Source organism: Salvelinus namaycush, chromosome 39 (assembly GCF_016432855.1).
Source record: "Salvelinus namaycush isolate Seneca chromosome 39, SaNama_1.0, whole genome shotgun sequence".
Classification (NCBI taxonomy): domain Eukaryota; kingdom Metazoa; phylum Chordata; class Actinopteri; order Salmoniformes; family Salmonidae; genus Salvelinus; species Salvelinus namaycush.
Genome location: NC_052345.1, coordinates 18,311,757 through 18,383,385, shown reverse-complemented (window position 1 = coordinate 18,383,385; position 71,629 = coordinate 18,311,757). Strand labels below are relative to the sequence as shown.

General features: G+C 42.4%; 3 protein-coding genes across 5 annotated transcripts; 2 read left to right on the top strand and 1 right to left on the bottom strand.

Moving 5' to 3' along the window:
* The first annotated feature begins 2,420 nt into the window (after positions 1-2,420).
* Positions 2,421-13,677, top strand: LOC120033012 (arginine-hydroxylase NDUFAF5, mitochondrial-like). Its single transcript, XM_038979300.1, has 11 exons — positions 2,421-2,847; positions 2,949-2,989; positions 3,129-3,192; positions 3,629-3,676; positions 3,870-3,973; positions 4,102-4,141; positions 4,329-4,526; positions 4,696-4,756; positions 4,936-5,019; positions 13,055-13,137; positions 13,225-13,677. The coding sequence occupies exons 1-11, from the start codon at positions 2,521-2,523 to the stop codon at positions 13,309-13,311; spliced, it is 1,137 nt and encodes a 378-aa protein (XP_038835228.1). The 5' UTR covers positions 2,421-2,520; the 3' UTR covers positions 13,312-13,677.
* A 9,177-nt stretch (positions 13,678-22,854) lies between these two features.
* Positions 22,855-52,269, bottom strand: kif16ba (kinesin family member 16Ba). Of its 2 annotated transcripts, XM_038979313.1 has the most exons (27): positions 51,896-52,269; positions 50,374-50,443; positions 49,781-49,894; positions 48,318-48,434; positions 45,984-46,081; positions 44,966-45,075; positions 44,625-44,767; positions 44,013-44,181; positions 43,541-43,672; positions 40,977-41,152; positions 40,281-40,346; positions 40,029-40,088; positions 39,746-39,865; positions 39,560-39,611; positions 39,289-39,426; positions 38,396-38,478; positions 37,961-38,049; positions 36,458-36,511; positions 34,832-36,196; positions 34,127-34,285; positions 32,319-32,424; positions 32,064-32,111; positions 31,694-31,744; positions 26,003-26,128; positions 25,741-25,830; positions 25,555-25,638; positions 22,855-24,367 (listed from the first exon to the last, which is right to left on the bottom strand). In XM_038979313.1, exons 1-27 carry the CDS (start codon positions 51,940-51,942, stop codon positions 24,197-24,199), a joined length of 4,038 nt encoding a protein of 1,345 aa, XP_038835241.1. In that variant the 5' UTR covers positions 51,943-52,269; the 3' UTR covers positions 22,855-24,196. The 2 variants fall into 2 exon arrangements, with proteins under 2 accessions (XP_038835241.1, XP_038835242.1); XM_038979314.1 differs by lacking the exon at positions 32,064-32,111 and having other exon boundaries at positions 26,003-26,125.
* Positions 52,270-52,353: 84 nt separating this feature from the next.
* Positions 52,354-57,934, top strand: LOC120032667 (U2 small nuclear ribonucleoprotein B''-like). 2 transcript variants are annotated; one of them, XM_038978862.1, is made up of 7 exons: positions 52,354-52,436; positions 52,787-52,881; positions 53,064-53,236; positions 53,479-53,613; positions 55,963-56,001; positions 56,897-56,985; positions 57,536-57,934. In XM_038978862.1, the coding sequence occupies exons 2-7, from the start codon at positions 52,818-52,820 to the stop codon at positions 57,693-57,695; spliced, it is 660 nt and encodes a 219-aa protein (XP_038834790.1). In that variant the 5' UTR covers positions 52,354-52,436; positions 52,787-52,817; the 3' UTR covers positions 57,696-57,934. The 2 variants fall into 2 exon arrangements, with proteins under 2 accessions (XP_038834790.1, XP_038834789.1); XM_038978861.1 differs by lacking the exon at positions 52,354-52,436 and adding an exon at positions 52,446-52,570 and having other exon boundaries at positions 57,536-57,695.
* Positions 57,935-71,629: the final 13,695 nt, after the last annotated feature.

Here is a 71,629-nt window from a genome sequence, read left to right as displayed (position 1 = left end):
CGCTGCGCCGTGGCAGAACGGAGCTAACTTCGAACGTCAACTGACAAGCTAACTAGTGGCTGCAGGTTGGTGAGTGTAAACATGGGCTTTTAAAAAACGAAATCCGCTGAATACAAAACTAAGTAGGGACTAAATATATTTATTTACAAAGCTAGAAGACTGAATTTCAAAATCCACCCTCCACAACAATAATCTGTTCCTGTTTTCATTGTGTATTTCTGAGTCTTTACCTTTAAATCGCCATAGAAACAGCCCCTCTCAACATAGATTGATCTTGGTTATAGACAATGAAAGCCAAGGATCTGGAGGAGAAAATGTATCAAGTTGATTTTGATTTGTCCAACCAGTGGAAATACCTGCAAATAGTACCTCCTCACAACACCAAATATGGAAGAGATACAACCAAGCGTGGCACAGTCTAAACTGGCAATGATCACAGCAAATGAACTTTCTTATTTGATCAACACAAGTATATTAAGGTTATAATATTGTAGCAAACAATCTAATCAAATCAAATGTTATTTGTCACGTGCGCCGAATACAACAGGTGTAGGTAGACCTTACAGTGAAATGCTTACAAGCCCTTAATCAACAATGCGGTTAAGAAAAATACGTGTAAAAGTATTTACAATAATAAACTGAAGTAAAATGTAATACAAAGAAAAATGAATTAAAGAGCAACAATAAAATAACAGTGGCAAGTCTATATACAGGGACAACCGGTACAGAGTCAATGTGCGGGGGTCATAGGTTAGTCGAGGTAATTGAGAGAAAGTGACTATGCATGGATAATAAATGGGGGTGGGGAGACAATGCAAATAGTCCGGGTAGCCATTTGATTAGCTCTTCAGGAGTCTTATGGCTTGGGGGGCAGAAGCTGTTAAGAAGCCTTTTGGACCTAGACTTGGCGCTCCAGTACCGCTTCCCGTACGGTAGCAGAGAGAACTGTCTATGACTAGGATGGCTGGAGTCTGGCAATTTTTAAGGCCTTCCTCTAACACCACCTGGTACAGAGGTCCTGGATGGCAGGAAGCTTGGCCCCAGTGATGTACTGGGCCATACGCACTACCCTCTGTAGTGCCTTGCAGTCGGAGGCCGAGCAGTTGCCATAATGATTAATTCTATGTAATTTATAATGACACAGTGCAAAGAAAACCACATTTTGACAATAATTTCATAGCACCCTCTTGAATTGCCTCGTTTTTCTCTACATTGTACAGCAGCAAGTGAACGCCCTACATTATAGCATCTGTGACAGCACCATTGTAACATGTTTTATTTAACTAGGCTAGTCAGTTAAGAACACATTTTTATTTACAATGATGGCCTTCCTGGGAACAGTGGGTTAACTGCCTTGTTCAGGAGCACGAAAGATTTTTACCTTGTCAGCTCGGGGATTTGGTCCAGCAACCTTTACGGTTACTGGCCCAATACTCTAACCACTAAGCTACCTGCCACCCCATTGAGGCCATCTCAACTTTAAAATAGTACATTTTCTTCTTCACAATTGGCTGATCCCTTCTGATGACCCAGTTGGACATGCCTCGAACCGGATCATCAGGAGGGATCAGCCAATGAAGTTGGAAGTCCCACCCAGTTGACTACATTAAAATGATGGAAGCCCTCAAAGGCGCTTCCCATGCTAAAAATGACCTTTTGGCCACTAGAGGCCTCTATCATTCTCTATGGGCACTACAGGGACTGTAGTGACGCCACTTGCACTGAGATGCAGTGCCTTAGACCGCTGCGCCACTCGGGACATAAGCTAATTCCTACTCTCTATTAGTCGTAGTAGGTACACTGCACCAAGGTGCAATATTGCCCTGGGCGCATACTACTCTAACAAGTGAGTGTTTTATTGCATGGGTTAGCAAGCAAGCTAACACGTTAGATACATGAGTCAAACATGTAAACAACACTTGAGGAGGGCCATTCCAAGAGCTGCAGTTAGCATAAAGAACACAATTCAAAGTGTAAACAGAAATAATTGGCAGAGATAACGCGTGCAAACGTATTTTGGTGAATAGAGGCTTACAAAAACAACTTTTCCGAAGAAATTGTACCGCTACCCACGTGTTCTCCCAACATGCACCACTTTCGTGACCTTTTTCTTGTCCCGCCCCTTTTTGCATACGGCAAGCCAGGCAGTACAAAACCACAGTTCAGTCCATATTCAATACATAAGGCATGCCAGGCAGTACAAAACCACAATTCAGTCCATATTCAATACATCATGTATTAAAATTCAATACATACATTTACCAATATAAATGTATCATTTGAGCTTTAAAATGAAATCCGCACTATATGCATTAGCCTTTACAACAAGAAGAGGCGGACAGACTGAAATCCAGTTCCACATTTTCTATCAAACGAAGGAAAAAACAGTTCCATGTTTTATGTTTGTCCACTGAGTCGAGGTCATTCAATGTGGATGACTGGAAAAACACACCAAAAATTAATTTGTTATGCAAAGGTTTGCTACTAATTAGCGCGTTAGTCGGTAAACAATTTGTAAAAATGAACAATGCAATAGGTAGTCGTTTTCTCAATAGTAGTTGTGTCTGCCGGAGAGTCTTGAAAATAGGCAGCGTTAGATTGCTGGTCCCTCACCAACATGATGCAGCTCATTCGCAAAGAAATGTCATGACAGCTCATTCAATGTTTCCACCGGTGAGAGAGTTGTCTCCTAAAATTCGGTGTTCTCAATGGACTGAAATTCAGAGGCAGTTGTCAGGCAGGGCTGGAGGTACAATGAATGTATTTGACAGGACTATGAAGAGGAGACAGAAGAAATGGGCTGCATCGCTACAAGACGGTGACAAATATGACTATCTGAGAGACGAGGTATACTGTAGCTGTATTTGTATGATATATTTAGTCTTGTCCTAGCTCTCTTTTATCCAAGGAAATTTATGTATTCTGGTACTGTTCGTATTCATTTGCAGGTTGGAAGCAGAGTTGCAGACCGGGTCTATGACATTACAAGGTAAGGCAACAGAAGTTGTGATGCATAGACATAGTGTATGAAAATTGTCACATTCGTGGCACTGTTGTTGAAATTAAAAGTTTATATTTGTGCATGTGAGGGTGTGTATTTTGCTGACATTTTGAACTTATTTTCACAGGACATTTCCTCTGGCTTTGGACATTGGCTGTGGGAAAAGTCACATTGCTGAGCATTTGCACAAGGTAGCCTTCAATGGTTGTTCATAAAGAGGCGGGGAGCATTTTAAACAATAACAGCATTCCCCACCCGTTTCAGTAGAAAGTTGGAGGCTGTAGAAATGTAACCACTCCCAAATTCATAGACCGAGCTATGCAATATATCCATGATATCAAAATTATAGTTTTAACCATGTTTTAAGGCTATATCATGTTTGTTTACATTTACTTTGTTGACAAACATTATAGTAAAATAAGCTTTTGAATGTTTTGGGTTCTGATGGGGTACAACAGAACAAAGCTTATGAGGCATTTATTAGCTATATTCGTCAAGAATCAATGGGTACATATCATACATTTATAAATCCAAAATGGATGTAGATTGCCCCTTTTTAAGGTAGGGAAAACATCAACTCACAAGATGTATGGCTTTCTGAATATTGAATTGTGCTTCCATTTTCAGGAAGTAGTTGAGCAGCTCTTTTTAACTGACATCTCAGAAAAGTCTTTGGTGAGTTATATCCAATTAAATTACTAATAGGAATTATAATATGTAATTCTGTTGGAACACCCATAGCCTAAGTGGAATGATTGTATTTATGAGCAGAGACCACATCAATAGATTGATGGAATATTCTGTAAAATCAGAGGCATGTTATGGAGTTTTTTTCCCTGGATGATCTAACGCTCTTCTTGCTCCTCAGAGAAACACAAGAGAAAGTGAGATCCCTACCCACTGTGTCATGGCCGATGAAGAGTTTCTACCCTTTAAAGAAAACACATTTGATCTGGTGGTCAGCAGCTTGAGGTGATTTGGCCCTGTATATGTTTCTGACATAATATTCGATTTGAGCCATCCAAGTCATATTCCCCCAGGTTTTGAATGGCTTGCTTGCAACACAAAATGATCTAGTACTGTATGTTTCTCCTGTTTAGCCTACACTGGATCAATGATCTCCCTGGAGCCTTGAGACAGGTAACTGACAGCCTCATTATTATTTTTTACATCAGTACTTTGTCTATTGCCTTTTGCCGGGCTGTTTTTCCAAACACGTTACCTTCTTAAAACATCATATTTACGCATAGGATTCAGGATTACAACAATCCTGGTTCTTCAGTCTGTATCACTGTGCTGTCATTATAATCCCTCTCCCTTCCCAAAGATCAACCAGGTCCTGAAGCCAGATGGGGCGTTCATTGGGGCCATGGTGGGCGGGGAGACCCTGTATGAGCTGCGCTGCGCCCTGCAGCTGGCTGAGCTCGAGCGGGAAGGGGGGTTCTCCCCCCACGTGTCCCCCTACACGGCCGTCACAGACCTGGGCAACTTGCTGGGCCAGGCAGGCTTCAGTATGCTGACAGTGGTGAGGCCTTGGGTGTCCCTAGCCATAGATATACAATATAGGCTAATATGAGTGTTCTATTTAAATCTGTGGTCCTAGCTGTGAATCTAGCGATTAGCTAGACATTATAATGATGCCGTAATATTTGTGTTTGAGGCAAGCGATTTATATGACATTTTGTTTTCTGTAGGACATTGATGAAATTCAAGTGCACTATCCTGGGATACTTGAGGTCATGAGTGACCTGCAAGGTAGGCCTACTGTATACCGCAGTTATACTGTTGTAGATCTGTGCTTTTTGTTCATACTGAGTTTTTATAGTTGAATTGTTTCTATTCATCTTCTCATAGGTAATTGTCTCATAGGACAGGCAGTTAAATAATGTTTAGTGCCTGAATGCTGAGTTTTCACAGTTGTCTCAACTCTCCAGGTATGGGGGAGAGCAACTGCGCTTGGAACAGGAAGTCCATGTTGCACAGAGACACCATTTTAGCTGCAGCTGCAATCTACCAAGGTGAGCTACATAGTAGATAAATACATACTTGAAATGAAACCATCTTATACTATTATCATATTATCATCCATACATACTGTTCCGGGCTGGCAGCATTCTGGATCATTGCTACTCTAACTTCCGCAATGCATACAAAGCCCTCCCTCGCCCTCCTTTCGGCAAATCTGACCATGATTCCATTTTGTTGCTCCCAGCCTATAGACAGAAATCCGCTTTCCGGATAGCCTCAGACAACAACATTGATGTACAGTCGTGACCAAAAGTTTTAAGAATGACACAAATATTAATTTCCACAAAGTTTGCTGCTTCAGTGTCTTTAGATATTTTTGTCAGATGTTACTATGGATTACTGAAATATAATTACAAGCATTTCATAAGTGTCAAAGGCTTTTATTGACAATTACATGAAGTTGATGCAAAGAGTCAATATTTGCAGTGTTGACCCTTCTTTTTCAAGACCTCTGCAATCCGCCCTGGCATGCTGTCAATTAACTTCTGGGCCACATCCTGACTGTCGGCAGCCCATTCTTGCATAATCAATGCTTGGAGTTTGTCAGAATTGATGGGTTTTTGTTTGTCCACCCGCCTCTTAAGGATTGACCACAAGGTCTCAATGGGATTAGGGTCTGGGGAGTTTCCTGGCCATGGACCCAAAATATTGATGTTTTGTTCCCCGAGCCACTTAGTTATCATTTTTGCCTTATGGCAAGGTGCTCCATAATTCTGGAAAAGGCATTGTTCGTCACCAAACTGTTCCTGAATGGTTGGGAGAAGTTGCTCTCTCGGAGGATGTGTTGGTACCATTCTTTATTCATGGCTGTGTTCTTAGGCAAAATTGTGAGTGAGCCCACTCCCTTGGCTGTGAAGCAACCCCACACATGAATGGTCTCAGGATGCTTTACTGTTGGCATGACACAGGACTGATGGTAGCGCTCACCTTGTCTTCTCCGGACAAGCTTTTTTCCGGATGCCCCAAACAATCGGAAAAAGGATTCATCAGAGAAAATAATTTTACCCCAGTCCTCAGCAGTCCCATCCCTGTACCCTTCGCAGAATATCAGTCTGTCCATGATGTTTTTCCTGGAGAGAAATGGCTTCTTTGCTGCCCTTCTTGACACCAGGCCATCCTCCAAAAGTCTTCGCCTCACTGTGCGTGCAGATGCACTCACACCTGCCTGCTTTCATTCCTGAGCAAGCTCTGTACTGGTGGTGCTCCGATCTCACAGCTGAAGCAACTTTAGGAGACGGTCCTGGCGCTTGCTGGACTTTCTTGGGCGCCCTGAAGCCTTCTTCACAACAATTGAACCGCTCTCCTTGAAGTTCTCTCCTTGAAGTTCCGATAAATGGTTGATTTAGGTGCAATCTTACTGGCAGCAATATTCTTGCCTGTGAAGCTCTTTTTGTGCAAAGCAATGATGACGGCACGTGTTTCCTTGCAGGTAACCATGGTTGACAGAGGAAGAACAATGATTCCAAGCACCACCCTCCTTTTGAAGCTTCCAGTCTGTTATTCGAACTCAATCAGCATGACAGAGTGATCTCCAGCCTTGTCCTCGTTCAATATTCACACCTGTGTTAACGAGAGAATCACTGACATGATGTCAGCTGGTCCTTTTGTGGCAGGGCTGAAATGCAGTGGAAATGTTTTTTAGGGATTCAGTTCATTTGCATGCCAAAGAGGGACTTTGCAATTCATCTGATCACTCTTCATAACAATCTGGAGTATATGCAAATTGCCATCATACAAACTGAGGCAGCAGACTGTGAAAATTCATTTGTCATTCTCAAAACTTTTGGCCACGACTGTATACGCTGATTCAGTGAGCGAGTTTATGAGCAAGTGCATCGGTGATGTACCCACGGTGACTTTTAAAACCTTCCCCAACCAGAAACCGTGGATTGATGGCAGCATTCCCGCAAAACTGAAAGCGCAATCCACTGCTTTTAATCATGGCAAGGCGACCGGAAACATGACCGAATACAAACAGTGTAGCTTTTCCCTCCAAGGCAATCAAACAAGCGTCAGTATAGAGACAAAGTAGAGTCGCAATTCAACGGCTCAGACACGAGACGTATGTGGCAGGGTCTACAGTCAATCACGGATTATAAAAAGAAAACTAGCCCCGTCGCGGACGTCTTGCTCCCAGACAAATTAAACAACTTCTTTGCTCGCTTTGAGGACAATACAGTGCCACTGACACAGCCTGTTACCAGAACCTGCGGGCTCTCCTTCACCGCGGCCAACGTGAGTAAAACGTTTAAATGTGTTAACCCTCACAAGGCTGCAGGCCCAGACGGCATCCCTAGCCGCATCCTCAGAGCATGCGCAGACCAGCTGGCTGGTGTATTTATGGACATATTCAATCAATCCCTATCCCAGTCTGCTTGTTCCCACATGCTTCAAGAGGGCCACCATTGTTCCTGTTCCCAAGAAACCTAAGGTAACTGAGCTAAATGACTATCGCCCTGTAGCACTCACTTCCGTCATCATGAAGTGCTTTGAGAGACTAGTCAAGGATCATATCACCTCCACCCTACCTGACACCCTAGACCCACTCCAATTTGCTTACCGCCCCAATAGGTCCACAGACAATGCAGTCGCAATCACACTGCCCTAACCCATCTGGACAAGAGGAATACCTATGTAAGAATGCTGTTCATCGATTACAGCTCAGCATTTGACACCATAGTACCCTCCAAACTCGTCATTAAGCTCAAGATCTTGGGTCTCGACCCCGCCCTGTGCAACTGGGTCCTGGACTGTGACGGGCCGCCCCCAGGTGGTGAAGGTAGGAAACAACATCTCCACCCCGCTGATCCTCAACACTGGGGCCCCACAAGGGTGCGTTCTCAGCCCTCTCCTGTACTCCCTGTTCACCCATGACTGCGTGGCCATGCACGCCTCCAACTCAATCATCAAGTTTGCAGATGACACTACAGTGGTAGGCTTGATTACCAACAACAACGAGACGGCCTACAGGGAGGAGGTGAGGGCCCTCGGAGTGTGGTGTAAGGAAAATAACCTCCCACTCAACGTCAACAAAACAAGGGAGATGATCGTGGACTTCAGTAAACAGCAGAGGGAGCACCCCCCTACCACATCAACGGGAAACCCTCAAACTTTTACAGATGCACAATCGAGAGCATCCTGTCAGGCTGTATCACCGCCTGGTACGGCAACTGCTCTGCCCACAACCGTAAGGCTCGCCAGAGGGTAGGGAGGTCTGCACAACGCATCACCAGGGGCAAACTACCTGCCCTCCAGGACACCTACACCACCCGATGTCACAGGAAGGCCAAAAAGATCAAGGACAACAACCACCCGGGCCACTGCCTGTTCACCCCGCTATCATCCAGAAGGTGAGGTCAGTACAGATGCATCAAAGCTGGGACCGAGAGACTGAAAAACAGCTTCTATCTCAAGGCCATCAGACTGTTGAACAGCCATCACTAACATTGAGTGGCTGCTGCCAACATACAGACTCAAATCTCTAGCCACTTTAATAATAAAAAATTGGATGTAATAAATGTATATACTGTACTCTATACCATCTACTGCATCTTGCCTATTCCGCACGGCCATCGCTCAACCACATATTTATATGTACATATTCTTATTCATTCCTTTACACTTTTGTTTTTCCTCAGTACACACAATAACCCATAATGACTAAGCAAAAACAGGTTTTTAGAAATGTTTGCAAATTTATTACAATTAAAAGACTGAAATATCACATTTACATAAGTATTCAGACTCTACTCAGTACTTTGGCAGCGATTACAGACTTAAGTCTTCTTGGGTATGATGGCACACCTGTATTTGGAGAGTTTCCACAGCTATTTTCAGGTCTCCAGAGATGTTCAAGTCCGGGCTTTGGCTGGGCCACTCAAGGACATTCAGAGACTTGTTCCAAAGCCACTCCTGCTTTGTCTTGTGTGTTGGCTGTGTGCTTAGGGTCTTTGGCCTGTCGGAAGGTGAACCTTTGCCCCAGTTTGAGGTTCTGAGCGCTCTGCATGTTCTCATCAAGGATCTCTTTGTACTTTGTTCATCTCTAATTTTCATATTTTTCTCCCCAATTTTGTGATATCCAATTGCGATCCAATTACACGATATTTTCTCATCGCTGCAACTCCCCCAACGGGCTCTGGAGAGGCATAGGTCGAGTCATGCGTCCTCCGAAACATGATCCGTCCGCTTAACCCGGAATTTATTTAATTTGATACATTTTAGAACAAGGCTGTAATGAAACAATATATGGAAAAGGGGAGGTTTCTGAATACTTCCCGACTGCACTGATTTTATATATCACACACTACATGACCAAAAGTATGTGGACCCCTTAAAATTAGTACATTAGGCTATTTCAGACACACCCATTGCTGACATGTGTATAAAATCGAGCACACAGCCATGCAATCTCCATAGACAAACATTGGAAGTAGAATGGCCCGTACTTAAGAGCTCTGTGACTTTCAACGTCATAGGATGCCACCTTTCCAACAAGTCAGTTCGTCACATTTCTGCCCTGCTAGAGCTGTCCCCGACAACTATAAGTGCTGTTATTGTGAAGTGGAAACATCTAGAAGCAACAACGGCTCAGCCGCGAAGTGGTAGGCCACACAAGCTCTCAATGGGACCGCAGAGTGCATAAGCGCTCACGGCGAATTGGATTCTGGAACAGTTGAAATGCGTTCTCTGTAGTGATGAATCACGCTTCACCATCTGGCAGTCCGACGGACGAATCTGGGTTTGGCGGATGCCAGGCAAACGCTACCTGCCTGAATGCATAGTGCCAACTGTAAATTTTGGTGGAGGAGGAATACTGGTCTGGGGCTGTTTTTCATGGTTCAGGCTAGGTCCCTTAGTTCCAGTGAAGGGAAATCTCAACGCTACAGCATAGTGACATTCTAGACAATTCTGTCTTTCCAAATTTGTGGCAACAGTTTGGGGAACGTCCTTACTTGTTTCAGCATGACAATGCGCCAATGCACAAAGCGAGGTCCATACAGAAGTGATGTCGAAATCAGCATGGAAGAACTTGACTGGTCTGAAAAAAGCCCTGACCTCAACCACCTTTGGGATGAATTGGAACACCAACTGCAAGCCAGGATCGCCCAACATCAGTGCCCGATCTCGGTAACGCGCTTGTGGCTGAATGGAAGCAAATCCTCGCAGCAATGTTCCAACATCTAGTTGAAGTCGGAAGTTTGCATACACCTTAGCCAAATACATTTAAACTCAGTTTCACAATTCCTGACATTTAATCCTTGTAAAAATTACCTGTCTTAGGTCAGTTAGGATCACCACTTTATTTTAAGAACGTGAAATGTCAGAATAATAGTAGAGCGAATGATTTATTTAAGCTTTTATTTCTTTCATCACATTCCCAGTAGGTCAGAAGTTTACATACACTGAATAAGTATTTGGTAGCATTGCCTTTAAATTGTTTAACTTGGGTCAAACGTTTCGGGTAGCCTTCCACAAGCTTCCCACAATAAGTTGGGTGAATTTTGGCCCATTCCTCCTGACAGAGCTGGTGTAACTGAGTGAGGTTTGTAAGGCCTCCTTGCTCGCACACGCTTTTTCGGTTCTGCCCACAAATTTTCTTCAGGATTGAGGTCAGGGCTTTGTGATGACTACTCCAATACCTTGACTTTGTTGTCCTTAAGCCATTTTGCCACAACTTTGGAAGTATGCTTGGGGTCAGTGTCCATTTGACCAAGCTTTAACTTCCTGAGTGATGTCTTGAGATGTTACTTCAATACATCTACATAATATTCCTCCTCATGATGTCATCTATTTTGTGAAGTGCACCAGTCCCTCCTGCAGCAAAGCACCCCCACAACATGCTGCTGCCACCCCCGTGCTTCACAGTTGGGATGGTGTTCTTCAGCTTGCAAGCTTCCCTCTTTTTCCTCCGAACATAACAATGGTCATTGTGGCCAAACAGTTCTATTTTTGTTACATCAGACCAGAGGACATTTCTCCAAAAAGTACGATATTTGTCCCCATATGCAGTTGCAAACTGTAGTCTGGCTTTTTTATGGTGGTTTTGAAGCAGTGGCTTCTTCCTTGCTGAGCTGCCTTTCAGGTTGTCGATATAGGACTCGTTTTACTGTGGATATAGATACTTTTGTACCTGTTTTCTCCAGCATCTTCACAAGGTCCGTTGCTGTTGTTCTGGGATTGATTTGCACTTTTCGCAACAAAGTACGTTCATCTCTAGGATACAGAACGCGTTTCCTCCCTGGCGGAATGACGGCTGCGTGGTCCCATGGTGTTTCTACTTGCGTACTATTGTTTGTACAGATGAACATGGTACCTTCAGGCGTTTGGAAATTGCTTCCAAAGATGAACCAGACTTGTGGAGGTCTACATTTTTTTTTCTGAGGCCTTGGCTGATTTCTTTTGATTTTCCCATGATGTCAAGCAAAGAGGCACTGAGTTTGAAGGTAGGCCTTGAAATACATCCACAAGTACACCTCCAATTGACTCATGATGTCAATTAGCCTATCAGAAGCATCTAAAGCCATGACATTTTCTGGAATTTTCCAAGCTGTTTAAAGGCACAGTCAATTTAGTGTATGTAAACTTCTGTCCCACTGGAATTGTGATACAGTGCATTTTTAAGTGAAATAATCTGTCTGTAAACAATTGTTAGAAAAATGACTTGTGTCATGCACAAAGTAGATGTTCTAACCGACTTGCCAAAACTATAGTTTGTTAACAAGAAATTTGTGGAGTGGTTGAAAAACGAGTTAATGACTCCAACCTAAGTATGTAAACTTCCAACTTCAACTGTGTGTGTGTGTATGTATGTATAATGCCAAAGCCCTGTTTATAGATCACTTTATATAATCGGGTCCGTTTTATTTTCTTCAAAATCTTAATCTAACAAGGTAATAAGCCTATGCTTTTTTCCATTTTCTTTAGTAAAAAGTATGCCTATGTCATACCTTCTCATACCTCAATTCGAGTCGTTGTTTTAACTTAACAGCCCTTCACTGACACGGAGGTAGGCTATTTAAAGAGAGCACGGATGGTTGGAGGAATTGACCAACACATCTATAGATATAGCAGCCAATAGCCTAATTTTGTCCGTCAAAACAGGTAGGCCGCCCTCTTATTTCATAAATAGGAATAAATAGGCTCCAACACAAAGCCCTGTTAGTGAAGTGTAAATAAAATGAAGACGTTAAAATGAATTATGCCTACTCGAATTTGCCTATTTTCATCACCATGAGCTGTCCATTTCCGATTAATAGTGCCCCGGCTGCTGCTTCAAATTTCAGCACCACGATGTAAGTTACTCGTACCTGGCTTATTGTGAGGTCGATAACTCTGATAAATAGGCCTACATTATGGGCAAGAATTTTATTTTTAATAAAATCAATTATAGAGTTATCAAAGTTGACCTCCGGTCCTCCTTTTATATACACCATCCCGGCAGCTATCGGTTTCTGTGCTTTTCGAGCATGCTCTTCGTAGCCTATAGGCTATGGATTATTTGATTGAGACCGTACTAAATAGCCTGTAGGCGCACTTGATATTGCGCACCCAGCAGAGAATCAGATGAGGGGTGGCATCGGGCACACATCGATATATAGCCTAATAAGCCACTGAGAAATATTGACATTTCATCAATTACATTACCCTCCCTTGGACTAGTAAAAAAAATAATACTAAACCCTCCCCTTGACTGAATTTGAAAAGGCATGACCTTCCCCCATTTTCCTCTAGGTACCCATTCTGTACATCTTTATCCATCCCTAAGCAGAAGTAACTCTGATCAAACTTCTGCTTTAGAGAAATGATCACCAACTCTGGTCCTGGAAAGCTACTGGGTGTAGGGTTTTGCTCCAGCCCAGCACAAACACACCTGATTCAACACATCTCGATGAGCAGATGAATCGGGTGTGTTAAGCGCAGGCTTGGAACAAAATCATGCACAACCAGCAGCTCTCCAGTACCAGTTGTTAACCAGCCTGACCCCTGCTTCAGATGCCGATACTGTATTTGATTGATTTCCCTCAGAGATGTATGGGAGTGAGAATGGGTCTGTTCCTGCAACATTTGAGATCCTCTACATGATTGGCTGGAAGCCTCATGACTCCCAGGTGTGTGATCTTCGCAAATCACATTTGCAGAAATATAATGTCAATGACAAATGGTGAAGATGTTGAATGCTGTTTTGTTCTTGGCAGGCGAAACCAGCGAAAAGAGGCTCTGCGAACGTGTCGTTCGGGGACCTCTCGAAGATCGGCCAGCCATCAACTAAAGACAAGTCGTAGGAAAAGAACATCTGCAGCCATTGCATAAAGAAATAAGTATGGGGTAAGTTCCCCAATGAAAGTATTGGCGAACTACTAAAGTAGATAGGTGACTGGTTCCCAAGAGATGTCCACTCAGTGACATCAGTCAGATGTCACTTTTTCACTGATACTATCAACACAGATTCAGTGTAAGCCAGACAGTGATTGAGAAAGGCTACAACACTGTTTTTTAACAGTGACTGATATACATGCTGTATGACAGATAATTCGTTTCTCACCAGTTAATAGCAAATGCATACATTTCTACAATACATTTATCATTCAGTGTTTGTGTTCCTGTCTTACCATGCTTCGTGTTCCTAAAATAAATGCAATGATATATAAATCTCCACTTTGTGTCTGATGATGAACTGTATGTATACTGTTTATACAGTGTTTACATCTGAAGGTAATGCTGTTTGTCAGAAGTGGAATTCAAAATATGAACATATTGGACTCAAATGCCAAACCCACCACTGGTGTGCGTGGTCAAAGAGCTCTATTTTCATGTCATCTGACCATAGCACCGCCTGGAGTTTGATAAACGGCATTGGTATTTGGACCAGCGAGAGCATCCTCACCCGTTGCATCACAGCCTGTTATGGCAACTGCTGGGCTGCCAACCGTAAGGCGCTACAGAGGGTAGTGCGTACATCACTGGGGCCAAGCTTCCTGCCATCCAGGACCTATATACTAGGCAGTGTCAGATTAAGGCACAAAAAATTGTCAAAGACTCCAGTTACAAGTCATAGACTGTTCTCTCTGCTACCGCAGGGCAAGCGGTACTGGAGCGCCAAGTCTAGGTCCAAAAGGCTCCTTAACAGCTTCTACCCCCAAGCCATAAGACTGCTGAACAATTAATCAAAATGGCCACCCAGACTATTTACATTGACGACCCCCCACTTTGTTTTCACACTGCTGCTACTCGCTGTTTATTATCTATGCATAGTCACTTTACCCCTACCTACATGTACAAATTACCTTGACTAACCTGTACCCCAGCACACTGACTCGGGTACTGGTACCCCCTGTATATAGCCTCATTATTTTGTGCTACTTTTACTTTAGTAAATCTTTTCTCAACTATTCTTGAACTGCATTGTTGGTAAGCATTGCACGGTAAGATCTACCCCTGTTGTATTCGGCGCATGTGACATAAGATTTGATTGCAACCGGTACTATGGTCAGATGGTATGAAACTTGAGCTCTTTGGCCACACACACCAGTTGTGGGTTTGGTGTTGAAAAACAGAAGTATATGCAGAAAAGTACGTCATACCTACGGGAAAATATGGTGGTGCATCTTTGATGCTATGGGGCTGTTTTGCTTCCACTGGTCCTGAGGCCCTTGTTTAAGGTCTACGGCATCATGAACTTTACAAAGTACAAGGACATTTTACCCAAAACCTGGTTTCCTCTGCCAGGCTGATACTTGGAGTGGATCTTCAAGCAAGACAATAACCCCAAGCACACATCGAACCCAATTGAAAACATATGATTTGAATCAGGTATTCCCAAACTGGGGTACGCGCAATGCCGCCGGGGGTACGTAATTAAACCATCTAGTGTTCAGCGAAATAACAACACAATGTCAAATACAGGTAGCCTAGTCAAATATTTAACTAGGCAAGTCAGTAAGAACAAATTCTTATTTACAGTGACTGCCTACGACGGCCAAACGCAGACGACGCTGGGCCAATTGTGCGCCGCCCTATGGTACTCCCAATCACGGCCGGATGTGATGCAGCCTGGATTCAAACCATGGACTGCAGTGAAGCCTCTTGCACTGAGATGCAGTGCCTTAGACCGCTGCACCACTCGGGAGCCAAATAATTAACATCCAATCACATTAATCGTTACTCTCTTGCGGGAAACCTTCACTCTTGCGCAGACATTTAGAAACAAAACATGACAATTTGAAAAATAAGCCACAGGAGTTTGAGCGATAATAAAGACAACTTTTGAGTAGTAAGACATGTATAAAAGCAACAGATACCATTAATAAGAAAGGGCTAGAAGCGTCTTATGTGGTGAGCTACCGAGTGGCTAGGACAGGCAAGCCCCATACTATTGTGGAGGACTTCATTCTTCCTACTGCCGCGGATATGGCTGGGACAATGCTGGGGGAAAAGGCCCCAAAACAATTTGACAATGGCTTCATCAAACAACACTGTTTCACAACGCATCAGTGACATGGCAGGAGATGTTTTGAAACAACTACTGCTTCGCATACAAGCCAGTGAATTATATGGATGAGTCAACAGACGTGGCGGCGGGCCTGGCACAGCTCCTGGTATATGTACGTTACATTTATGGGTGGTCAATTAAAGAAGACATCCTCTTCTGCAAATCACAGGAAACCAGGACAACATGAGGATATTTTTAAAGTACTGGACAGCTTTGTGACATCAAATGGACTTTGGTGGCCAAGATGTGTTGGTGTCTGTACTGATGGTGCAAAAGCTATGACAGGGAGACATAGTGGAGTGGTAACGCGCATGCAAGCAGTTGCTCCCAATGCCACTTGGGTACACTGCAGCATCCACCAAGAGGCTCTTGCTGCCATGGGAATGCCTGACAGCTTGAAAGACGTGTTGGACACTAGTGAAAATGGTTTGTTAAAGCAAGGCCCTTGAATTTTCTGCATTATGATATGGGCAGTGACCATGTAACGCTTTTACAACATACAGAAGTGAGCTGGTTATCAAGGGGCAAAGTATTGACATGTTGTTTTGAATTGAGAGACGAGCTTAAAGTTCTCTTTACTGACCATAATTTTTCACTTGTCTGACCGCTTGCACAATAACAAGTTTCTCACATGACTGGCCTATCTGGGTGATGTTCTTTCCTCGCCTGAATGATCTGAATCTAGGATTACGGGGACTCTCCTCAACTATATTCAATGTGCGGGACAAAATTGAGGCTATGATTAACAAGTTGGAGCTCTTTTCTGTCTGCATTAACAAGGACAACACACAGGTATTTCCATCATTGTATGATTTTTTGTGTGCAAATGAACTCAAGCTGACGGAAAATGTCAAATGTGATATAGTGCACCGGAGTGAGCTGGGTGCGCAACTACGCAGGTACTTTCCCCGAAACGGACGACACAAACAACTGGATTCGTTATCCCTTTCATGCCCTGCTTCCAGTCCACTTCCCGATATCTGAACAAGAGCGCTTCATCGAAATTGCAACAAGCGGTTCTGTGAAAATTGAATTGAATCAGAAGCCACTGCCAGATTTCGCGATAGGGCTGCGTTCAGTTTCTTGCCTTGGCAAATCGCGCAGACACTGATGCCCTTTGCAACCACGTACCTATGCGAGAGTGGATTCTCGGCCCTCACATGCATGAAAACTAAATACAGGCACAGACTGTGTGGGAAATGATTTAAGACTGAGACTCTCTCCAATACAACACAACACTGCAGAGGTATGTTCATCCTTTCAAGCACACCCTTCTCAACCTGTGGCTAGTTATTCACAATTTTTGATGAACAAATAAGGTTTTACATGTAAGATGGCTAAATAAAAGAGCAAAATGATTGATTATTATATTATCATTTGTGCCCTGGTCCTATAAGAGGTTGTGACAAAAACACTCACTCTTATGTTTTTAATAAATGTATTGTATAGTGTGTGTGGCAGGCTTACAATGATGGCAAAAAACAACATTTGAGAGTGCGCTGACCCCGGTGCTAGAGGGGGTACGCAGCTGGAGGTTGAATGTTTGAAGGGGTACGGGACTATAAAAAGTTTGGGAACCACTGGTTTGAATTGAAGAGGGCAGTCCATTGGCACAGACAAATGATACCAAGGATCTGGAAAGATTCTTTATGCATGAAGGGTCTAAGATCCCTCCCAATGTGTTCTCCAGTCTCCTTAAACATTTTAGAAAAAGGCTCAGTGTCGTTATCCTCGCAATGGAAGGGTACTGGAGTACTGAAAATGGGTGCCAATATATACACTGCTCAAAAAAATAAAGGGAACACTTAAACAACACAATGTAACTCCAAGTCAATCACACAAAGGCGGAGGTAGCGGTCCTGCTGCTGGGTTGTTGCCCTCCTACGGCCTCCACGTCTCCTGATGTACTGGCCTGTCTCCTGGTAGCGCCTCCATGCTTTGGGCACTACGCTGACAGACACAGCAAACCTTCTTGCCACAGCTCTCCATTGATGTGCCATCCTGGATGAGCTGCACTACCTGAGCCACTTGTGTGGGTTGTAGACTCCGTCTCATGCTACCACTAGAGTGAAAGCACCGCCAGCATTCAAAAGTGACCAAAACATCAGCCAGGAAGCATAGGAACTGAGAAGTGGTCTGTGGTCACCACCTGCAGAACCACTCCTTTATTGGGGGTGTCTTGCTAATTGCCTATAATTTCCACCTTTTGTCTATTCTATTTGCACAACAGCATGTGAAATGTATTGTCAATCAGTGTTGCTTCCTAAGTGGACAGTTTGATTTCACAGTAGTGTGATTGACTTGGAGTTACATTGTGTTGTTTAAGTGTTCCCTTTATTTTTTTGAGCAGTGTATTTTTTTAGATTGAGGCATTAAAGACAAAAAGGATCCATCAAACGCATATGGTGTGTCATGGTCGTCTCTGACTTGTGGCCAGACTCACTCGGATGGAACAAACAAACTTGCAACTTTTTTCAACGCTGAATTGAATGGCATTGAGAAAACAAAGGTGCCAATATATATTTTTTTGCCAACATCCTTTGTGAATCTCAAAGTAATCCAAGAGGTAATCATCTAGTTTAAAAAAAAAAATCTAAACTTTCTTGTCCTTGGGTATTTCTGCATTGCCTATTCTGGGAAGTAAAATGTGATATTTCAGTTTTGTATTTTGAATATATTTGCTAAAATTTCTAGACCTAGTTTTGCTTTGTCATTATGGGGTATTTTGTGTAGATTGAGGGGGAAAAAACGATTTAATACATTTTAGAATACAGCTGTAACATAAAATGTAGAAAAAAGGTCAAGGGGTCTGAATACTTTCCGAATGCACTGTAATTCATAATTCTAAGTATTTAAGATTACACCCATTTGAACATGAGTTATGCAAGAATTGTTTCACCTCCCACACATGCGGTGACCTCACCTGGTCTAAATGATGTCTCTAGAGACAAAACCTCTCTCATCGTCACTCAATGCCTAGGTTTACCTCCACTGTATTCACATCCTTGTCTGTACATTATGCCTTGAATCTATTCTTCTGCGCCCAGAAACCTGTTCCGTTTACTCCCTGTTCCGAACGCACTAGACCAGTTCTTATAGCCTTTAGCCGTACCCTTATCCTACTCTGGTGATGTAGAGGTTAATCCAGGCCCTGCAGCGCCTAGCTCCACTCCCATTCCCCAGGCGCTCTCATTTGTTGACTTCTGTAACTGTAAAAGCCTTGGTTTCATGCATGTTAACATTAGAAGCCTCCTCCCTAAGTTTGTTTTACTCACTGCCAACCCGGATGTCCTAACCGTGTCTGAATCATGGTTTAGGAAGGCCACCAAAAATCCTGAAATTTCCAACCCTAACTATAACATCTTCCAAAAAGATAGAACTGCCAAAGGGAGCGGAGTTGCAATCTACTTCAGAGACAGCCTGCAGAGCTCTGTCATACCATCCAGGTCTGTGCCCAAACAAATCGAGCTTCTACTTCTAAAAATCCACCTTTCCAGAAACAAGTCTCTCACCATTGCCGCTTGTTATAACCACCTTCTGCCCCCAGCTGTGCCCTGGACACCATATGTGAATTGATTGCCCCCCATCTATCTTCAGAGCTCGTACTGTTAGGTGACCTAAACTGGGACATGCTTAATACCCCGACCGTCCTACAATCTAAGCTAGATGCCCTCAATCTTACACAAATTATCAATGAACCTACCAGGTACAACCCCAAATCTGTAAACACGGGCACCCTCATAGATATCATCCTGACCAACCTGCCCTCTAAATACACCTCTGCTGTCTTCAACCAGGATCTCAGCGATCACTGCCTTATTGCATGCGTCCGTAATGGGTCTGCGGTCAAACGACCACCCCTCATCACTGTCAAATGCTACATAAAACAATTCAGCGAGCAGGCCTTTCTAATCGACCTGGCCCAGGTATCCTGGAAGGATATTGACCTCATTCCGTCAGTAGAGGATGCCTGGTTATTCTTTAAAAAAGTGTTTTCCTCAACATCTTAAATAAACATGCCCTATTCAAAAAAAATTGAACCAGGAACAGATATCGCCCTTCACTCCAGACCTGACTGCCAGTGACCAGCACAAAAACATCCTGTGGCGTACTGCATTAGCATTGAATAGCGTCCGCGATATGCAACTTTTCAGAGAAGTTAGGAACCAATATACACAGGCAGTTAGGAAAGCAAAGGCTAGCTTTTTCAAACAGAAATTTGCATCCTGTAGCACAAACTCAAAGTTCTGGGACACTGTAAAGTCCATGGAGAATAAGAGCACCTCCTCCCAGCTGCCAACTGCACTGAGGCGCGGAAACACTGTCACCACCGATAAATCCACGATAATTGAGAATTTCAATAAGCATCTCTAAGGCTGGCCATGCTTTCCACCTGACTACGCCAACCCCGGTCAACAGCCCTGCACCCCCCACAGCAACTTGCCCAAGCCTCCCCCTTTTCTCCTTCACCCAAATCCAGATAGCTAATGTTCTGAAAGTTGCAAAATCTGGACCCGTACAAATCAGCTGGGCCCTCTCTTTCTAAAATTATCCGCCGCAATTGTTGCAACCCTTATTTACTAGCCTGTTCAACCTCTTTCGTATCGTCTGACATCCTCAAAGATTGGAAAGCTGCTGCGGTCATCCCCTCTTCAAAGGGGGAGACACTCTAGACCCAAACTGTTAGACCTATATCTATCCTACCCTGCCTTTCTAAAGGTCTTCGAAAGCCAAGTTAACAAACAGATTACCGACCATTTCGAATCCCACCGTACCTTCTCCGCTATGCAATCTGGTTTCCGAGCTGGTCATGGGTGCACCTCAGCCACGCTCAAGGTCCTAAACGATATCATAACCGCCATTGATAAAAGACAGGACTGTGCAGCTGTCTTCAACGACCTGGCCAAGGCTTTCGACTCTGTCAATCACCACATTCTTATCGGCAGACTCAACAGCCTTGGTTTCTCAAATGACTGCCTTGCCTGGTTCACCAACTACTTCTCAGACAGAGTTCAGTGTGTCAAATCGGAGGGCCTGTTGTCTGGACCTCTGGCAGTCTATGGGGGTACCACAGGGTTAAATTCTCGGGCCGACTCTTGTCGCTCTTGCTGCTGGTGATTCTCTGATCCACCTCTACGCAGATGACACCATTCTGTATACATCTGGCCCTTCTTTGGACACTGTGTTAACTAACCTCCAAACGAGCTTCAATGACATACAACTCTCCTTCCGTGGCCTCCAACTGCTCTTAAATGCTAGTAAAACTAACTGCATGCTCTTCAACCGATCGCTGCCTGCACCTGCCCATCCATCCAGCATCACTACACTCTGGACGGTTCTGACTTAGAATATGTGGACAACTACAAATACCTAGGTGTCTGGTTAGACTGTAAACTCTCCTTCCAGACTCACATTAAGCATCTCCAATCCAAAATCAAATCTAGAATCGGCTTCCTATTTCGCAAACAAAGCCTCCTTCACGCACGCTGCCAAGCATACCCTCGTAAAACTGACTATCCTACCGATCCTCGACGATGTCATTTATAAAATAGCCTCCCACATTCTACTCAGCAAATTGGATGCAGTCTATCACAGTGCCATACGTTTTGTCACCAAAGCCCCATATACTACCCACCACTGCGACCTGTATGCTCTCGTTGGCTGGCCCTTGCTTCATATTCGTCGCCAAACCCACTGGCTCCAGGTCATCTATAAGTCTTTGCTAGGTAAAGCCCCACCTTATCTCAGCTCACTGGTCACCATAGCAGCACCCACCTGTAGCACACGCTCCAGCAAGTATAGTTCACTGGTCACCCCCAAAGCCTTTTCCTACTTTGGCCACCTTTCCTTCCAGTTCTCTGCTGCCAATGACTGGAATAAATTGCAAAAATTACTGAAGCTGTAGACTCATATCTCCCAGATCACTGCACATAGCCCATTTGTGCTCCCTTGCACTCCAGTATCTCTACTTGCACATTCATCTTCTGCACATCTATCACTCCAGTGTTTATTGCTAAATTGTAATTACTTCGCCACTACGGCTTATTTATTGCCTTTACCTCCCTAATCTTACCTCATTTGCACACACTGTATATTGTGTTTTTGACTGTATGTTTGTTTATTCCATGTGTAATTCTGTGTTGTTTGTGTTGCACTGCTTTGCTTTATCTTGGCCAGGTCGCAGTTGTAAATGAGAACTTGTTCTCAACTGGCCTACCTGGTTGAATTTTTTTTTTTTATATAAAAAAGAAATAGTTTGATATGCTTGCTGTGTATTACACCAGTAAGTATATTACTCCTGTAAGATAGTCAAGAGGTCATAAACTGTCCCTATTTTTTTATGAGTTGCATCCATGTTATAAACACACAATGCCGCAGCAAAATATTTTGCAGGAGTTTTATCAAATGTATCGATTTTGTAAATGTGTCAGTTACAACCTCAATACAATGGTACAACTAATCAGTTTCTTGCTGTACATTATTTTGCAGATAGCTAAGTGTTTTTACAGGACATAAATACACAAATGAGCTGTCAGTTATGAAAATCAATATAATCCTAATTATATTCCAGTTCTAAAAAATTATATAAAAACTAAAAAAAAAGTTTCTACTACAGTACTTACATATGACTGACTTTCAATCCCTCAACTTGGAGTCTCAAAATGGACACCAGTAAAGCAAACTGGTCCTCCTCTTACATCATTACGATATCAAAGCCTTTGAAAGCTAAATCAGTTATAGCAGTTATAATATACAATCCCTTTTATGACATTCAATGTCAATAGTTTACATTGCGTGTGTACAAGCACTTCATATAGAAAACTATGCACACAAACATTCAAATATACATTATATGTATACAATATGCTTTACAAGGGGAGTGATTAAAGTTCTTGCACTATGCTACATTTAATGTGAAACTGTAGTATATTTGTACCACCTCATTACTTATTTAAGAAATAATTATATTTTGTTACAGATTTACAAAGACATAGTAAGTCTAACCCCAAGTAAACTGTTTGACATCCACACCACAAGTCTTAGCACCTACAGTATGTCCAGTTGTGAAAGTGTTTTGTCAAGTGTTGAACTCAGCAGCCGTGATTGTATTACGTGTGAAACTTGGAAGACATGTGGTCAACAAAAGCGTAATTCTATTACCCAGTTAGAAACATGGAGAGCAACACTGTTAGCAACAGCTTTCAGGACCAGTAGGCACACCAACTGCCTAGGCCCAAAAAATACCCAATTAAGTGTTGAAAGGTGAAGTCTGGAGAGATGTGCCACGTTTCGTTCAACAATTATTCTCTCAATCCTGAATAATATGATTCAACCTGCACAAATGCCATGTGACATCAGCTTGACTTTTTTTTTTTTTACTGTAGTAGCTACCATTAAAGGTGAAGTCAAAGCATGTTATCACTTCGACATCTCACCAAAACGACTCAATTTAACATTTCTCTGAAAATTGGGAGTGATCATGAGTCCTTGTTATTGCACTCAAAAGTACCTCTCCTCAGACTATTTTCAACTGATACATTGTACAATAATGAGACATGATATCAACATTAAAAGGGGAAGTTCAGTTTTTTGGTTTCTAACCAAGAAAGTAATCTATGGGCTAGAAGAAATGTAACCCATGGTTGGGTTACCCATGGTTGGGAAATGTAACCCATTAGTCTACTTTTAGGATGAGTAACCATCTAACATTAAGTCATAAAATACTGAACATCCCACTTTAAGCAAGTTTGAGAAGCCATGACCCATACAATACAGAAACAGCCCACCCTTATCAACACTACAGGTAGTGAAGAGTAATGCCTTAATGGTCAGTTCCCATAGATACAGCACATGTCAGTCTCAATTGCATATCACCAGAAATGGTAGAAACTAGAGTTGCCATCGAAATTATAGCTGCATAAAAAGTATTTTGTTGTAAAGCCTCCCTTCAGAACATTATTTCTGAGTAAACTGTGGTGAACAGGAAGAGAGCAGAGTAGATGGACTTAGCAAGTCACTAATGCCAGGACTTTGCAATGTCTCCTAGATTGGCAGCGGTTGCATTGCCTTTCTGCAAGGCCCGCTTAAGAACCATTTTGTGTCACTGTAATAGCACATATTCTACACCTGTTGTCATTACATGACTTACTCGACTTATAAGATAAGACTATTCCTCATGCGTTTGGTCCTCATAAAAAAGGACCATTTCCAAATGTACTGGCCTAACCTGAAAGGAAGAGAGTGAGTAGGAAAGGAAGGAGAGTGAGTAGGAAAGGAAGGAGAGTGAGTAGGAAAGGAAGGAGAGTGAGTAGGAAAGGAAGGAGAGTGAGTAGGAAAGGAAGGAGAGTGAGTAGGAAAGGAAGGAGAGTGAGTAGGAAAGGAAGGAGAGTGAGTAGGAAAGGAAGGAGAGCTAGAAGAAAAAGTAGTAAGGTGAATAGTAAGTTAGATATCTGTTCCTTAGTGCCCCTGATAACTTGGTTGTACTGAGGTCAATACCTAGACTGCAACCTGGGAAGGCACCGCACACTTTGATTTTGGGATTAAAGCTGCTCCATCGTAGCCTGGTCACAGATCTGCTGGCGCTGTCTTGTCAACTCCAATGACTGTAGGAAATGGCAAAACAGCACAAAAATATCTAGGGCCAGACTAGCTCCAACCCGTCCTCATCCAAAATGTTTTCAACCAGTTCCATGGCTGCTGTAGTCAAAGACGCCCTTCTTAAAGAACGGGGAGAAGTCACAGATGGCGTGCTTGGACAGCTGCAGACCACCCTCAGAGTCTGAATCAGTGCGGAGTGGAGAGCCCGAGGAGGGTGACATCATAACCCTGAAGAAGTTTTTCAGATATTTCTGGAGGAGCAAAAAAATGGAGCAAAAAAATGTAAGCATATGCAACATTAACCTAATAAAAACATTTCTGTAGGAATGAGGTTTGTGCACTAATACATGATCACAACATATTGGCTATGCTTGGCCTTCTCAGACTATATTATATTTCAAAACTTGAGCTTTGATGACAAAATAGATCAGTTGTTGTATCACTTGCAAGGCACAGCTGAGTACGAATTGAATAATTTGCAACTAATTAACTTTTCTATTTTACTATACTGATGGTACCTGCATCTGATGGTCAGTCTCAGCGGAGGGAGAGAGCAGCAGAGGGTCTGCCTCTCAAGTTCCCTGCGCTCTCCTTTCCTCCGGTAAGACTGACCAGAGAGAGGGGACAGCCTTCCACCTAATGGCGAAACTCAAGTCGCACTACATTATTTCTGCCTCATGCACAAATTCATGTTCTTATGACCATAGAAAGGGTCGATATAAACAAAACAAAAAACGACGAGCTGCAAATAGTTAAAAGGCAGGCCTATCGATACACTTGGCTACTGATTCATTGCAGTTGCAGTGCTGGTTGTAGCGCGAGTAGAAGTTTTTGTTTTGTAAAAGTGTTAAAAAAAGTGTTAAATAAAAACAGTGCTGAATATAGCCTTAAACATGAACTCAATCGAACACAGCAGCTGTATCTTTGACAGTCTCGCTTTGGTCAGGGTTTTAAAAGTTATGAAATCTCACGTAGGCAAGTATCAAACTTTGCTGTGGGGTCGTTGAAGCTGTAGGCACAGTGAATTGAGCTATCCGATTGGCCAGCGCAGTAGGCACACTTGATTTAGCTCTCTTGGTCCGCAGGATAGACAAATTAAATGGTTCAAAATGGGAACACTTTGCCTACCCAGCGCGCAAGTGCATCTACCGCCAACAGCGCAAGACTAATACAAAAAAAAATTGGAGCGTAAAGCTTTATCATTGGCTTTTCTACAGAAATGTTTGGTGATCGACTAGGAATGCCTTGCGATCCACAGTTTGGCGACTACTGCTTTAAATGTATGACAAGGAACAAATAGATCTCTGAACTGATGGATGAGAATGACAAACCTTCAGACTTTCGTCACCGACAGATTTCGATAACCCCGTCAATCATTACAACTTAAACTATATTACTTTTAAGAAACGCAATAGTATGTGTCAATGCCAGCACTCACCTCCAAGTGACTCTGCCGTTCAGCAACCATTCTCTCATCTCGGTTCCCAAAGAGTTTCTTGGGAGGGAATTCTAAAGCTGCAAGCTGGTATGGAAGGAGGTCATTAAGATTGTACCAATTATATTACTATTATCTACAATAGGAGAGGATGTGTAGTATGTGGTAATTCCTATCAAAGTCTTTTACCTCTGGGAATTTCATCTTGAGAGTTTTGTGCATCTCCCGAAAGCGGCTGTATCTCCTGAAGACCGTCCACGTTTCGTCCATTACAGTGATCTAAAGAGAGAGGAAAATACTACTGAGTACAAGACTGATACAACTAACTCAAAATGGAGAATGGATATGGACCTGTCGGACGTGTACAAGACCAGAGACAGCAAAAGCAATGATGCTGGATCTTGAGAGATACTTAACAAAGATACTTAACAAATTAACAAGAGAAGCTTACCTTAATTTCAAACTCAAAGTGCTCATCTTTCCCTTGCCCTCTGAGAACGTAGCGAGGGATGCTAATTTTAACGGGGTCCTTTAGGCAGTCGGAGTTGGTCCCAAGAGGGACAGAGACAAATCGCTGCTGGGAAAGACATGGGTGGAATGAAAGAAAAATGGGAGAGAGAGAGAGAGAGAGAGAAACATGGACAGGAAGGTGTAGTCTTATTTATATGACAACAGTGACTAGGTACGAAACAGAACAGCTAGATACAACCACGCAACACAAAGTGTTCTGTGTAAGCCTATCTTTATTTTCTGTTTAAACAATTAACCATCTTTTATTAACATTATTGCAGTGATCATAGTCCCAAGTCATATTATTCTTCAGACATTCGTCATGTTACTACTCATACATATTCCTCAAAATCATATTGCACATTACCATATAATGAATATGCATAAACATGTACACAAACAGATTGAAGAAAACAATTTTACCGGCCATAAATGATTGATGTGAGCGTTCATGTAAGAACAGAGAGGGAGAGCTAAGCTGACTAAACAAAAGATCACCCTATTCCCTGTAGTAGGATAGAAAATCTACGAAATATCCAATTAATTAACTACACCAAAACAAAACAAATTAGGTTCGTGAGTAAAATTGTTCTTAAAAGTGACAATTAACGATTGACTAGGATTTGATTAAGGTGTACCACCACAGTGGCAGTATGTTAAGAAGAGAAGCATTAAAATATACTATAAAATACTTTAAAATCAATAGCAGCCATTGGAGTTAGACCTTTACATTTTAGTATTTGATCTATATTTATAATATGGATATTTATGAATATAATACACTGCTCAAAAAAATAAAGGGAACACTTAAACAACACAATGTAACTCCAAGTCAATCACACTTCTGTGAAATCAAACTGTCCACTTAGGAAGCAACTCTGATTAACAATACATTTCACATGCTGTTGTGCAAATGGAATAGACAACAGGTGGAAATTATAGGCAATTAGCAAGACACCCCCAATAAAGGAGTGGTTCTGCAGGTGGTGACCACAGACCACTTCTCAGTTCCTATGCTTCCTGGCTGATGTTTTGGTCACTTTTGAATGCTGGCGGTGCTTTCACTCTAGTGGTAGCATGAGACGGAGTCTACAACCCACACAAGTGGCTCAGGTAGTGCAGCTCATCCAGGATGGCACATCATTGCGAGCTGTGGCAAGAAGGTTTGCTGTGTCTGTCAGCGTAGTGTCCAGAGCATGGAGGCGCTACCAGGAGACAGGCCAGTACATCAGGAGACGCGAAGGAGGCCGTAGGAGGGCAACAACCCAGCAGCAGGACCGCTACCTCCGCCTTTGTGCAAGGAGGAGCACTGCCAGAGCCCTGCAAAATGACCTCCAGCAGGCCACAAATGTGCATGTGTCTGCTCAAACGGTCAGAAACAGACTCCATGAGGGTGGTACGATGGCCCGATGTCCACAGGTGGGGGTTGTGCTTACAGCCCAACACCGTGCAGGACGTTTGGCATTTGCCAGAGAACACCAAGATTGGCGTTATTCGCCACTGGCGCCCTGTGCTCTTCACAGATGAAAGCAGGTTCACACTGAGCACATGTGACAGACGTGACAGAGCCTGGAGACGCCGTGGAGAACGTTCTGCTGCCTGCAACATCCTCCAGCATGACCGGTTTGGCGGTGGGTCAGTCATGGTGTGGGGTGGCATTTCTTTGGGGGGCCGCACAGCCCTCCATGTGCTCGCCAGAGGTAGCCTGACTGCCATTAGGTACCGAGATGAGATCCTCAGACCCCTTGTGAGACCATATGCTGGTGCGGTTGGCCCTGGGTTCCTCCTAATGCAAGACAATGCTAGACCTCATATGGCTGGAGTGTGTCAGCAGTTCCTGCAAGAGGAAGGCATTGATGCTATGGACTGGCCCGCCCGTTCCCCAGACCTGTATCCAATTGAGCACATCTGGGACATCATGTCTCGCTCCATCCACCAATGCCACGTTGCACCACAGACTGTCCAGGAGTTGGCGGATGCTTTAGTCCAGGTCTGGGAGGAGATCCCTCAGGAGACCATCCGCCACCTCATCAGGAGCATGCCCAGGCGTTGTAGGGATGTCATACAGGCACGTGGAGGCCACACACACACTACTGAGCCTCATTTTGACTTGTTTTAAGGACATTACATCAAAGTTGGATCAGCCTGTAGTGTGGTTTTCCACTTTAAATTTTGAGTGGGACTCCAAATCCAGACCTCCATGGGTTGATAAATTTGATTTCCATTGATCATTTGTGTGTGATTTTGTTGTCAGCACATTCAACTATGTACAGAAAAAAGTATTTAATAAGAATATTTCATTCATTCAGATCTAGGATGTGTTATTTTAGTGTTCCCTTTATTTTTTTGAGCAGTGTATATAATATAATATGAATATTTTCTTATAACACAATATTCATGAGGATCCTGTAGAAGTTTCAATAAAATGTTACTGACATTATGGACATACATTAACAATTACAAAAGGCATGGTTACCATGTTACAAGAATAATGTTTCTTTGGAATATGATTTTCAACTAATCAAACAAATCATTTAAACTTAAATACACATTGGAAGTGGTAGGAGGGTACCATCATGCTCAAACAAAATAAGATTTACAAGTGAAATCTTTACTACAATGTTGCTCAACTCTTGTAGTATGCAAACCCTGATGTTATCAGTCTAGCTATCTGATTACTATACTCAGAAATGCAGTTGGCTGACAATACTGAATGTCGCTAGCTAGCCAACTCACCATGGCTTTCTTGCTCAAGTGCAATACTGAAAGAAAACAAGAGGAGTTCAGCAGGACGGCACCAGTCATTACGCTTCAGGCCTGCAGTGGCAGTTAAACTCCTTTCCATGTATTACCTATTAGCATTACATCCTTTTATGACCTGTAAGCACAGCCTTAAATCAGGTTGACAGATGATTGATTAGGATTGCTGCATCCGAGGTAGAGCTGAAAGTTAATTTCCAGGAATCAGCTGGGGGCCTGCAATCAGAAGGTAGAGGGACAATGCCTAAGCCTTTCCTCGTCTTTCTTTTGGTCTCAGTCTGCCCTCTGTGAGTCACGGAGAATACGATGTCAAGCACCATACATCTATCAATGTGTCTCACAAGCACACATCGGATGTCTGAGCGTCTGCGCAGCTCTACTCCCTGAAACTGGGGTTGGATGGGAACCAGAGTTGAGCCTCGAGGTTCCGGGTGGAACACAGCATCCTCTTGCACCAGGCCTATGTGAGTGTCGGTAAGAAAGAACTGGCAAAGGACAACTTGGCGCGAGGTGGAATAGTTTTCCACCTTGATGGAAGTGTAGAGAAGAAGCTGTATGTTAGCCAAGGAGGGCTTGTTGGGTCCTTCCATGTTGCCGTGCAGGATATAGAGCAGGTCAGCCATGATCCTCTTAAAACGTGAGGTAACACAGAGGCCACTATCCAGCAGGAGGTCTGGAACGTGGGACCTCCAGTCCAGAGAGAGGCGCGAGAGGTCTCCACAAAGCAAGGGGTGGGCTCCTGGGCCTTCCTGAACCTCTGCCGGGGCAAGGATCTTCAGCAGGGTACAACATAGCTCCTGGGTAAGCTCTTTGCTGTGGGTGAAGATGACCAAGATGGTGTCTTTAGTGGAGCCCAGGAGTCGTACATGCTGCCCAGCAAAGCTCACTTGGATCTCTTTGATGTGCAAGAGACTGAAGTGCTGAAAAACTGCCAAAGGTTGGTTGTTACCTAAACCAGTACCAGCGGAGACTGCATAGATGTCGGTTTCAAATAACAGTAAGCAACTTGGTTGTGGTGTAGGCTGTTTGCAATTGGCAACGCTTAGCCAGTAGATACCCAAAAGGTGGTGGGAAATGGTAGCGATTTTGGGCATCACACAGTACAAACAATAGAGCATCTTCTGAAGCGGAAGAGACTGTAATTCCAAAAGGCATATGGGAAACTGCACGAGCGTCTGACAATAAATTACAGGCTCCCCGTCTTTGTATGTAGTCATAGAGCCTTTAGGCCATAATGAAATGTCCGGAATTGCAGACACATTACCTTTATCGGGTACATTGAAAAGGCAATTGCCTGTCAAATTGGCAAAATGAACTTTATTCTGCCTCGAGTCGGGTTTCATTGAAGGTTCAAGCTGCTTTTTCTGAGCAAGTGGAAGATGTTTTGTAACTATGGTCATGTACTGAGAGAATGTACTAGTCAATGCTGAAGTCTCTCCTGCTTGAACCTGCCGAATGATATCCCGTGTACTCTGCAGATATCGTCCAGCGTCGTTGTAAACTCCAGACAGCTTGCCTGCCAAGTATCCAAGGACGTAACTCTGTTTGGCTCCCAGTTCGTTGGTTAATAGATCCGGTTCTGAAGTTCTCAGATTCCTCTGCACCTGCCCATTTACAGACTCTTTAGGGATCTTGTTGAGACCAAAGTAGCCCTCGATGGAGATTTGTCTCTTTGAACTTGGTCTCAGTATGGGGACTTCAGAATTTATCACGGTTACAGTGTCGTTACTTGTCTTGCTTGTGTTCTGAACTTGGTCTTTGGTTCCTTCCAAAGAGTCAAACTGTGAGAGCAACAGTGGGTTTTCTGTTCTGGTTTCTCTGGACTGATAATATGACAGACTTTTCATCTTGTCATCTTCCTCATCTGGCCTACATTGGCTGTTATTTCCATCCTCACCGACTATGGTGTTTGTAGACCTAAATCCCCAGTCCTTGGTTTTAAAATCACAGCTACTCTTCTCGCTCTCAGCTTGGTCAACCTTCCCCTTCACTTCCACCTGCCACCATTTTGCTTTTTCACCCTCTTTATAAGGCATTCTATCATTTTCTGCCAAGACTTTGGTTTCCCTTTCTGGATTGCCAATTTTATCTAACTCAGAGCGGTCTTTGCCGCCTTCTTCTTCTGAACTTGTTGTAGCCCCATCCAGGTGAGTGCTCGTCTCACGTTCTGGGACACACAGGAAGCTACGCCACAGCAAGGGCATGGAGTCTTTCTGTGTGGACAAGGGGGGATTCCATGACTATAACTTCAAACCAGAGATCACAGCTCTGAATTATAGTCTTTCATGTATTCCTTCTCACCCCAGTAAATTAAGTTCTTCCTCCACCAAGTGTAAAAATCCAGTTGTGATTGGAAAAAAATCCAGATGAGCAAGATTACAATTCAAAAGGCAATTAAAGAGACTGATGATTGTTATGCAGCATGAATACAAAATTACACATCCCAGGCTTCCATGCAATTTTGACCTTTCCTTTTTGCTTACAAAACCAGATATCAACCCTGTTTGGTTGGACATTTCTCCTTATTATGTTCTACACTTAAGTCGGCCTCCTCTGTCAGTGATGGTTTCATTTAGCCAATTGAGTATTTTATCCAATTTCCTGCTTCTTTTATATTCTTATGTTTTTGCAATTTCTTTATAAAAGGTCTGAAGTTCTTGGTTTAGGAATCTTCTCTGCTAATCAGATACAAATTTGGGATTCCTGTAAAGCAGGATGTTCCCTAAAGCGCCTTTTACAAACGGCATTCATTTTTTCATAGTTGGTGTGGTGGTTAGTGAAGATTCAGAATGATTGCCAGTCAAGTTAAATTATTGTTTCAAAATGTCTGGTTAGTTTCTTCATCACCAACAGAAAAAAACTCAAGCCTTACCTCATATTTCAATTTCCTAGGGTTGACACGGTTTTGCAGCTTGGCATCATCCTGTAATGAATAAGACCACACTTCTAAGCAATGACAAACAATTCCTAAAAGATACATTGCAATGTCAAATTCATTTCAAACCAAAACTGCATATGCTGTGGTAAATGGACAACTTTGCCATTAGGCAAGCAAGAGTTCCTCTCATATTGGGGAAAAGAAAAGAAAACCAGGCAAATCATCATCCACATACAAAAAAATATGAGAAAGGTTGGGAAAAGACCCCACTTGATTGGTCCATGTAACCTTTTTAGAGAATTTTCAGAAATGCATGCAGATTATAGTCCATTCTGTATACCCTGTGTCGAGGACCTGGGCTTACCTCATCCGTTAATCTAACAGAGCTAGATTCATTAACTTCTTCGTCCTCCTGTAGGATTGAAGAACTTCATATAATTGCTATTTTTCAAAGCCACAATTTCCAAATTGGGGTTTCTTTATTATGCTCCCATTGTATGGGAGGCTACAGTAACTAAGACTTTATGAGTTTGAACATCAAGAATCTATTCTTGAGATTGAGAAATATCCCCATCTTAATATTGCCAGGCAAACAAAACAATGTATCACTGATGCTTACCTGCAGAGATTCAGATGAAAGCGAGAGCTCAATGTTTTTGTCACCATTGAAGAGGTTCAGCTTCTGTAACCTTCTCTTAACCTCCTCCTCAATGTATGCATTTATCCTGTCAACGGATAAGGAAACTTATTAGATACTCAAAATCTGCAATGGCCAGGTCAACCCTACTGTCAAAAAAGAAAGCATCTTTATTTTGATCATCTACATTTCATCATTCTCCACCACCTACAACAAATTTGCCTGTGCCGTTTCTGGCCATCATTGTGAATATTACATAGGATGACACATACAGTGCCTTCCGAAAGTATTCACACACACATTTACTTTCTCCACATTTTGTTGTGTTACAAAGTGAGATTAAAATTGATTTGTCAACGATCTACACAAAACGTCAAAGTGGAAGAAATGTTCCAAAACTAGTTTTTAAAAAAATACAAAAAAATCTTTTGATTAGATAAGTATCCAATAAATGTTAGAATCATGATTACAGTGGTGAGTCTTTCTGGGTAAATCTCTAAGAGCTTTCCACACATTTTCCCATTATGCTTTTCAAAATTCTTCAAGCTCTGTCACATTGTTTGTTGATCATTGCTAGACAACTATTTTCAGGTCTTGCCATAGATTTTCAAGCAGATTTAAGTCAAAACTGTAACTCGGCCACTCGGGGACATTCACTGTCTTCTTTGTAAGCAACTCCAGTGTAGATCGGGCCTTTATTGTCCTGCTGAAAGGTGAATTCATCTACCAGTGTCTGGTGGAAAGCAGACTGAACCAGGTTTTCCTCTAGGATTTTGCCTGTGCTTAGCTCGATTTCATTTCTTTTTTATCCTGGAAAAACTCCCCAGTCCTTAACGATTACAAGCACACCCATAACATGATGCGGCCACTACTATGCTTGAAAATATGGAGAGTGATACTCAGTAATGTGTTGTATTGGACTTGCCCCAAACATGACACTTTGTATTCAGGACAAAAAGTTAATTGCTTTGCCGCAATTTTTAGCAGTATTTCTTTACTGCCTTGTTGCAAACAGGATGCTTGTTTTGGAATATTTTTTATTCTGTAAAGGCTTTCTTCTTTTCACTTTGTCAATTAGGTTAGCTGTGGAGTAACCAAGTTATTGATCCATTCTCAGTTCTCTCCTATCACAGCCATTAAACCCTGTTTTAAAGTCACCACTGGCATCATGGTGAAATCCCTGAGTGGTTTCCTTCCTTTCCTGACAACTGAGTTAGGAAGGACGCCTGTATATTTGTAGTGACTGGGTGTATTGATACACCATCCAAAGTGTAATTAATAACTTCACCATGCTCAAAGGGATATTCAAAGTGTGCTTTAAAAAAAAAATCTACCATATATATCTACCAAAAGGTGCCCTTCTTAGCAAGGCATTGGAAAACTTCCCTTGTCTTTGTGGTTGAACCTGTTTGAAATTCACTGCTCGATTAAGGGACCACATAGATAACTGTATGGGTACAGAGATGAGGTAGTCCTTTAAAAATCCTGTCAATCACTATTATTGCACACAGTGAGTCCATGCAACTTATTATGTGACTTGTTAAGCAAATTCTTACTCCTGAACTCATTTAGGCTTGCCATAACAAAGAGGTTGAATACTTCTTGACTTAAGACATTTCAGCTTTTCATTGTTTACTTTTTTTGTAAACATTTCTAAAAACAAATTCCATGTGGTATTGTGTGTAGGCCAGTGACAAAAAAAATCTCAATTTAATCCATTTGAAATTCAGGCTGTGCAAACAACAAAATGTGGAAAAAGTCAAGGGGTTTTCTTTCTGAAGGCACTGTACCCGTCATCTGTGATAGGCAGCACCGGGGGTAGGCTCTGGATTGGGCTGACAGGGGGGGTGCTGAGACTGGTCTTTTCATCGCCGCTCCCAGTGTGACTCCTTCCACTTCCCTCAGTTTTACTGATCCTCTGCTTCAGCTTCTGGATCTCCCGGTCCACCCTGAGGATATGGAGAGAAGATGGAGAGTTGTCATGTGTCTATCGACCCACAGAGTCATGCTAAATACGCTCATTCCACAAAACTACTTTTTTATTTAACTAGGCAAGTCAGTTAAGAACAAATTCTTATTTACAATGACGGCCTACACTGGCCAAAACCAGACGACGCTGGGCCAATTGTGCGCCGCCCTATGGGACTCCCAACTACGTCCGGTTGTGATGGTACAATATAATTGTAAAATGGCAGAGTTACTTATTTATCATGTCCATAATCATATTACCAATTGACGAACACCATTTTAGACAGGAGGGATTGACCAATGTGGTAATACCATCATCACTCATCGACGACACTCATTTACCATCCTCATTACCACCATCATCTATCATCTCTTGAAACTTTCTGACATCAGCTTATCTACATTTTCTATAATTATGTGGATAGCAATGGGTCTACTGCACACCTTCCCACTAGAGGACAAATGTTGTACTATTCATTGATTCTACAGATGTATCTGTAGTGACAGTGAATAACAAGCGTGCGCACCTCTCTTGGTCGAATTCCCGCGCGGGCCCCAGAACGGAGGCCTTGCGCCTGGATTCCACACTTTCTGGGTCCAGCGGGACACTGCGCCTCAGCGCCGAGTGCCTTCTCTCCAGGCGCGCCACCGCCTGCTCCAGAGACTCGCGCTGCTGCTTCTCCCGCGACTCCAGGATCTCCTTCTCCTTGCGTCGCACTTTTTTCTCCTGGCGCGCCACGTTGGCCGTGAACTCGTACGTCTCCTGCAGCTGCTGAAGCTGCTCGGCGCTGGCGCAGTGTGAGGTAAGGCGCTCCTCCTTCTCCTCAAGTTCCTTTTCCACCTGGTACAGGGTGTTGTCTAGTCCCAGGGAGATGTTGGAAATGCTGCCAGCGCCAGAGGAGCTTCCGAGTTTCAGCAGCTCCTCCGCCCTCTGCCTTTCCTCGGCCACCGCCGGCAGGAGGCTGTCGGTTAGGCTGGTTAGCCGGCGCTCCTTGAAGAGGAGGCGCTGCTCGGCCTGTTGCATCCGCTGCTCCTCCTGGGAGAGTTCTGAGGAGTCCTGTGCCCCCTTCTCCTGGGTCTCTCGCAGCTGTCGCTGCCGCTCCTTGTGGGCGTGGACCAGGACGGCCAGGGAAGCGTGCTCTGACGCCACCTCCTTCTCCAGGCACTCCTTCTGCTGCCGGAGCCCCTCCTCCAACTGACCCAGCTCCTCCACCTGCGCTGCCTTGAAGTCCGTGTAACGGACCTGGGCGGCGCACCCGGCCTCCTCGCCCATTCTGTCGCAGTCAGAGCGCCCGCTGGCCTCCTTGGCGCGGAGCAGTGCGGAGCGTATCTCGGCCAAGGCACGGCGCTCCTCGTCCAGGCGCCGGGTGTCCTCGCGGGTCAGCAGGGCAGCCGCCGCTTCGTGGCGCTCCCTCAGCTGCTCTTCTAGGCGCCCCACCAGGCCTAGCTGCTCCATCTCGCGCTCCTCCAGCCTCCGCCTCTCTGCCTCCAGCCGCACCACCTGCTCCTCGTGCTCCCGCTTCAGCCGCTCCAGCTCGCGGAAGATCTCCGCCTGCTCGGCACGCTCTGCCGCCTCGCTATGGCATCGCGCCTCCTCGTCCTGCGTCTTCTCATCCTCGCGCTCCTCCTGCTGCTTTCGCCGCTGGCGCCTCTGTAGCTCCAGCTCCTTGGTCTCGCGGTGGCGCTCCTCCTCAAAGCGCTGCTTCTCAGCCAGGAGGTCGCGCAGGCGGCTCTCGATGTCCTGGCTGCGGCAGCGGAGGGTCTCCTCCTGGCGGCGGATGCGCTGCTGCACCTGCTCCGACTCCTTGCGCTGGGACTCCACCTCCTGTTGCAGGCGCTCCAGCTCCGCCTTCTCGCACTTCTGCCTGTCTTCCATCTCCTTAATAAGCCTCCTGCACCCCCAACCAAATACAAACAAATCATGAAACACTATGCAATACGCTATGGTCATTCGCCAAACAAATACATAGTAAACAAGGCATTTTTTGAACGATTGGTATTAACGATAAGAGTCTCCAATAATCATGTAATGTCAGCATATTTGCTTTTAAAGCACACCGTTCCTACAATGTGGTGCATTACAGGTGACTAGTGAGCATTATTGGACTTGTAGTCAAAATATGAGCATGTTTGTTGAGTGTCTCCCCTCGCACCTTTTGTGTTCCAGCTTCTCCAGCTCTTCCCGTTGCTGTCTCTCGAATTCCAACCTAGGCAAGTACACCATTATCATTTAGCTGGCTTAATAACAATGACAGTGAGACTGGACACACACACACCAGTATTACTCAACGAGACAGCATGATAACAGAAATGAAGGCTGCAATTGGCACATGGAATGACTGAAGAGCTCCATACAAGGCAATGGATGTCAAAGCTTGATGTCATCATTTTGTGCCAATACAGTGATTGAAGCAAGCGAGACGACGTGCAAAATCATAATAAAAACAAGACGAGACGATGACGGCTTATGTTCAAACATGGTGGTGGCGGGACAAAGTGAAAATGATGTTTCATGCTTCACAAGCATTGTTAAAACAAAGCAGTGAACATTGAACACTCTGGTTGGGTCTACCTGAGATAGATAGGCCCCTTTTCAGTGAAGAGACTGCCGAGGGAGGGGTCAGAGATACATTAGTTACTGTACTTACAAAATTAGACTCAATGAAGAGCAATAATCACACAAAAGGAGTTAAAACAACACAGCCATAACCGTTACCAACGTTCACTAAATACTGGCTGTGTATTCCTCAGAATATCCATGGTTGCTCTGGACCTATTAATAAATCGTTTTTTTTTGTCTGTGCGTGCATATCTACCTAGTAGATACCTAGTTGGTGATAAGTTTGTTTTTTTTGTAATCAGGTTTATGTCTAAATAGGAGTAAGTACTATGGCATCACTTGTTGTACTGTACAAAACTTAAATGAAGACTAGTTGCATCCTCCACAAGGGGTGCTGTACAACAACAAAACAAACGTATTCCTTAGCGGTTCTGTACAAGCAAAATTAGTCTCTGGCTCAGATTTGGAGAGTTAGTAATAGAATCAATGAAGGCCATACGGTTTGAGTGATGTGGCATTTGTGACGTGCAGCATGACCAGCGCACATGATTTTGGCTCGAGTCACAGCAGTTGCAATGTTACAGACCTCCCTCCAATCCAAAGTAAATATTTTCCCCCCCATTTCCATTTTGAGCTGCACATAAACTATCAGAACACTGATGTCTTTGACTGGGCACTGTAACATTGTATTTCAGCCCAATTTTTCTTTTGTATTTTACAACCAATCCACTGCTTCAGTCAGTGGTCACGCGGGTGAGCAGCAACGGACCGAAGCGAATGGAGGAAAAGGAGAGCTTACGAACTCCTGAGAAGGCAGGGGGAACTGCGCAGAGGGAGTTCGGGGGAATCATTCATGCCCTGGAGCATACATTTGACTAATCCCAAACCAGCCCTACTGCCCACTCCCCATGCACTTGTGGAGATCTGAGAGGAATAGATTAGTATAAGCAATATGGGAATAGCTTCCTCCTTGCCCTCTGATAGGCTAGGTGGAGTTTTCGCCATATTGCCTACACCTATCAATTCCTCTCAGATCGCCACAAGTGCAGGCTAGGGGCTAGGGGCCGATTCGGGATTAGGTGATACATACACTCACCCTGGGTTGTAGAGCATTACTGTGGAGAGGTTCTCACATGATTTGTTGAGATCGGTCATGGACAGACTAAAGGAAGAGAGCAGTCCACTCTGGGGGAAAAAAATGACCAACACTTAAAGCTCAACACGATCATTGACCTCATAATGACTCGTTGGTCAAGTCGCCTGCATCCTACAACGCTTAGGGTAAACGTGCCCTTCCACTAGATGGTTATTTCAAATCAACGTTATTTGATCACGTACACAGATGTTATCGCAGGTGCAGCGATAAAATGCTTGGCTACATGAGTAATAAGCTATACGAGTCATGACTTACTTGATTTAAACCCTTGGGGAACATAGGTCATCCACACGTAATAATAACAAATCAATAATACCGCCACTAAGAGGCTTCTATAAAAAGGCCTTTGAGAGACATAGAGCCTTTGGTGTTTACCTTCCTCTTTTCCCTTAGTTTAGCTGCCTCTTTAGGGTGGTTGAAACGGAACATGTTGGTTCTCCCCAGTAGGATAACAGCACCTATCAAACGCAATAGAACAATAAACATTGAATAAAGATAATAAGGGGGGAAAAAATACATAGGAAGGGAAATACACATGGGTGGGTTTTACTACTGATTGGGCATTCACAGAACAGTCATTGTGTTGGCTGGCAGGAACTGGAACACGCTGTCGTACACGTCGATCCAGAGCATCCCAAATATGCTCAATGGGTGACATGTCTGGTGAGTATGCAATTTATGGAAGAACTGGGTCATTTTCTGCTTCCAGGAATTGTGTACAGATCCTTGCGACATGGGGCCGGGCATTATCATTACCATCGATAAAATGCAATTGTGTCTGTTGTCCATACCATAACCCCACCACGGGGCACTCCATCACAACGTTGACATCAGCAGTCCGACACCATACACGTGGTCTGCGGTTGTGAGGCCGGCTAGACGTAGTGCCAAATTCTCTAAAATAACATTGTAGGCCGCCCATGGTAGAGAAATCAATATTAAATTCTCTGGCAACTGCTCTGATGGACATTCCTGCAATCAGCATGCCAATTACACGCTCCCTCAAAACATCTGTGATATTGTGTGACAACACTGCACATTTTAGAGTGGCCTTTTATTGTCCTCAGCACAAGGTGCACCTTTGTAATGATCATGCTATTTAATAATCTTCTTGATATGCCACACCCTTATTCTAAACCTAACTAACCGTAACCGTAGCAAGCAGTTGCTTATCAACAGTTTGTTGATAGTAGCCTATGACCATCTGTAGAGCATCTACAGATGGAAAATCCAGACAATCAAAATAACGTGCCACCAAAAGTGTATACCTTGGTTTAGTGGAGAGGCTTCTGTCACTTGCACTCCATTCACGGAGCACTGGGCCCCATTGAGTGGAACCAGTGTGACAGTGCCGGTCTGGTTCGCAAACATGCAGTGTTCACTCTCTAGGTCCAGCCCATGGAGAACTAGGGAAGAGAGAGAGGGAAAGGCAGTGTGTGTGTGTGTGTGTGTGCATGCATTAGCATTATCAATTGTTTCTTTGTCTTGATTTGTAGCAAAGTACGACAGCGGATAGAGTATGTAACAGAGGCCACTCACCAATGTCCTGAACAGTCGACGCATCGTCTCGACCAACATTCGTCCTGCCCTCCTAGAAAAACAAATGAAAGCGATACAGTATGCCAAGTCCATGTAACTTCTATTTAAAGTTTAATAGGAGGACAAATGAACTTATGTGACGCAATCGGAGAATTGTAAAAATAACTAAAGAGTCAAATTAATAACCTTTAGATGGTAGAGGATGATGCCAGTACTTAGGAGGTCGTCGTCAATACCAATTAGATGAGGCAACTCCGAATCGAGGACGACACCAATTCCCTCTTTCCTCAAGGCAAGGGTTTCTTCCTGTAAAGCCGAGATCAATTGTCAGTCATTAGGAATTGATTGATGATTCTGACTTAAGTCAATGAAATTTCAAAGCTGACTATAATATAAAAAGGCATATAACCAGAGTGCTTCTGTGAACTAAATTGAATTTGACATTTTATACAAATATATACCCACTCACCTTGAGAATGTTCTGAGTTTCATTCCACTTGTTAGTCCACTCCTTGGTTAGCTCCAACACCTATGACAGAAAATGCAAAAAATATTTTTCTTGAATATCAAAGACGAGGTCACGTCATTAACTTGCTGTAATGCTCGACTTTTTCGTTTATGGATTCGAAGAATAGAACACTGCACTTCCAAAGTATCGATAGCTTATTTGGGGTAATCGTGTTCATTTTTACTCGTAAGGGAACCATCCACATGGCCTTACTCGAGCTTCGTTCTGTTGTAGTTTCTCCTCCATGCTCAGAGCGGTGGGTGAATCCAGAAGTGCAATCTGAGAAGGATGAAAACCAAACCAACAATCAATACATTATTGAATCACACATCAATACTCCCTAAGTCAGTGCGACCTAGTTAGATAAGATGGGACATTTAAAACACAACAAGGTCATAGGCCAGTAGCTGGAAAGGTGGACATTAATAAAACATAATGTACTAGCTATGCATTATAAAAATGTGCCCATAAATTAACAAAACGCATTTTTGCTATACCCATGTGTGTACTATAACAGTTTTTTATGTAACTTGTAAGGCAGTGTATTGTAGAGCTGTTTTTTTTTTTTTTTAATTAAATAAGAGATAAAAAATTAAAATTAAAAAAATACAGAGAAAATGTTGTAGTGGACAGGATAGCTGAGTTCCAATGACCTAAACCAGTGGTTCTCAAACCTGGTCCTGGGGACCCAAGGGGGTACACATTTTTGTTTTTGCCCTAGCACTACACACCTGACTCAAATCATCAAAGCCTGATGAGGAGTTGTTGATTTGAATCAGGTGTGTAGTGCTAGGGCAAAAACAAAAATGTGCACCCCTTTGGGTCCCCAGGACCAGGATTGAGAACCACTGCCCTAAACCATCAACACACACACACAAAACAATTCAGGTCAGTGTGACAAATCCCCACCTGGTTTCCCTGGACCAGAAGGGCCTTCAGTCGGGCAATTTCAGCCCTGAGCTCTCGGATGAGCTTGACGTTGCAGTCCTCGTTGATCGTGGGCTTGTTGATGATGTTCTTGGCGCGGTTGGCGTAGCGCAGAGTGCTCAGCGTCTCGCCGTAGTTGACGTCAGCAGGCGAGACGGCTGCCGCAAACGAGAGCAAAACATCTTTGAAACCTTTGTCGTACTACAAAACACTTTTACAATTGCCGTGTTCTAATGCTACATCTTTGACTGCAAACATGCCACAGATATTTAGTTTATGGCCACTCGCCACACTTAAGAATCATATACATAAAGTCAGCCTTAACAAGGGTTTAGAAAGCCATGTTCTCAAATTCTAGCACCAAGTATACTGGACTAGGAACGCAAGAATGTCTGCAAAGCACATTCATGATTCCTGCTGTGGTACAACTGTAAAAAATTGGGGTCCTTATTGTTTTAGGGCTGAAGATCTCTAGGTAACCACCCCCATCCCGCCCCCCCCCCTGGATCCATTTTACCCTGAGCTGAAGAGCCGAAACACGTTCTGCACATGCTTGGACTGCCAGAGTTAAATCAGTTAAATTAACGTTGTGTAATTTTAGTGCGTTGAAAACACACTGACAACATCCAAAATATATCATCTATACAGCTAAAATGTACAATGCCATGTAAAAACATGTTGACTGTAGCTAGGTTTCCATCCAACTGGCGACAGATTTGAATGAGAATATTCTAAAATCTTCAAAGAAAATGTGCATATTTTCACACCAGTGGCGTGTTTCCACCAAACGGACTTGTTGCAGATAAAAATCAGTGCGTGATGACGTAGTACGCACAAAATTCACTTTTTCGCTTAAGTATTCATGCACCAAAAAAAATTATCTAAAAGTTAGATATGTTTCCATCGCATTTTCAACTCTACGGATAGTTTTGTCACAAAAACTGTGGCGTTAAATAGCAAATGTGCCTACTCTGGTCTTGGCACGTGCGCTCCAGCCAACAGCAGCATGTGATTATTATGGATGAGAGCGAGAATATTTTCATTTGTCAAACGGCAGTCGAGCATCGATCATGTCACCAGAATCAGACCCTTCGACATTCATTTGGAAGGAGCATCACTTTCACCACGCTTTGAGTTCATCAGAACTTATTTGATTTGTAGCCTAATAAACTGCATGGTTTCCTGAGTTGTAGTGGGAGAACCACACACCATGTCATCGCATGACTCCCAAGTTTACTTCGATATGATGGTTATTATATCAATATTCGCGCACAAAGGCGTTTCCACCGCCATTTCTTACATAATTAATTTGACAAACGAACAAATTATGTTGACATGTATACAATTGTATAGAAACTTCCTGTTTCCATCACAGATGTCTTTATTTTTTTCCCCTTCTATGATATGGAAACGTGGTTAAACAAAAAGTGTGCTTTCTTAATCTACCTAATTTTGCTAAGTATTACTTTAGACAAAAGACTACTATATTCTTGTAATGTTTCATGTGAGAAAAATCGTAAATTACAGCTCACGTTGAACAAATTCTGAATTTGCGATTAATAACTCGATGACATTTTTCTATTGTTTGACAGCCCGAGCGCATGCGTTTCTTTACGCACACATTTTTTGTGGTCACCCTCCCTTCACATTTCTTACGGTCTATTGTGAATGTTAATTCTTCAACCATTTGATCTCAATCAGTTTTATGGGGATATGGGAAATTCCACAGTAACAAAATTATGCTGAGACACAGACTGTCATTCTGTTACAAAACTTTGCAATCGCACTGTTCAAGTAAATGTGTTTTTGTCAAATTGTATGTGGAAATTGTTCAAAGTAGTCCTTCTGCATAGAGTTGTACTTGGCGGGCAGCAGGAGAGCGGACGCCACCGGTGCCACGGGAGTCCGGCTCAAAGAGGGCGGCAACATCAACAAGTCACTGGTCACCCAGGGTCTCAGAATCATTCTGTTATTGTTTTATTATTTACAATGAGCCAATGGTGTTAACCTATAGGATAGTCTACCTGTGTTTAGTTTAAATCAAAGCACATATTTTGCCTAGTGGGACTTGCTGTTGAGTTTTGGCCACATGAGAAAAAATGTTGATCTTTTGCACAATCATCATAAAATCTCATAAGAAAGTGTTTTTTTGTCTTAAAGTAACATTATACTATATCTTGCAGACATTGATTAAGCTTTTATCCAACTTCATTAAACGAGCACCATTCGCGTCTATGAATAGAGCAGACTGTCTTTAAAGTAGAGGATCCCGCCCACATGTGCAGAAGCATTTGGAACCTTCAGCTGACGGGAAGAAGGGTCCAGAAAAGTCGTATCCGCAGCAAAGCCGTTGTTTAATCCCAGTAATACGCGTGGCTGGGCTCAGGATCTGATCTATAGGTGAATGAGACTCAAGGTTTCCTCTTATATACTGAAGTAGACAGGTAAAAACCAAGGTTCCTAGTCCGGTCTATTTGGGGCTTTTCAAGGGGAGGATTGGAAACATTTGATTAAATGCAAGACATTTCGCATTATTAAGGACTTACTAGCGATCATGATGGTCTTGGAGTTGCCTCCCAGGCTGTCTTTGAGGAGCCACGTTAGCACAGAGTCTCTGTAAGGCACAAACACCTGCTTCTTTTTCAGGTTGGTGTTCACTCCGTCCTGGCTCAGGTCCGCTGGACCAAGACAAGGAAAAGATTTCAGATCAATCGATCAATTAGACAAATAATTGCCACTTCAGGCAGGCTAGAGCAAACACTCAAAGTATTTGAAAGATTTCAAGTAGTATTTGAATCCAGGTCTGATCAATGGGCAAATCAACAGACATTGGAACACTGGTGTGGTTCAAATATTGTAAGGGGAAAACGTATTATTGTGGCCTGCATATTCAAGCTAAAAGACATTGCCAGATAAGGGGTTTCATTCCATACAACATTTTTTATTATGCGACTTTAATGAATACGCCTTCATATCTGCTGTCTCGATGATATAACAGTTGGTGTAACAGTCACCCACCTAAAGCGGAGATGACATTGCCCAGGGTGACCAGTGACTTGTTGATGTTGCCGCCCTCCTTGAGCCGGACTCCAGTGGCACCGGTGGCGTCCGCTCTCTCGCTGCCCGCCAAGTCCACCAGGTGGATTTTACTGATCGTCTCGCAGGGCATCTCCGCGTCAAACTTAGCCTAGAGAGGAGGGAGAAAACACGTAAAAACCCTGAAGGATGTCAAAGAGGCTGAAAGGCTAATATTGTTAAGTCTGATGAAGAACTTTGAGTCGAAAGGTTGCACTTAAACTGTGGGTGCAATCAACACTATGCATCTAATTTGTCCTAATATGGATAACTGCCATCACAGAAGCTATTAGTGGCAACCCCTTCCAGGGTTAACATGCAGCTTATAATGCAGCATACAGTCTTCCAAAGCCACAGTCCCGCTACTTTTTATTTCTCTCAATCAATGTCATTGATTGGCTAGGAGTCCACTCACTTGGTAACTGAATCAGTCTCTAACTAATAAACAAGGACTTCTACACTGTGGCCTTTGTGGACTGGAGTTGAGCATTTCTGGAGTAGCAGTAGCTAGCTAGCCTAGCGGTAGCTGTAGCATTAGCTTGCCTAGCAGCCCACCTGGGTAAAGTTGATGGTGAAGATGGCGTGCGAGCGGCTGCTGGTGTCGTTCATGCCCGTGGCGGCCGTGGTGCGGTTGATGTTGCCCGCCTCCATCAGCTCCTCCACGTCGTGGTAGTTCTGCACCAGGTGCTTGGACAGGTCTGGGGTCAGATTGGATTAACACATGAGTTCATAATAGAGAGAGATCTCCACTGTTATAATGAGCTTGGGAGCCATCATTCTGCCTTACAGACAGGTGTGGGATTGGTCTCAGAATGAATAGAGAAAATACCAAATTAGGTCCCTTATGTGCCTATAATCTCATTCATTATGATCTAAAAACCATAATGTTGTCTTACCTTCCACGTAGGGTCCATCTTTTGGGTGCTCCCTCACCCTCAGGTTGTAGGTTTGGGTGGACTTCCTCCTGAGCAGGTCCCTGACACGTTCATTGTAGATCTCCAGGTAGCTGATGATATTGAGAGGATATAAAGAGGTCATTCAGAGGTCAAGTTTAGCCTGATGATATCTACCAATTATTATTAAGGGACCCTTTTTGTCATCTCTTGGATGAGGTACGAATTGCTGGATCGTCTACTGATCATGTGCAATCACTTTTTATTACATTTAAAAAAGGATCATTGAGCCACCACTAAAAAAGGAAAGATTTTCAATTTTTTTATGTTATATAATTTTTGTGCATCTCTGAGCAATGTTCTATCGATTCCTAGGGTAATTTGTGTGTATTGGACCTATTGCCGTTCAAACAGGTAGAAATACAGCCAGTGTATGACGAGTTTTGCATCATATGATGCAAAACGCATCACACCGGCAGTGAAAATGTGTGTTTGGAAAGTTATATAATCTTGAAAACTTTATTGCTGACATGCACAACATTTTGGCACAGTATCAACAGTGGACTAATGCAACAAATACCAAAAGTATTGTTTTTGAGTGGATTATTCCTTTATTAAGCTTCTTAATTGAAGCTGGAGACATATCTCCCTCTCTAACTTTAAGCATCAGCTGTCAGAGCAGCTTACCGAACACTGTACACAGCCAATCTGTAAATAGCACACCCAACTAGCTCATCCCCATATTGTTATTTATCTTCTTGCTCTTTTGCCTCTTTGGCCTATTTATTGCCTACCTCCCTACTCATCTACATTTGCACACAATGTACATAGATTTTTTTCTATTGTGTTATTGACTGTACATTTGTTTATGTGTAACTCTATGTTGTTGTTTGTGGTGTCACACCGCTTTGCTTTATCTTGGCCAGGTCACAGTTGTAAATGAGTACTTGTTCTTAACTGGCCTGCCTGGTTAAATACTTATTTATTTTTTTAATTCCAGAGAATGACAGAGTTTTCTTACCTGACCTCGGTGCGGAAGGAGGCCTCATCCCAACGAGTCATCCCAGCAATCCGGCTGAACAGACCCTCGCAGATCCGTGGAATGAGACCAGCATCTCCCTGATGAAAAATACATCCGTAGATCAAACACTTAATCAAACGCAGGTGATAATTTGATGTTAAGGCTGACAATAATTGACCCTGTTCAGTGGAGGACTGGACTGAGGGAACTTGTTGATATGTTACAGAATATATCATAAAATAATCCATTACTCATTACAGGGAAAACTCTAAATATGTCACATGTCTTTAGTCTTTCTCCAATACAAGAGTCCACAAAGAAAACTGACACTGAACGTTGACTTGTACTTCCCCCTAATCACTTTCCCCTAGACTTATGAAAGCAAAACAGGACTGTCAGAGCCCTTTTTCGTTACTGGGATATTTACTTAGGGTCTCCACGACTGATTGAAGTCCCAATAGTCCGATAACAAAAACAGCCCTGTTGGGTAGGCAAATGTTGTGGAAAGTTCCAGAAATGTCATGAACAGAGTAGACCCGATTCCTTATCTCCATGTCAGAGAGGCATGATTGTTGTACATTATACAGTCAAAAGTTTGGAAATGCCTACTCATTCAAGGGTTTTTCTTTATTTTTACTATTTTCGACATTGTAGAATAATAGTGAAGACATCAAAACTATGAAATAACACATATGGAATCATGTAGTATCCAACAAATAAAAGTGTTAAACAAATCAAAATATTTTATATTTCAGATTCTGTCACCCTTTGCCTTGATGACAGCTTTGCACACTCTTGGCATTCTCTCAACCAGCTTCATGAGGAATGCTTTCCAACAGTCTTGAAGGAGTTCCCACATATGCTGAGCACTTGTTGGCCGCTTTTCCTTCACTCTGCAGTCCAACTCATCCCAAACCATCTCAATTGGGTTGAGGTCGGGGGATTGTGGAGGCCAGGGGGATTGTGGAGGCCATCATCTGATGCAGCACTCCATCACTCTCCATCTTGGTCAAATAGCCCTTACACAGCCTGGAGGTGTGTTTTGGGTCATTGTCCTGTTGAAAAACAAATGATAGTCCCACTAAGTCCAAACCAGATGGGATGGCGTATCGCTGCAGAATGCTGTGGTAGCTATGCTGGTTAAGTGTGCCTTGAATTCTAAATAAATCACCAACAGTGTTACAAGCAAAGCACCCCCACACCATCACACCACCTCCTCCATGCTTCACGGTGGGAACCACACATGCTGAGATCAGTTCACCTACTCTGTGTCTCACAAAGACATGGCAGTTGGAACCAAAAATCTCAAATTTGGACTCAGACCAAAGGACAGATTTCCACCGATCTAAATGTCTATTGCTCGTGTTTCTTGGCCCAAGCAAGTATATTCTTCTTATTGGTGTGCTTTTAGTCGTGGTTTCTTTGCAGCAATTTGACCATGAAGGCCTGATTCACACAGTCTCCGCTGAACAGTTGATGTTGAGATGTGTCTGTTACCTGAACTCTGAAGCATTTATTTGGGCTGCAACCTGAGGTGCAGTTAACTCTAATGAATTTATCCTCTGCAGCAGATGTAACTCTTGGAATTCCTTTCCTGTGGCGGTCCACATGAGAGCCAGTTTCATCATAGCGCTTGATGGTTTTTGCGACTGCCCTTCAAGAAACTTTCAAAGTTCTTGAAATTGTCCAGATTGACTGACCTTCATGTCTTAAAGTAATGATGGACTGTCGTTTCTCTTTGCTTATTTGAGCTGTTCTTGTCATAATATGGACTTCGTCATTTACCAAATAGGGCTATCTTCTGTATACCTTGTCACAACACAACTAATTGGCTCAAACGCATTAAGGAAAGAAATTCCACACATTAACTTTTAACAAGGCACACCTATTCATTGAAATGCTTTCCAGGTAACTACCTCATGAAGCTGGTTGAGAGAACGCCAAAAGTGGCTACTTTGAACGATCTCAAATATAAAATAAATTTAGATTTTTAAACAATTTTTTGGTTACTACATGATTCCATATGTGTTATTTCATTGTTGTAATGTCTTCACTATTATTCTACAACGTAGAAAATAGTAATAAAATAAAGAAAAACCCTGGAATGAGTAGGTGTGTCCAAACTTTTGACTGGTACTGTATATTTAATCATTCCACATCGTTGTGCCCTGCTGAACACAGCCCAGTCTGATTTGGGCCTGTATTCATAAAGCGTCTCAGAGTAGGATAACTATGAATAAGATTATATAGACAAGGGAGACCTGATCCTAGATCAGCACTCCTACTCCGATATGTTTTATGACCACAGGCCAAGAAAGGGAATGTTTGTCTCACTGGATTTCCCATCATGGTGTAGGACTTCCCCGAGCCGGTCTGGCCATAGGCAAAGATGCAGGCGTTGTAGCCTTGGAACGCAGACTTGAGGACATCTGAGCCCAAGTCTTTGAACACCTGCAAAGGAAGATGGCAAACATGGGCTTGTTCAATAAGGTGAAATGTTCAGAGCTTTGGCAAATTGGAATGTAATGTAGCTGATATGATTCACAATGACAGCGACTCATTTGTTCCAAACAGTACCTCCTGAACAGGTCCCAGATCTAACTACCTCAAACAGATCTCGCTGTAAGCAGTCAGTGAAAGTAAGAATCTAGCCAATATAGTACAAAGTTGAAAATATGGAATTTATGTATGCATAGTTTTAAAACACATTTATAACAGTTAGCTCATCGGCTGTGTTACTATTGATACTGCACTGACATGATGCCAGGGGTGAAAGTAAGCCGGTAGGGTCCAGGACAGAGAACCGTCAAAATAAATAGTGCGGGTACACTGTACCGGTTGAACATATCACAATAATTAAAACAAAGATTCCAAGAAAACTGTAGACCTCCACAATATTATTTATCATTACCGCATGTCAACCACATGAAAAGTTGGCAAATGTGTGCAATACGCTTCAAAATGCGATGTGGTTTGGCGACAACACATTTTTGCACAGGCAGAGATGAGTGGCTGTGACCAAGACGCACTTGGACAGTGGACGCGTCAATTCAGGTTACAAGTGTAAGCCTAATCAAAAACAAATCACTGAATGTCATTCATTACACCTCTTGGTGTTTTGTTACTGAGGTCTCTTTCCATTCATCAAATGGCGGGTGCACAGTGCACTGTATGCATTCAGGAATTATTTTAAAGTGGAGGAACGTGCGCAGGTAGCCAGGCTTACAGGAGCGTTGTCATCTAATTGTTTGACAATCACATGAAAACGTCATGACTGTTTATGTTAATGACACATTAAAAAAGGCAATACATTCAAATGGAACAACAAATCTTTACTTTAAGGCCCACAGAAATCTTAACAGGGATTCTATAAGTAATTCTGTTTCAGCCTCCCAAAAAATGTGTGCATGTGATAAGGTACTGTACCAGTAAGAAATGAAATCTACTTTGACCCCTGTGTGATGCAATATTATGATTTTCTTTTTTAAAGGTTGCACAACAGTAAGTCATATCTTATGTCTGAAGCTTGGGAGTTCAGAAATATTCAGGGCCGTCACAATGTGGACTAGACTATCAGAACATAAGCCAACTGTTTTGACTCAATGAACTTCCATCCATAACAAAATGTCCTACAAATAAATAAAAAATGTAAATGACCACTGAACAGAGGCAAATGTAAGCTGCTTTGACTATAATCTGATTTGGACAACAACAACAAAAACATTAGAGAAACTTAAAAAATAAAAACAGAAAGTGTTAGTCCAGATCACGTTTTCCGACTGAAATATGACATTTACCTTTTCCTGAGAGACAAAGGTGTTGCTTTTACTGTCGGCGGAGTCATAGGAGAAGTCATAGGTAAAGGTCTTTTTACTCTCCCTCATCGAATCCCCGGTAAGGCCATCTGGTATCTAATTAAATACAACAAAATAATATGAAATATACTGTAAAGACAAAGTGGAGTGAAATTGTATTTAACTAGGCAAGTCAGTTAAGAACCAATTGTTATTTACAATGACAACCCCGGCCTACCCCGGCCAAACCCTCACCCGGACAACGCTGGGCCAATTGTGCGCTGCCCTATGGGACTCCCAGTCACGGACGGTTGTGATACAGCCTGGAATCGAACCAGGGTCTGTAGTGACACCTCTAGCACTGAGATGCAGTGCCGAGAACCCCGGGCATGAGGCATGTTCACTGATCATATGTTATGACCAAATAATTGAATTATGTATTCAATTCATCTAAATGAACTGATGAACTAGTATTAAAAAGTAATATTCAATAACACTTTATGCTAAACATCTGCCAAGTTGAAAGAAATACAGGCCTAGCTATGGGTAAATTGATTATTATTGCAATAGAAAGGCTGTTTAAAACTTAAAATTACCTTCAAGTTTGTAATGGTGGTCTTGTCCCCTTTTATTTCAATTATGTTTTTGGCAGTCAAGTCCTTCTCCCTGTAAAAATCAAAACATAAAACAGGTTAATACTTCCAAATAACTAAGCTTTCCCTTTCTTTGAGCCAAACCAGGATGCAACAGAGACAGTGAACCAATGAAGGAGCATCAGAGTAAAAAAAATATTACCAAATTGCAGTACTTTGTGGTTCCCAAATTGGACCAACAAGAAAGGTACCCGTTACATTAGCAACAAAAGACAACATAGTAAAGTAAACATACATTTACTGTGATTAATCAATCAGAAGACTACATTCTCTCGAAGATCGGGCTAGTGTATGCCGTCTGGGGTCGGGAAGAATACCAACTGAATCCTCTTAGTTCATATTGATCACTAAAAGTCTGGAGGAAATGTCTCTTGGTATTACTATTCCTAGTCTCTCTGTGGAAGTATTCAGTTCAAGCTTTTATTATTAGTGGCCTTTCCAGTATGACATACTGTAATGAAATAAAACCGTACTTTCTGGTGCCTAACAGATTACCATTAACACAATGCCAACTGGATCAGGTTATACTCTGGGCCAATTGGTATAAAAATGTGTCAAAGGTTACTTCCTTCAGAATCCTTCCTTGTTTTTCTACAGGTTCATAGTGGATCTTACTTGGAATCTGTACATAATATTTCACACACCTACATTTAACATTTTTATTTTATTTAACTAGTCAAGAACAAATTCTTATTTACAATGACGGCTTAGGAACAGTGGGTTAACTGCCTTGTTCAGGGGCAGAACGACAGATTTTTCCTTATCAGCTTGGGGAGTCGATCTGGCAACCTTTTGGTTACTGGACCAACGCTCTAACCACTAGGCTACCTGCCGCCCCAGCATAGATGTGTAGAGTAAGTGGCAGGGTGGTTGTCTTCTGTCATGCAGCTATGTATGTATCCTATTTACTGTAGGAAATAGCTTGTGATAAAAAAATAAAAAAACGAATGCCATGCAATTCTTGATAGAGGTCAAAAAATTACTAAAGTATCCCATAATCCCTGGGTGGCTGCCAATACTAACTCCCAATACCGGACACAGCACAGCCATGGTAGCTCTAGTTCCTATTCTTCATGTTTGTTTTGTTGGTTAACTGTTAACTGTTCACCCGTCACCTTGTCAGCTGTCTGCGTTCTTTTTGGTAGATTAGCAATGGGGTGTGTGGTGGGCTCGTGCTCCTATGAGTGGGGTTGGCATTTAAATCCCAAATTTTGTCTCCCTCTAAATTTTGGAAGAGACAGTTGTGGCAACGTCAATGCATGTTATGACAAAATATAATAAGCAGTGTTACTGCAACATGGCCATTCAAATGAGAGTATATTAAACTGTTGGAAGTTCGAAATGGTTACAATGTATCACAGTGAGCCAGCCGGGCGCCTCTCCTCAAAGGAAACAATATAACCATTAACAACAACAATAGCATAATTTGGCCGTTTTTGTTTAGCATGTTTTTTTCTTTACTTACCGTCTGTTCATAGGCCTGAGCCGGACAGCCACCCGCACCGATGCCATTGCACATCCCTGTTGTGTCGGCGTCACCTGCTACTAGATCCAGGTATCCTTGAAAGGAACAACCCAATCGTGTGAAGTACAAATAAATGTGGCTAGCACCCAAAACCAGTGGGCTAAGCGCGTTTCGGTATCTTGAGTCTGTTTCCAATTTCCTCTGTACCACCCGACCGGTTACACACAGAGCCAAGTTTACTTTCAAAAGAAGAGGGCTAGCTACTTTATGCGTCTCCCTGAGACTTGAGCGTGCACTTTATATTAGCCTGCTAACATTACCGTCACAGAAAAAATGATCAAACACACAAAGTGTCATACGATCGTAAATCACAAAGCTGATACGGGTACTCGGAGAGAACAAATTACATTCGTGGGGAAAATAGTTACACTCCTGTACAGACGGTGGCGGTAGAGAACTGTTGATTAACCGAAGAAGAACCATGATGAACCAGCGCGCACACATTTACTTCCTGTGTTTTCTTGAAAGTGTGTAGAGACAGGTGAGTGTTCTCACAGTCTCAAGTCAGTTTATCTGCAAATAGGGCTCAGGAAATGTTCTGTTTGCACACATATACATATTGATCTGTTTAAGCTGTACATTTGTCTGGTCAGCGGCACCAGCTATCAGTTCGAGGTGAGGAAGCTTACTAGAAATGTTAACTAGCTAGCTAATGCTAGTTAGCGTGCCTCACCGCTTCATTCATTGTACTAGCTAGCCAGTAGTAGCTAAAGCTAGCTAGCAAGCTAAAGTACCCAGCTTTTTTCCCCCATTTATTTCTTTATTTGTAAATTTTGTTTAAAAAAAATTGTACCCAGCTAATGTGGCTATGTTTTTGTTTTGTTGTTCCAGGTGAAAGAGCGACAGGGGAAAGTTGTTAATCATGGATATTCGACCAAACCACACCATTTACATCAATAATGTAAATGATAAGATCAAGAAGGATGGTAAGAATCACAGTGCAACTTTGTTCCAAGATCATGTATCTAGCTACAGCGTTCCTTCAGGGCTAGATAGCTATTTATCCTCTTGTACTGGAGCTGTAGTAAGTTTACATATATTTCTTTGTCTGTGTCAATTGTCTATAAGTAACAACAGTTAAGTAACATTTGTTGTTGTTGCCTTCTAGAACTGAAGCGGTCACTCTATGCCCTGTTCTCTCAGTTTGGGCAAGTCATGGACATTGTTGCCATGAAAACCATGAAGATGAGAGGGCAGGCGTTTGTGGTGTTCAAAGAGCTAGCCTCAAGTACGAACGCACTGCGTCAACTTCAAGGTTTTCCTTTCTACAATAAGCCCATGGTAAGTTACTACTTAGTTTCACAAATGGGAGTAGTACAGGGTGATATTCATTACCATATACGAGCAAAACTTTTTGCACCGTAGCGGCTAAACATTTTGCTGTGAAAATGGGGAGTTTCTTAGTGGACAAGTTCAGGCAGTTCCTCAGCTTTTCGGTCTGTTTTCTACCATTTGGTTTCTAGTGAATAAGACCCAGGTCTGTGCTAAGAAAAATTCTTATTGTACTTGTCTCTTATTTTCAGCGCATTCAGTATGCTAAGACAGACTCTGAGGTGATCTCCAAAATCAGAGGCACATTTGGCGACAAGGACAAGAAGAAGGACAGGAAGAAGAAGGCTCAAGATCAAGTGGCCAGCGTGGCCAAGAAACCAGCACTGGTGAGACTAGTATAGTATATCAAATCACATTTTCAAATGTTATTAGTCCAATGCTCCGAATAGAATAGGTGTAGACCTTACAGTGAAATGCTTACTTTCAAGCCCTTAACCAACAATGCCGTTTTAAGACGAATAAATGTTAAGTAAAAAAATAGATAAGTGAAAAATAAAAGTTACAAATAATTAAAGAGCAGTAGTAAAATAACAGTAGCGAGGCTATATACAGGGGATACCGGTACAGGGTAATGTGCGAGGGCACCAGTTAGTCGAGGTAATTGAGGTAATATGTAGGTAGAGTTTTTAAAGTGACTATACAGAGAGTAGCAGCAGCATAAAAGTGGAGGGGGGCAATGCAAATAGTCTGTGTAACCATTTGATTAACTGTTCAGGAGTCTTATGGCTTAGGGGTAGAAGCTGTTAAGAAGCCTTTTGGACCTAGACTTGGCGCTCTGCTACAGCTTGCCGTGCTGTAGCAGAGAGAACAGTCTGACTAGGGTGGCTGGAGTCTTAGACAATTTTTAGGGCCTTCTTCTGACACCGCCTGGTATAGAGGTCCTGGATGGCAGAAAGCTTGGCCCCAGTGATGTACTGGACTGTACGCACTACCCTCTGTAGTGCTTTGCGGTCGGAGGCTGAGCAGTTGCCATACCAGGCAGTGATGCCACCAGTCAGGATGCTCTCGATGGTGCAGCTGTAGAACCTTTTGAAGATCTGAGGACCCATGCCAAATCTTTTCAGTCTCCTGAGGGGGAATCGGTTTTGTCGTGCCCTCTTCACAACTGTCTTGGTGTGTTTGGACCATGATAGTTTGTTGGTGATGTGGACACCAAGGATCTTGAAGCTCTCAACCTGCTCCACTACAGCCCCGTCGATGAGAATGGGGGCGTGCTCGGTCCACTTCACAAAATATATGGCATCATGAGGAGGAAAAATATGTGGATATATTGAAGCAACATCTCAACACCTCAGTCAGGAAGTTAAAGCTTGGTCACAAATGGGTCTTCCACATGGACAAAGACCCCAAGCATACTTCCAAAGTTGTGGCAAAATGGCTTAAGGACAACAAATTCAAGGTATTGGAGTGGCCATCACAAAGCCCTGACCTCAATCCTATACAAAAATTGTGGGCAGAACTGAAAAAGTGTGTGCGAGCAAGGAGGCCTACAAACCTGACTCAGTTACACCAGCTCTGTCAGGAGGAATGGGCCAAAATTCACCCAGCTTATTGTCGGAAGATTGTGGAAGGCTACCCGACACGTTTGACCCAAGTTATACAATTTAAAGGCAATGCTGTATGTAAACCTTTGACCCACTGGGAATGTGATGAAAGAAATAAAAGCTGAAATAAATAATTCTCTCTACTATTATTCTGACATTTCACATTCTTAAAATAAAGTGGCGATCCTAAGTGACCTAAGACAGGGAATTTTTACTCTGATAAAATGTCAGGAATTGTGTAACTGAGTTTAAATGCATTTGGCTAAGGTGTATGTAAACTTCCGACTTCGACTGTATGTGATCGTGTCTCAATGTATTTCAATGCATGACATTTTTCAAGTTTTAATGTCACATGCACAAGTATAGTGAAATGCCTTTCTTGCCAGCTCTAAACCCAACAATGCAGTAATCAATGTCAATGTAGTACTAAAAATAACATACGGTAGAACAAAAACAGAAATAAGAAGAACACAAGAAAGTAAGTAAGCTATTTACAGGGTCAGTTCCAATACCATATTTACAATGTGCAGGGATACTGGAGCGATAGGTAGTAGATGTGTTTAGGGGTAAAGTGACTAGGCATCAGGATATATGATAAATAGAGTAGCAGCAGCGTATATGATGATTATGCGAGTACGTGTGTCAGTATAGATGCGTGTAGATGTTATGTGTGTTCGAGGGTCATGGTGCATGAGTGGCGGCAGGTAGCTTAGTGGTTAGAGCGTTGGGCCAGTAACCGAAAGATTGCTAGATCGAATCCCCGAGCGGACAAGGTAAAAATCTGTCATTCTGCCCCTGTTCCTAGGCCGTCGTTGTAAATAAGAATTTGTTCTTTACTGACTTGCCTAGTTAAATAAAGGTCAAATAAAAATGAGTGTGTAGAGTCCTGTGAGTCTGCGTAGATACGGTGCAAAATGAAATAGAAGGCACAACTTAGATTATTATAATTATGCTCTGGCCCCCGACCATCCGCTCTTGACAAAATGTTTCCCGAGGCTGAATCTAGTTGCCTACCCCTGCCATAGGGCATGAGTATTTGTCAACATATTGCACATAGCCATCCTGTACGCTTTTGAATGTACTTGTACTCCAACGCTATTTTCATAACTTGTTTATCTTTTCTATTAACAGGGATCAGCCAACACAAACAATGCTCCAACAACCATGCAGGTAAGCCTTTCTAGCCCTATCAAGAGTTATAACCCAGAATGTTAAGTGAACTTGTTCATTTTCCGTTTGCTGAGTAAACCGTTTGTCCTGTGTATCTGTGTTATTTTCTTTGGTTGCTGCCATCTGTAGTGTTTGATAAAAGATCCAATTTGATGTGACGTCTGTCAAGTTGCTCTGTGTAAGCCGCTGTTTTCCAATAGAATGTGAAGCTAGTGACTTCGAACATGCGCTACCACGTGATACTTCTATAAATGATTTAATGCTAATGCTTGTCCTGATTGTTATAGAGTTGGAATCCTTAGTTTTTGATAAGAAATCACATTCTATGCATCCCCCGCCCCCCAAAAAAAGAATCTGCCGAGCAGTGACGTGGCTGCGCCTTCTCCGTTAACAGACAACGGCTCCCTGGGCGGCGGTCGCGTAAAACGCTGTTTAAATAATAAATACGGTTTGCACCACCCAAAGAAAATAACCTGGTTACACAGGAGAAACATAGGCACAAGTTACACAGTAAAGAATGCCATTTTTCTTTTTAAAGTATCGACTGATACCAACTGTAATAGGGGGTACACTCCGCCGACGCGCATCGCAACTCAACTCCATTGAGATGTGTACGGGGTTGCGTTTACTCGGCAAATGTCCCTTGTGAGTGACTGACTAAATCACTAGTGCTGATGGACTCTCGTAATAAGCTCAATGTTGAAATGACTTGTATTCTTGCAAAAAAATCTCTGCTCCCACTGCTTAAGGAGTCTTTTACTGTTTTGATACGCCCTGTTTGGATTAACTGTTGGAGTGCTACAGATAGCCTGGTCTGCTTATTGACCAAGCTGCAAAAATGTTCCATGGGAGGGTTTTATGTGACAATTATAGACTGATTTCTTTGTCTTTTTAGGTTCCGGACAATCCACCCAACTACATTTTATTCCTTAATAACCTGCCAGAGGAAACGAATGAAATGATGCTCTCCATGCTGTTCAATCAGTGAGTATTGAATGATCTTGTTGTCAAATGAGGGAACTCGCCTAGATGCCTGATTGCGTTCATTCTTCGGCAGCAATTGTTATTGAGTCTGGCTCATGAACTTCTGAAATATACAGTAGTAGCTTTATATCAGGGTTTCTTAATGTGGGTAGGAGCCCTGGGCGTGTGATAGAGGTGGGTTGTGAGTTATGAGAATACACGTATAATCACACACACTTTCTTCTTAATTTGGGTCACAGGAGGACGGTCAATTTCTCGTTTGGGTCTTGGAGATGAAAAAGTTTAAGATCCTCTGCTTTATATCATTCAGACTTCACCATTGCCAGGTGGTGAAGTCTTTGATATATGATATTTTGCAGAATGGCAACTGGGGCTCTGTTCAAGAGGGTGCAAAACTACAGAACGTTCAGATAGAAATGCATTGTGTAGAACAAACCTGCTTATCTACCATGTAGAAAAGGGAGATCATGTCAGCTCTATTCATTACATTTCTGATTTCTGAACATTTCACCTCTCTCAATACACCCATGATTTCTCTTTTTCCTCATAGATTCCCTGGTTTCAAAGAGGTGCGACTCGTCCCTGGCAAACACGACATCTCCTTTGTAGAGTTTGAGAGCGAGGGCCAGGCGGGAGTGGCCAAAGATGCACTGCAGGGCTTCCGGATTACGGCCCAATGCGCCATGAAGATCACTTATGCCAAGAAGTAGTTCCCACGAATGACGTCACTGGACAGGGAACACACATTGGACTCTGGGTTAGAGATGGGTTGGACCCCTTGATTTTTACTTAGTTTTTTGTATCGGCTGTGGAATCTCCCAGGAGTTTTCGTTTGTTTGTTTTTTTTGACTGACTTCTGTGCAGTCGCTGTGAGGTGGAGCGTGAAGAGAATCCTCTATACATCGTCTCTCTATTTTGTATGGCACAGTAATAAAGAACTTTTGTGTAACTGTGGTGCCTAAGATGCTTCCTTTGACATGTTCCAAGTTTCTACCCCTGGTCCTGAAGGCCCCAAAAGGACAGACGGTGATTTTCTATTCAAGCCCAATAACATGTAAAAATGTAGTGTCACGACATCCGTACTCTCTGAAAACATATAAACGTGAAATTGTTTTCTCTGCAAATTCACATAATTGGGGGAGACTAATCATTGGTCCAGTGATTAAGTGGGTAAATTGTCATAGTTCCCATCCCAGTCATATGCTAACAGTCTGAATACAGTTATTACAGCTCAGTTGAAACTTCCGAAACCCCTCTAACCAGTTCTGTTGTTGGGTGAAACATCTGGGCTCTCCTGCAGTTATTAGCCCAAAACAATACTTTAAAAGTGGCTGGATTGACTTCCTAAATTTGAATTGGAGGTAAGTAGAAAGCTCTTTTGAGCAGCATTCCCAACAATTCTCCACCGTTCATTCAGACTATTTGGATCTGGCACTCTGCGTGCCTTCGTAACACTTCACAACAGACAGGCACGTCAATAATGTGGTCTACGAATATATAGTCAGAACGCAACATATTGATCAAATGTTTGATGAAAGCTCGTGCAGACAATGGGTTCAGCAATTTCCCGATGAATAATTATACGTTTGATGTCATCAAGTTGTGTATGCTCCCTGGAGCTATGGAGAGAGAGGGGTAAAATGAGAAACAGATTTATCTCCCAAAGATTTATTAAACGGGATGGCATCATGACATGAGTCCAGATGTTTACTGCTTTTGATTGTCGCATGCTGTGCTAAGTGCCTCGTGAAGATAGGACACATTTTCCATGAGGGGGAATCTGGTAAATGGTCCAACTGGTTTAAGATCATTTTCATAAAGATCATACTGTATGGCCATGTCCCAAATGGCACCCTATTCTCATATTTAGTGCCTGTCTTTTGACTAGGGCTCCAGTCAAAAGTAGTGCACTTTTTACATAATAGGGTGCCATAAGAAATAAGTTGTTAATTTTATTTATTGTTTATACTGAACGCGAACACTTTCCAAAAATCATTACAGGGGCAATGCAGTTAAAAACATATATTGTTAAATGATATTTCCACACTATGAGGTTGAAATAAACCACATATTTGAAGAAAAAAAATGCCTGGAATTTCAGCCTGTTTAGGTGGGATGGAGGGTTTGGCCCATCACATTACGTTACAAGGCAATCTGATTATAATAGAACAATTACTGTTCCTATGTTACTTGTATATATCCTCCTACACTACTGCTGGCCCTGCCCGGTCATATTGATATTTCATTCCTGTTGGCAGGAAGACCAAACTATTTCTGGAGTTACTTCCTTTAATCTGTATTTGGATTTTACTCGTATTCAAATTTGACAGTGTGAATGCAATTTTTCTGCAAATTCATAATGGTAGCTATTTTCTTCAAAAGTTCCCAAGAATAGAATTGATACAGATATCACTTGCTGTAGATGTTACAAATGTTACTGGCTAGCTAGAGTTCATACAAACTCTCCCGACTCGATTACTGCAATGACTTCCATGGTGGTCTCCCCTTAAAAAAGCATCCACAGGCTGCAGCTTGTGCAGAATAGAGCTGCCAGTGTCCTCACAGGAACCTGGAGATCTGCCCATATCACCCGCATTCTAGCCTCTCTCCACTGACTACCCATCCAATTCAGAATCAACTTCAAAAACCTCCTGTTAGTCTTCGAAACCCTTAATGCTCCTGGTCCCCAATACCTCAGTGAACTCCTCAGCCCCAAACAGTCTTCACGTTCACTTAAAGACACGCCTAAAAACAATGGGTGACCGAGCATTCTTCTGTCTCCCCACCCCTGCGCGCCCCAGACCACCACTGACTTTAAGTCTGAGCTCAATAAACACTTCTTCAAACTGGCTTTCGCTAAATGTGATCTACGTTGTGGTATCTATTGTTGGTCTTAAACATTATTTTCAAGTTCTATTGTTTTGTCCTTGTCACCTCCCTTATTATTTTGTGTATATTGTATAGTACTAGACCGCTAGCTATCTTTTCATTTGTTTTTAGGCCTTTAATTAAAGCTTTTTTATTTGAATGATTGCTCTCAATGTAAAGAGCTTTGTGATTTACGTCTGGAAATGAAAAGTGCTCAACAAATGTAACTTATTATTATAACGTTGTGGAAGTTCTTACACAGGGACACTCAAGGTCAATTTTAATATGAATCATTGTTTATTTGTCAGTGCACTGGAGAGGTTCCAACCAACTCAATGCACCATAGTACACATGTCAATCAGGAGCTCTGCTGGGGCAATCCCAGCAGTTGTCTTATATGCGGCTATACACAGACAAGTTCTATTTGCATGCTTTAGCATTATTCGTTCATCATTATCGTTTGGTTTCATTCATGTCACCGACCAATACTGGTTCATAACATGTGACAGACCAATACCTCCCGAGGCTTCTTCTCTCTAAGCTGAGACCTTGAAACGGAGAGATATCTTTCGTTCTCAAAACAAGGTCTGGGCGTACTGCCAAATTGCAGCTACTGATAGTGAGGATTCGTTCAGTCATTCACTTGCATGAACACAGAAATGTGTTTATAGAACAGCACATGAATAGAATGCAGAAATGAGTTATAAGAAAAGCACATGTATAACATTTCCATCACAATAACGTTCTATAGTTGATACAATATGTAATTGGGTAGAGTTGATACAAATGTTGGCTAGCTGTGGGTGAAGGGATAGCTAACTGACTATGCAGTAGGCTACCTATCTAGATGGTAGCTAAAACTAGATATTGTTCATTTATAGCCCAGGTGTTTTTCACAAAGAATAGATCACGCATTACAGCTTACAGCTTACCAAATGATGGAAATTATAGAAATAATGTTGTATTGTGTGTGTTTCCGTATTTCCACTGTTTCACCCAAAACATCCAGTACATTGCATGTAGATCACAGTTTGGACTGTACTTTATCATAGGTGCCTCCTAGTTACATTTATAAATAGTGCTGGTTGGTATGTTATGAAGATGTGGATACAGGGTTAATGATACCTAATGTAGCCTATTCATGAACTAATGAGTAACCTGATATACCTCAACCACCCGAAAACCATGTTTTCCACCCCTTCCCATCCCCCTAGCAACTAGGGTTGCATGTCAGTCCAATTTTAAATATATATTATAGAGAGCAGTCTTTTCGGGAGCACAGATCATTTAATGTATTTATAAATTCCCTCATTGGATGGTTCAGGAAGTTGGATTTATAGGCTAACTCAAGTTGTAAATATAGAAAAAAAAGGAATTGCCTGGTAATGTGTATATGCCTTTCAAATCTTGGAATATTCTCAAAACATTACTGTCCATGATATCAGCAAGGGTACGGATTCCACATTTGGACAATTGGGGGGGATGCAAAAGGCCTCCCTCCAGATCGCAAGGCATTACTGTGAAATATTGGAGTATGGGCATGCCATTTTGATTCCCAGTTACATTGTTTTTTAAATTTTGCACCAAATACAGATTGTGTGAGCAATAGGACCAAAGCATAGTTTACATTGTTTAAGGGATGTACAGTGCATTCGGTAAGTATTCAGACCCCTTCCCTTTTTCCACATTTTGTTACGTTACAGCCTTATTCTAAAATTGATTAAATCGTTTTATCCGCTCATCAATATACACACAATACCCCATAATGACAAAGAAAAAACAGGTTTTTAGAAATGTTTGCTAATTTATAAAAAACAAAAACTGAAGTATTATATTTACATAAGTATTCAGACCCTTTACTCTGTACTTTAATGAAGCACCTTTGGCAGCAATTACAGCTTCGAGTCTTCTTGGGTATGACTCTACAAGCTTGGCACACCTGTATTTGGTGAGTTTCTCCCATTCCTCTCTGCAGATCCCCTCAAGCTATGTTATGTTGGATGGGGAGCACAGCTATTTTCAGGTCTCGCCAGAAATGTTAGATCGGGTTAAAGTCCGGTCTCTAGCTGGGCCACTCAAGGACATTCAGGAACTTGTCCAGAAGCCACTCCTGTATTGTCTTGGCTGTGTGCTTAGGGTTGTTGTCCTGTTTGAAGGTGAACCTTCACACCAGTCTGAGGTCCTGAGTGCTCTGGAGCAGGTTTTCATCAAGAATCTCTCTCTACTTTGCGCCATTCATCTTTCCCCCGATCCTTACTAGTATCCTAGTTTCTTCCGCTGAAAAACATGATGCTGCCACCACCATTCTTCAGCGATGGTGCCAGGTTTCCTCCAGACGTGACGTTTGGCATTCAGGCCAAAGAGTTCAATCTTGGTTTCATCAGACCAGAGAATCTTGTTTCTCATGGTCTGAGAGTCTTTATGTGTATTTTGGCAAACTCCAGGCAGACTGTCATGTGCCTTATACTGAGGAGTGGCCACTCTACCAAAAAGGTCTGATTGCTGGAGTGCTGCAGAGATGGTTGTCCTTCTGGAAGGTTCTCCCATCTCCACAGAGGAACTCTGGAGCTCTGTCAGAGTGACCATCGGGTTCTTGGTCACCTCCCTGACCAAGGCAATTCTCCCCAGATTGCTGAGTTTGGCCGGGCAGCCAGCTCTTGGAAGAGTCTTGCTGGTTCCAAACTTCTTCCATTTAAGAATGTTGGAGGCCAATGTGTTCTTGAGGATCTCCAATGCTGCAGACATTTTTTGGTACCCTTCGCCAGATCTCTGCATCGACATAATCCTGTCTCGGAGCTCTATGGAAAATTCCTTTGACCTCATGGCTTGGGTTTTGCTCTGACATGCCCTGTCAACTGTGGGACCTTATATAGACAGGGGTGTGCCTTTCCAAATCATGTCCAATCAATTTGAATTTACCACAGGTGGAGTCCAATCAAGTTGCAGAAATATCTCAACGATGATTAATGGAAACAGGATGCACCAGAGCTCAATTTCAAGTCTCATAGCAAAGGGTCTGAACACTTATGTAAATAAGGTATTTCTGTATTTTATTTGTAATAAATTTGCAAAATTTATAAAAACCTGTTTCACTTTGTCATTATGGGGTATTCTGTAGATTGATGAGGAATTCTTTTTTTTTTTTTTGGAATAAGGCTGTAACGTAACAAAATGTGGAAAAGTCAAGGGGTCTAAATACTTTCCGAAGGCACTGTACGACATCCACCTCTTCCAGGGCAATATGAGACACCATATGTATCTCTATACTCAGCCAGGGGGCAGAAGAATGATGTCTAAACCAATTTAGGATGGGACAAAATGCTAGTGCCATATACATTTCAAAACCACACTATGGATTTTATTCCAATAGCCAGAAGGGGAAGACAAGGGAAACATTGAAGTACAGAAATTCAGCAGGGCAATATATTACTTTTGACAATAGACATTCTGCCGGTTAAAGCAACTGGGATGTTAGTCTATCTAATGAGGTCAGATTAAATTAATTTGAGCGTTCGTTAAAGTTTCTGGCAATGGTTTTAAAATGTCACGCCTGTTCCCGCTCTTCCCCCCTGGTGCTCGAGGGCGCCAGGCTGCCCTGCATTACGCACTCCTGCCATCATCATTTATGCACACCTGCCTTCCCTCGTCACGCTCATCAGTGATATTGGACTCACCTGGACTCACTCAATCACCTGTTTATTTCCTCCCCTAAATTTGTCAGTTTCCCAGCTCTGTTCCCCGCTGCTGCATTGATTGTATTTGTCTGTGTTACCTGTGTGCTGACGCTGTTCCTGTCTCATTCAATGTCCGTTCCCTATTAAATGTTTGACTCCCCGTACTTGCTTCTCCTCTCCAGCGTCATCCCTTGACAGAAAATATATATTCCCATATATAAAATGGGAAACGATTGGGATTCCATAAGTAGAGATGGAGTCCACCATCTGGGTTTTAAGAGGAAGATTTTTGTTAGAATTATTTTATAACCTGAGATGGAGTGGAATTTGTCTATGATCTTCAAAGCGTTTGGGAGGGATTGAGATACATTGTCAAGATAAAGTAAGATATAGTCGGCGTAAAATGAGATTATGTGATCCGTAGAATTGAGAGATATTGGTGTAATTTGTTTCAATTGTCGATTTGCCTGGGTCAGGGGCTCCATAGACAATAAAAATAGCAGAGGTGAGATAAGATCACCTTGCCTGCTACTTCTAGTTATTCTGAATGGAACAGAGCTGGTATTCCCTGTTATTACTATGGCTGAGGGATTGGCATATAGTATTTTAATCATATGAATGAAATTGGAGGTAAGTCCCATATGTTCCAAAACCGACCACAGATACGACCATTTTAGTCTATCAAAAGCTTTTTCTGCGTCGAGAGATAGAACTGCCCAATGAACTTTGGTTTTTGATGAAGAATGGAAGATATGTAATAGACGACGGAGGTTATCTAAGGGTAATTGTTTTTTAACAAACACACTTTGGTCTGCATGTACCAATTTGGGTAAGTACATTTTGAGACGGCATGACAATTTAAAAAAAAATAGTTTCATAACTGTGTATATCAACGATAGGGGATGATAGTGAGAAAACTGGGTGGTGTCCTTACCTTTTTTTTATGAAGCAAAATTAGTGCTGTATTTAAATCCTTTTTTAATACATCTCTGGAATAATACTGTCCCAACCAGGTGATTTGCCTTTATTCATGTATTCCAATGCCCTTTTGAGTTCATTGAGAGAGAATTGGGCTCCCAGCAAGCTGGCTTCCTCAGTTGAGAGAAAAAGGGGTTCTTAGATCTTTAAAAAAGGACTCAATCTGGCTTGGTGTGAATTGACAATCAGAGGTTTCATTAACACAATATTTAAAGGTTTTTTTTTAAACATATTTGAAAGGTCTTAAGTGTAGAACAGCTGTATTGGATAGTTTTCCACTAAGGTCATTGTATCACATAACCACTGTTTCCACCTTACTGACAATGAAAATAAATGTTTTTCAATAGATGGGTTAGCTGAGAACGTCACGAAAACGATGCGTGCGCGTCAATGGGACAGAAGGCTGTGTGTTGTGGTGATTCTGGATGGCCAGATAGCTAGCATAGACGGGTTAGTTGCTAAACAACTAGCCCGTCTATAGAGCGCACCAGCTTGTAGTCCCAGAGTTTCTAAACCCAGAGGTGCAACATTGCGAGACTTCCGGGAGCGCTTACAAAGTAGAACAAGCAGACCAGGGTTTGGGGTTTCAGAAGTCAATGAGAAAACTGAACAAATCTTTGTTAGTTCTTAATTTTCTAGAAATCTGAAGGCACAACCTAGATTTGAAGCAATGTCTTATTTAGTAGTTAGGTGGGACTTGCAAAGTAAACATCCCAACTTTCAATTTTAGTAATACTTTTCTGACTTTTTATTAGATGGGACTTCTGAAGTAAAAGTCTGACTTTAAATCTTCCTCATACTTCTTCTTATTTGGTGGGACTTGGGAAGCAAAAATTTGACTTTAAATCTTTGCTATACTCCTTCTTATTATTAAGTGGGACTTGCGAAGTAAAAAAAAAAACACTTTAAAACGTGTAGAACGGTCTGGAATAGTTTGCTTACATTTAACTTTTTGATATCTTTTATACTTTTTAAACTATGAATTGTTTTGTCTTTCTAGTTGTCCATCTTCATTTACTTTAATGGGACTTTTTTCTACATTCTGAAGCTCCCCATTGTGACATCATGACTTCCAACATTCATTGTAAACAATGTAGCTTTTGAAACAAATTAGCTGCTTTGACCACTTTCTCAACAAGTTAGACAAAAACTTAGTGTAAGATATCTTGGTCTACTTCTCTGCTATTCAAATCTGAAATTGAAACATAAATATCTTGTACAGCTCTGTTGTATCAACTTTTATAAACAACTGCCATTTTGACCCCTTTCCCAACTATTTAGACAAAAAGTAAACAACAATTGCATTTCAAATAATGAAACTGAGATGTATGCTATGCTCTGTTGATTGATGCCCCCACCCCTGGGGGCAGAGGCGCTCCGAAGGAAGGGGTTCCCCCTTTCCAGACAGTGTGTCTCTCTTCCCACTGATCCACCTCCTGCTCAGAGAGGACTTCATGAACTTCCTCCTGACTTTCAAATATGTTGTGATAAAATAACGTTTTTTAAATTGATTTAAAACTTCAGTAATGCATCCTTGTCTTCTGTACTCTATTATTACAGTTTGCATATACTGAGGTATTCTAGTAGTGAAATATGGTTAGTTAGTGGCATGGTTAGTGGTAGCTATCTAGTAGCTAACTAGCTAGTGTCCCTCACCATTGGGGCGGCCGCGTAGCCTAGTGGTTAGAGTGTTGGACTAGTAACCACAAGGTTGCAAAATCGAATCCCCGAGCTGATAAGGTACACATCTGTTGTTCTGCCCCTGAACAAGGCAGTTAACCCACTGTTCCAAATAAGAATTTGTTCTTAACTGATTTGCCTAGTAAAATAAATAAGATAGGGGTTGGAGAATGCTACTGAGCTAGTGTTAGCGCTCAGTATCCTTAAGCTATTGGGTGTCAGTCATTGTTATTGAACCTTTTACTCCAGTTGACTAAATCAGGGTCAAAAAAGAGTGTTTCTTGGTAGTCTCTCAATATTACACTTTATATATATATCACAGAAGACTGAAATATAACAATATTGACATAGAAACACTGGATTTTCTGCAGTTTTTTTATTCATTATTCATTGTGAAAAATATTAATAACATTCCAACCATGGGGCCACTAGGTCATTTCTCAGCAAGAAAGGGCTATTAATAAATTATGTTTTTATTTTACATTTTAAACGTTTAAAAAAGTGTTTATTTCCAGCGAGTGTATCTGATGAGTTTTGTATCTGTAGCTTCTTCGGCTGGCTAGCCACTTCGGTAGCTACTGGTTGGCTAGCTAGCTGAGACCGAAGAGATGAGGGAATGTTTTTCTGTCTGAAGCACATATCTTCTAACATTGACACAGTGTCCCCCTGTGGACTGAACCTGAACTTTACTACAACTAGATATTTAACCCTGTTTAAAATGGGCAATGTTGAGGTGGTAGAACTGGCAAAATGAAATGAATCGTAGAGGTTTTATAATATATTCCATTCCACAGGTAAACATAATTGGCTCATGTCTGTTATTTCCATCTAGGCTGTGTAACTATTTGAAAAAAAACTGCCCATTACTAAATTGGTGAAATTATTTGATGAAGCTTTTATTTTTATTATTATTTTTATTCACTTAGCGACATATTTTTTATTTTATTTTTTTACTATTTTCTACATTGTAGGATAATAGTGAAGACATCAAAACTATGAAATAACACATATGGAATCATGTAGTAACCAAAAAAAAAAGTATACAAATCTAAATATATTTTAGATTCTTCAAAGTAGCCACCCTTTGCCTTGATGACAGCTTTGCACACTTTTGGCATTCTCTCAACCAGATTCATGAGATAGTCACCTGGAATGCATTTAACAGGTGTGCCTTGTTAAAAGTTCATTTGTAGAATTTCTTTCCTTTTTAATGTGTTTTAGCCAATCAGTTGTGTTGTGACAAGGTAGTAGTGGTATACAGAAGATAGCCCTATTTGGTAAAAGACCAAGTACATATTATGGCAAGAACAGCTCAAATAAGCAAAGAGAAATGACAGTCCATCATTACTTTAAGACATGAAGGTCAGTCAATCTGGGACATTTCAAGAACTTTAAAAGTTTCTTCAAGTGCAGTCGCAAAAACCATCATGCGTTAATGATGAAACCGGCTCTCATGAGGACTGCAAACAGGAAAGGAAGACCCAGAGTTGTGGCACAGCCCGGGAAATGAACCCACGTCTGTAGTAACGCCTTAGACCACTGCGCCACTCTGTTGCCCAAGACAGCTCTGTTGCCCAAGACAGCTCTGTTGCCCAAGACAGCTCTGTTGCCCAAGACAGCTCTGTTGCCCAAGACAGCTCTGTTGCCCACAGGTATTTGTGTTGATCTGCACTACTTTGTTAGTGTTGGTGTCCTCTGTCTCCTTGGAGATTTGAGACACTCAGGTGGGGTCAGTCAGCCAGGTGTTAGAGGAAGACCCTAAAGATTGTCAAAGACTCCAGCCACCTGAGTCATAGACTGTTCTCTCTGCCATCGCACGGCAAGCGGTACCGGAGCGCCAAGTCTTCTAAACAGCTTCTACCCCCAAGCCATGCGACTCATGAACATCTAATCAAATGTCTACCCAGATTATTTGCAATGCCCCCACCCCACCCCCACACCTGATGTTTTGAGTTTGCATACCAATATTACATTTTGCATAACATAAGCCTGAAATGTAAGAATGTTTCTTTGGTCATTCTTTACATTTTTGGTTGATTTGGAGACATGAATCCAACATGACAACGTACAAATCTGTCATTCTGCCCCTGAACAAGGCAGTTAACCCACTGTTCCTAGGCCGTCATTGTAAATAAGAATTTGTTCTTAACTGACTTGCCTCGTTAAATAAAGGTTAAAAATATATATATATATATATATATACTTGTTAACTTGTCGACCACTTAATGGGCTATTTAATGTATTTGAAAAGTGATATTGAATTGTTTTTGGTTGTCAACACAACTAAATATCAACATTTTCTGCATGGATAGCTCCATCTGTGCCACTGACTTAGTCTGGCTTTAATTCCAGTTTGTCTACAAATTAACAATTTATGTGTTCGATTCACCTCTCCATCTCAATCAAAAATCAAAGTTAAAGAATAGGACTAAATCAAACCAAAACAAATGCACTTGAAAAGAAGTTAGATTTTATTTAGTCATATTCTTTAACTTTGATGTTTGGTTGAGATGAGACGTGACACCAACATATCAATTATTAACTAAATTATTAACTAATGATTCATTAAATATCATTACATTTCAAATCAACCAGAGCTTGAAACCATAGGCCTATATGTCCTGTCTATTTTTTGTTGAATCCAGGATTGAATTGAAATAATAGCTGTTGATGAATTTGCAAATGCAATGTAGGCCTAAATAGCATAATTGAAACTCCAAATGGTTCCAAACTCTGCAACCCAACTTCTCACCCACACCAAGTCCTGGCAGCACATCACCCCTGTCCTATTACTTTTTTTCAGAGTGTAGTGGTTAAACCGTGCCCTATAACCAATTAGTAGGAATTGTCAATAGGTAGGGCCTACATCTACCTGTGTTTGACTGTATGACTATTTGAAGACACATTAGTAGTGTGTGAGAGGCAGTGGTCACCAACCATCCTAGAGATATATTCTCTGGTAGATTTTCACCCCAACCATTACATATGTAACAGTATAACTTTACGTCGTCCCCTCGCCCCGACACGGGCGCGAACCAGGGACCCTCTGCACACATCAACAACTGACACCCACGAAGCGTCGTTACCCATCGCTCCACAAAGGCCACGGCCCTTGCAGAGCAAGGGGCAACACTACTTAAGTCTCAGAGCAAGTGACGTAACTGATTGAAATGCTACTAGCGCGTACCCGCTAACTAGCTAGCCATTTCACATCCGTTACACTCACCCCCCTTTCAACCTCCTCCTTTTCCGCAGCAACCAGCAACCGGTGATCCGGGTCAACAGCATCAATGTAACAGTATAACTTTACGTCGTCCCCTCGCCCCGACACGGGCGCGAACCAGGGACCCTCTGCACACATCAACAACGGTCGCCCACGAAGCATCGTTACCCATCGCTCCACAAAGGCCACGGCCCTTGCAGAGCAAGGGGCAACACTACTTAAGTCTCAGAGCAAGTGACGTAACTGATTGAAATGCTACTAGCGCGTACCCGCTAACTAGCTAGCCATTTCACATCCGTTACACATATCACAACAGATTCCGCCAAACAAGTTCTTGGTGAGACGCGAATGTGTAATTGTGTGTGCGTTACGTGTGTAATAGTGTAACTTCCACTTTTCCTGTCGGGGGATGAGATTACAGTTGGGTATAGTAAAGTCAGTGTTCGAGTAGCTGGTGATGACAATGTAAAGAAAAAACACAACTTTTTTGTACTTTATACCATTAATGACTTCTCTGTTGCTGCACTATACCTCCTATCCGATTATGTTTAGCTAACACCCTATTACTTTCACCATGATCTTTTTTCCTCTCACAACCTTCCAGAGTTTGACTGGGCAAGTCAGTTAAGAACAAATTCTTATTTACAATGACGGCCTACCAAAAAGGCAAAAGGCCTCCTGCATGGACGGAGCCTGGGATTAAAAATAAAAATAAATTATATAAAAAATATAGGATAAAACACATATCACGACAAGAGATACAACACAACAGTACATAAAGAGAGACCTAAAACAACAACATAGCATGGCAGCAACACATGACAACACAGTATGGCAGCAACACAACATGACAACAACATGGTAGCAACACAACATGGCAGCAGCACAACATGGTAGCAGCACAAAACAGGGTACAAACATTATTGGGCACAGACAACAGCACAAAGGGCAAGAAGGTAGAGACAACAATACATCACGCAAAGCAGCCACAACTGTCAGTAAGAGTGTCCATGATTGAGTCTTTGAATGAAGAGATTGAGATAAAACTGTCCAGTTTGAGTGTTTGTTGCAGCTCGTTCCAGTCGCTAGATGAACTGAAAAGACGAGCGACCCAGGGATGTGTGTGCTTTGGGGACCTTTAACAGAATGTGACTGGCAGAACAGGTGTTGTATGTGGAGGATGAGGGCTGCAGTAGATATCTCAGGTAAGGGGGAGTGAGGCCTAAGAGGGTTTCATAAATAAGCATCAACCATTGGGTCTTGCGACGGGTATACAGAGATGACCAGTTTACAGAAGAGTATAGAGTGCAGTGAGGTGTCCTATAAGGAGCATTGGTGGCAAATCTGATGGCCGAATGGTAAAGAACATCTAGCCGCTCGAGAGCACCCTTACCTGCCGATCTATAAATTATGTCCCCGTAATCTAGCATGGTTAGGATGGTCATCTGAATCAGGGTTAGTTTGGCAACTGGGGTGAAAGAGGAGCGATAATGACAGAGGAAACCAAGTCTGGATTTAACTGTAGCCTGCAGCTTTGATATATGCTGAGAGAAGGACAGTGTACCATCTAGCCATACTCCCAAGTACTTGTATGAGGTAACTACCTCAAGCTCTAAACCCTCAGAGGTAGTAATCACACCTGTGGGTAGAGGGGCATTCTTCTTACCAAGCCACATTACTTTGTTTTGGAGGTGTTCAGAACAAGGTTAAGGGCAGAGAAAGCTTTTTGGACACTAAGAAAGCTTTGTTGTAGAGCGTTTAACACAAAATCTGGGGAAAGGCCAGCTGAGTATAAGACTGTATCATCTGCATATAAATGGATGAGAAAGCTTCCTACTGCCTGAGCTATGTTGTTGATGTAAATTGAGAAGAGCGTGGGGCCTAGGATTGAGCCTTGAGGTACACCCTTGGTGACAGGCAGTGGCTGAGACAGCAGATGTTCTGACTTTATACACTGCACTCTTTGAGAGAGGTAGTTAGCATACCAGCCCAAAGACCCCTCAGAGACACCAATACTCCTTAGCTGGCCCACAAGAATGGAATGGTCTACCGTATCAAAAGCTTTGGCCAAGTCAATAAAAATAGCTGCACAACATTGGTTAGAATCAAGGGCAATGGTGACATGTGTCACGTTCTGACCTTAGTTCCTTTTTTATATCTTTATTTTAGTTTGGTCAGGGCGTGAGTTGGGGTGGGCATTCTATGTTGTTTTTCTATGTTT

What these genes read in the sequence shown, in the direction of transcription:
- LOC120033012 (XM_038979300.1), top strand. Translation starts at nt 2,521, where the DNA reads ATGAACAATGCAATAGGTAGTCGTTTTCTCAATAGTAGTTGTGTCTGC. An exon ending in GCTTCAGTATGCTGACAGTG is followed by an intron (nt 4,527 to 4,695) that starts GTGAGGCCTTGG and finishes TGTTTTCTGTAG; the next exon opens with GACATTGATGAAATTCAAGT. An exon ending in TGCAGCTGCAATCTACCAAG is followed by an intron (nt 5,020 to 13,054) that starts GTGAGCTACATA and finishes GATTTCCCTCAG; the next exon opens with AGATGTATGGGAGTGAGAAT.
- LOC120032667 (XM_038978862.1), top strand. Translation starts at nt 52,818, where the DNA reads ATGGATATTCGACCAAACCACACCATTTACATCAATAATGTAAATGAT. An exon ending in TGATAAGATCAAGAAGGATG is followed by an intron (nt 52,882 to 53,063) that starts GTAAGAATCACA and finishes GTTGCCTTCTAG; the next exon opens with AACTGAAGCGGTCACTCTAT. An exon ending in CTTTCTACAATAAGCCCATG is followed by an intron (nt 53,237 to 53,478) that starts GTAAGTTACTAC and finishes TCTTATTTTCAG; the next exon opens with CGCATTCAGTATGCTAAGAC.
- kif16ba (XM_038979313.1), bottom strand. Translation starts at nt 51,942, where the DNA reads ATGGCATCGGTGCGGGTGGCTGTCCGGCTCAGGCCTATGAACAGACG. An exon ending in AAACTCAGAACATTCTCAAG is followed by an intron (nt 39,866 to 40,028) that starts GTGAGTGGGTAT and finishes TCGGCTTTACAG; the next exon opens with GAAGAAACCCTTGCCTTGAG. An exon ending in GAGAAGCTGGAACACAAAAG is followed by an intron (nt 36,197 to 36,457) that starts GTGCGAGGGGAG and finishes TTGGGGGTGCAG; the next exon opens with GAGGCTTATTAAGGAGATGG.